This window comes from Pinus tabuliformis, chromosome 1_1, assembly GCF_031772625.1.
Source record: "Pinus tabuliformis cultivar Carrire ecotype Pingquan chromosome 1_1, CPIR1, whole genome shotgun sequence".
Lineage (NCBI taxonomy): Eukaryota > Viridiplantae > Streptophyta > Pinopsida > Pinales > Pinaceae > Pinus > Pinus tabuliformis.
Window position 1 is genome coordinate 931,934,112 of NC_142297.1, and position 72,089 is coordinate 932,006,200.

General features: G+C 39.3%; 2 protein-coding genes across 2 annotated transcripts; both read left to right on the top strand.

Moving 5' to 3' along the window:
• The first annotated feature begins 8,151 nt into the window (after positions 1-8,151).
• LOC149217503 (TMV resistance protein N-like) lies at positions 8,152-13,899 on the top strand. The gene is made up of 3 exons (XM_089390239.1): positions 8,152-8,216; positions 13,233-13,460; positions 13,578-13,899. Exons 1-3 carry the CDS (start codon positions 8,152-8,154, stop codon positions 13,897-13,899), a joined length of 615 nt encoding a protein of 204 aa, XP_089246365.1.
• Positions 13,900-16,016: 2,117 nt separating this feature from the next.
• LOC149217504 (disease resistance protein ADR2-like) lies at positions 16,017-16,859 on the top strand. The gene has a single exon (XM_089390240.1). The coding sequence runs from the start codon at positions 16,017-16,019 to the stop codon at positions 16,857-16,859; it is 843 nt and encodes a 280-aa protein (XP_089246366.1).
• The last annotated feature ends 55,230 nt before the right edge of the window (positions 16,860-72,089 follow it).

The window sequence follows — 72,089 nt, forward strand, 5'->3', positions numbered from 1 at the left end:
AACAATGACAAATTTTTGGTTGCATGAGGACATGCAACACCTTCACAGTGGGGGTATGTTGAGCCTCAAACCTGCACTTCTTCACACATCCTCTCAGCCTCCTTTTCCTATTCATTTCCTTCTTTTTCCACTCATTCCCTCCATAAAATTGCTCAAATCATTGTATTTTAGGACTTTTTACATGGTTTGCTAATTATGCTAATGACTGTTGTTGGTTTAGAATTTTGGTTCAAAGTGCTGCGTTTCCACAGCTCACACAGGGTTTCCGCAACTGATCCCGGTTTCCGCAACCAACCCCGAATTCCGTAGCTGTTTTATTAAATGATATGTTCCAGGTGTCCTCCGGGAAGAAGAGCCACATGGGCAAGTTCGTGGAACCAAGGACATGGTGTGTATCCTTCCAGCTCACCCAAACCGGTCATAAAAACCCGTGGTCAACGAGGAGGCAAATACGGTCAACAGAAGTCATTAGCAGTGGCACGGCTCTGCGTGTTCTGTTTTGGAGCACGTGAAGAACAGGTGGCATCTTCCTCAGCCACGAAGACAGTGAGAAACACGAATCCAACAGCAGATTGAATGCCCACAACGACCGTTGCCTAAATCCGAGGACGCAGCTAGATTACGTGTTTTTACACAGCTGCTTGAATAGCTTAGTTTTCGTTAAGTTAGTTTGCTTTCCTCTGTTATAAATAAAGCGTCTTTGAACGCTGGATAGTTAGTCGTTGTTGTAATCATTTTGTAATTTTGAGCTCCCCACTGTACTTGACATTTTGATGATTAATACATGAGAAGATTGTTTTGTTTCTAAGTGTGTAACTGCTCTTTGGATTGGCTGAAGTAGGCAGAGGGCCCCTGTTTGCGGCAGCCACTGTACAATAGTTTTACTTTTAATTTCCAGCATTTCTTTTTCTTGTTTCATGTATAATAGCTGTACAAATGTCTTTTAATTGCTGCGTTTTCAACATGTATAATAGCTGTACATAAACTTTGAATTCTGTTGATTTACATTTCTGCACTTTTGTTCATGACTGATCAGTGTGTTATGCAGATTTCTTAGGTGAGCCCAGGACAGTTTTCTTTCTTTTCTTTGTACAACTAGTGGCATGTGTGATCATCTTGTCTAGGCTGCTGACCTTTATTTTTCTGCAGTTTGATTTTCATTAGTATCATTTCTTTAACTTGCACTTTACTTTATGCTCAGTAGTTATCAAGTTGTTCATCTATTGATGGTTCTTTTTCCATAATCCAATATCTTTATTGAGAGCCAAAATATCACTTAGTGCAGCTTGGTTTATTTTGCTTTAAGACTCACATTGCTGACTTATTCATAATTGTTCTCACATGATTAAGAAAAGGTTAAAATGGTGTGATTTGTCTCACTTAGATTTCACATTGATTAGATTTTAATGAAGAGTTAAAATAGTGTAAAGTAGTTGTTCTTGCTTTTCATTGAGTTAATATAGATTTCATTTTCATTTTCATCAGCAGCAGAGATACTGGGCCAATGCCATTAGTCATGTATTTGATTTTAAGCTTTGATTTTGTTTCAGTTATTGTTCAAGTTTCCTTTTAGAATACTCTTTAAGTTTCAAGAAATCACTTAGAAATCATCACAATCACCCACATTCACTCACTTTATTACATCTCCATCACATCACATTAGGAAAGATACAATCAAAAACAAACTAAAAAGATAAAACGACTAAAGATTAAGAAAACAGTTACCTAAGTACATATAGTACACCTCACTTCATCAGCGTACGAGCCCCGGGTTGACATTTAAAAGTTGCAATTTAGACATCACTAAATTGACCAAACAGCATATTTGGTCGTATGCGCACAATGAAAAAAAATGATGTGAGCTTTCAACAATTCTAGCCCTTGCAATCGCTGCTCACACCCTCTTATTGACATCCATGAAAAGATTAGTTCCCTCCATAAAAAACTTAGTCAACAATCATCCAACATCTTCTTCATGACTGAAGAAGTCCAACAATATCAATCTAGGATTACTCAGTTGGAAGGCAAATCGGATTAGATTTTCCACCATATTGTTGATGTGCAATATTAGAGAACTCCCGATGAAAATTGAAGCATGGATAGTAATGCCCTGGGTGGCCCCTTAGATAAGATGCCCATTGATCCTCCTTCGTAAGTTATGCGTGGTCAATATAAGTGCATTTTTTTATGTGACCAATTCTGGCAGGCATATAGTAGTAGTAGTTTTTGCATCTTGTATGACTATAGTAGTAGGCTTGATGTAAATTTTAAATTTCCTCTCTCACTCTTATTGGAAGATCTTGTCTACTAGAACAAAATGTAAAATTTACCAAGTATCTTGTTGTGATCGTGTGCATAATTAATACTAAATTTTCTCATCTTTGTCAAAGAAGAAAAGTTAGAAACAAATAAATTAATGATATTTTAAAAATTTAACATAAATAGAAAACCTTAAAAAAAATCGAAGAAATTATGAGCTAATATAGAATAATGTTATCCAACTATGACATGTTAGTTTCAATAGAAATGTGGAAAAATAAAAATAGGACCACAATTTTCTTTTTTTGTGTAGGTACTTACACAATGTTTTAGGATATCATGTAAAAAGATGAAACCTAAACAATCCAATTGACTTCCTCATAGTTTGTATTTACGAAAAATTGGTATAATTTTAAAAAATGGTGCTTCCCTGAGATTGGTATGTTATTTTTCTCAAAAATCATAATACATATCTTTGGATTATGCCTTGAGTTTTCTATGTAAATGATGGAATATTTTGAAACAAATTTGTTTATCATAGATAACATATAGGCCTTGTGCATTATTATTACTCCATAATTCTTTTTAAATTAAGAAACATAGTGAAACCTTAAAATGATGAGGTCCATATGTTATGAGGGCCTTAACATATACACAATTTTTATTCTAATGTGTAGGTATTCATTTGTTTTGGTTTGGCTTCTTTTCATATTTCAAAATAAGTCAATGAATCAAAAGTTATAGCGAAAATAAAAGACCTATGCTTTTTTATAAATTTGATATATGTCCAAAAGATTACATAAAAAATAATTATTAATGTGTGTGTGTGTGTGTGTATAAACTACTTATAAATCTCTATAAATATGTTTAGTTTCATTAGCAATGAATACATAGATCACATACAGAGTCATGGTTGAAAATTTGGAAGTTGTAAAATTGGATGTGTTTTTTATTTATGCAAACCAAATCAAGATGTTTGTTAATATGAACCTAAATCCAAAGCGACCACCACATCCACCACATAATTGAAAAAGTTATTCCCGCCAAATTTTATTTGAAATTAATGTGTGTGTTACTAATGCAGTGATGTTATATTAACACACCTGCATCCTATTAAGGAGCATGCATTATATTTGATGTACATATGTTTTAGAATGTGCTTGCATTATATAATGTGCACATGTTCTCTCTCTCTCTCTCTCTCTCTCCCTCTCTCTCTCTCTCTCTCTCTCTTCATACTTTTCTCTCTCCTTATCTATTTCTCTCTATCATTATATGTCTCTCCTATATTGAGTTTTCCCCCCTTTACTAAGTCCCTCCTTTCTCCCCTAGCCCCTATCACTTGCTCTCTCCCCTTCACTAAGCCCCTCCTTTGCCCCCCTAGCCCCTTTCACTCGCTCTCTCCTTTCTCTCCCTATCCCCCATCACATGCTTTGTCTCTCTCTCCCTATCGCTTTATCTTTCTAGCTCTCCTTGTGTTTCCCTCCTCTCTCTTCCCCTTTCCTATTCTTTTCTCTCTCTCCCTCTCTATCTCTCCCCATTTTTCCCTATTTCTATCTCTCTCACCCTTTCCCTATTTCCTCCTCTCCCTCTCTCTCTTCCTTTGCCCCCTACTCTTTCCCTCCATCTAATTCCCACTCTTCATCATTTTCTCTCTCCCTATCCCTTTCTCTCTATTTTCTTATGTATTCCTCCTATATTCCTATCTCTCCCCTTTGCTATGCCCCACATCTCTCTCTCTCTCTCTCACACTCACACACACACATTTATGGTTTTATTAATTTGATAAATGTATTATTATTTCTTTGTTTCATTTTATTCTTTTAATCTTCATCGTCATGGTTTTATATGGCTCTTTTAATCTATAAAATATGATCAATACAAATTATGTACATATGATTTTTTGTCGAAAATTGTAATAATGGTATCAATCTCCATTACTTATAATTCTATTTAAAATTATTCGAAAAATGGTTTTATTGATTTTTATGCTAGGGAATTTCATCATATGATCATGAATCCAACCATTTGGAGTTATTTATTGTTTGAAATTCTCAAATTCATCTTTCTTTGCCTCTGGTTATCATTTATAAGAAAATTTAGAATTGTTTGCAAACAATGGAAGAATCTTTTGGAAAAGCTTCTATTTAATCATGTTCCAATCAACTCTTTATGAATGAATTTGGATTTATGATACCTTTGTTTCGTAATCAATTCAATTATTTTGCTATTGAATACCTTAATCAAAATGGGCACATATGTCATTTTCATATGCCATTTATAGATTCAAGATACATAATAGAATATATTATTGGATCTATGGTTATATTGTCCTTACAAATAGAATTCTCTCGTTCATACAATGATTTTGTGAAGAATCCATTTACAAAGGCCTTTACAAACATAGGTCCAATATGGGTTGGAGACTCGGGATTCTTTTCATTATTGAAAAGAGTAAGTACCAAAAAATATGATTGGTTTATTTTGAAACATATCTATAAAAGAATGCAATCAAAGTTTTGTGTTTGCAGTAGTCTTGATAAGGTTTGGAGATGGGAAGAGCTTCCACTTGGTGGAACTTCACCCCCTCATGGGGGCTTCACTCAATAATCCTATCACATATCATGTGCATTTGTCGCATACTGGAAAATACCCCTAATTTGACTACATATTGGAAAATATCTCTAAAATTTACATTATTTAACCCCCTACCAGTCCAAACCCAATACACATTCCCAATTAAAAAAACCCTACTTTCACTAGATATTATATGTATCCATTTTTTCATTAACATCTTTTATACCCCTTTATATTTTTCATTAACTTTGAGCTCTAGTTTTATACCTGCCAATATAAAAACTCTTTACACGCTAATATATAGTTAATATATTATGTCATTTTTTTCTCAATAGATATCCCCCAATATGAACTCAAGTCGTATGATATTGCTCCCCCAGTGAAGCCCCCATGCACCCCCTAAGGATGAAATGCTTTATAAAATAGATTGTTTTAGCTATATTTAGAGGAGTATGAATATTATCCTCATTATGGGTATACAATCTACCAGTTTGATGTTATAAGAAATGTTGGGCATGTGCTATATTCTTACCATGTCTTGCTCCACGAATTGTACGTTGTGTCAGGCGTAGTGCCCCAATAATTTATTTTTATGTGGACTTAATAATAGTTGGGCAAACCCAAAGATGGTGGGCGGACCTACCCATGGTTTTGTGCATGGATTTTGTACATGGTTTTAGGCATGATGGTTTTCTTCCCATGGTATTTTTAAGATCCAGTCAAGGGAACTATGGTTATGTTCTAATTCAGGGTTAATAGATTGAGGTTTATGAATGCTTCAACATGTATATATATGTATTGTAAATTTAAAAGGAATATACTGAAAAATCAATTTAGTAGTCCTTGTTTTGGGATCCAGGGGAAAATCTCTATGTATACAAGAAATGAATGTTGTTTTTCATTTATTCCAATAATATACATATGGTGTATGTCATTAGTATTATACAATATCAATTGATGTGCCTTATAAAAAATGGCTTCACTTTTTTTGGTCAAACGAAGAAGTAGAAAAATTCGAATTCAGTGAGTTGTGCCTTGAAAGAAGAATTGACTACTTTGAGGATGACTGGGGCTTCAAATGGAAGTTTTTGCAAGAATTTTCTATAGATACAAATAACGAATGTCTTAGTCATATTCTGTTTCAAACGTTCTATGGTGTAGTACTTATGTGTAGCTATAGTGAAGTTCCATTCTTATTATATGACATGATGACTAGCCTTTGTTTCCTAACAAATATTGATAACATAGCCAATCAACAAATCGCTGGGTTCTGGATTCAAATGCTCGAGAATTGCAAAAATCTGATTACCTCTAGGAATGTATTTTCAATTGTTCCTTGTAATGATTATGTTAATTGAATTCCACCATTAACTACAGATATGGGGACTTAGGCTATTAAGCCTACTGAAACTAGTTGAAAAATATTTTCATTTTATATGCTTTCCAAACTCTTGGTCTATATGCTAATGCTTTTAAATTATGTGTGTGTGTATGTGGTTCCTATTGAAATTTTGTCAATGTATATACGTATCCATTACAACAAAATAGTCCATTAGCGCTGCAAATAGCATCGGAATCCAGTGTTACTAAATGCACGAATTGGCATTAATCGACGATGCAATATTTGAAAAAAAAAGGCATGTTCTAAGAATTTGGAATCCAGTTAAATTCATAAAGGCACTGCTGGGTAAATACAATATATCTCTGCAACTTACACTGTTTTGCAAATAGCTTTATAATTCATCATGTCTCCAGTGACAGGGACTAGTCTTTTCAGCGTAATTCCATTGGATCTTTTGATTCCGATTCCAAAGCTAATGTTTGCAAGTTCATTATGTCAAGAACATCTTCCTCTAAGTCCTCCTATTCCTCTTCCCCGATTATTATATATTATGTTGCTGCTTCTTTCCTTGGATTTTCTTCTTCATTTTCCTTATGCTTTTTCTTATTCTTTCTTCCATTTAGGTGATCATCTTCTCTTGGTCTCTTCTCATCCCCACTTTCTTATTGTTCTTCCTTCTCTTGTTGTACTATTTTGTATTGATTTTCTACTTTGTTTCCTGATGTTATTGGATCTTGTGGCCCTTTCCTCATTACTTTCTTCCTGTTCGTTACCTTTATGAATCCTTCATTGTCCATTGTCTGGGTATTTGGTGTGAACTATTAATTTGTTTTAATGGGTATTCTATGAACAAATGACTATACTCACGACATTTGCAGCACCTAAAAGGGATTTTTTCATAATCTATGGGCTACTCCCAAATTTCATCATGGTAGTTTATCTGAATACTTGTTGGGAGTGGTTTATTCAAGTTTAGACATACACATAACCTCTCATATGATGTATACCACACTAGTTTGGTTGTTTCCATTGTCATAATGGATACCTTAATGGAATTACCTATACCCTCTATTGTGCCTTGGTACGAAGATTCTTGTGGTCGTGAGTATAACCTGGGACAAACTAGAGCTAAATTAAAATCTTCCTCATTGGGTTGAATTTCTCAACCCAAGGTTTCATATATAAACTGAATAAATTTAACAGGTATGATCCTCCCTGAAACATCTTTTTAATGTCTTCCACATTGTTGAAAATGACAATGAAAACTTTCGAGCCCGACTTCAATTATGTGTCCCCTTTTAATTGCAAGTACTTATGAATCCACCTTGTTAACAATCTTATCAGTGGTCAAATGCCTATATATTTGCAGATTAATATGTGGTCTTTCATATACTATATCATTTCCCCAACTTTCTCTGAGATGATCTTAAACAATGTGATCTTAAGTGTGTATCCATTGAAGTTAGTACATTATAGTCACCTTCCACACCAAACCATCTTACATTTGCAATACCCGTTCCTCCTTGAAGGACACTGTACAACTTGGCCTTATATACAAGTTGTGGATGCGTTGTCTTCACATTTTCCAGTTTGATGGCCAACTCCTCATTGGACTGGATATTAGTACCTAAATAGATCTCGCCAAAGGAGCCGCTGCCAATCTTGTGGCCGAGTCTGTATTTGCTACCCACGCGAGGCTCCATTCCATACAGTTAATAACCTCGCTTCACCGTCCCTAAATAACAAAATTTGCCCCAAATCAAATCGATCCCTCGCCTTTTCCCGGGGATTTATTCGCACATATAGATGGATTCATCTGCAACCGAGACAACCCTCATCAAATCGATCCCTCACCTTTTCCCAGGGATTTATTCGCATATATAGATGGATTCATCAGCAACCAAGACAAACCTCTGCAACTCAATTAGCTCGGCCCCCGACTTTTGGCATCATCATTTCGGCCTCGAAGCGAGATGGATCCACCACCATTAACCACTGCAGACGCTATTGATCAGCTGCAGCTTACCCAACACCACAGGTTCACCTGTAGATGGCCACCAGGGATCAAATGTATGGCCACCAAGGCCTCTCTTTCGTTGCGTCGACACCCACTCAGGTTCCTTCCAAAGACAGTGCCACTCGCACGGCTCCGTCACTGCTCGGACTCCCAGTAGTCTACCCACAGTGGCTCCTTGACGCGGCCTCTGTCAGGCAGCAAGTCAAACGATGCTGCTCCTAAGACAAATCTCCTCCAGCAACTCAAACGATGCTGCTCCTAAGACAAATCTCCTCCAGCAACTCAAACGACGCTGCTCCTCAGACAAATCTCCTCTTCAAACGGCGCTGCTCCTCAGACAAATCTCCTCTTCAAACGACGCTGCTCCTCAGAGCTGTTACCCACGGTTCGTCTGCTTCCACGATTCAAAAAAAAAAATGCTTAGACCAGATTAGAGCAGACCTCCCATGGAGAACACGATTTCGAATTATGTTCCCACGGAGAACATGCGGGGCTATGCAGCAATTTGGAAACCTCCACGCAGCTCAACACCAACAAGGCACAACCCCTTTACAGCTCACCAGCACGCAACTACTAACCGAGCCTGACAAACTAAAAAAAACTAAAACAAAATATATTTCTCTCTTATTTCCTTCGGCCCAGGACAAGGCAAGCCCACGAGGGGCCAGGCTTTGATACCATGTTAAAATTTCATAAAAATATCAATATCATTAATCAGATATGCAATTATATATATACATGAGAATTGTTTCAAGATAAAAACTATTTTGGACATTTAATTTGTTGGTGGTTAAATTAAGGAAACCACTCTTATAGAATAAGAAGAGACTGTTTACCTAAAAAATCACAACTAAAACAAATAAGAATAAAAAGATTTCAAAAAATTGAAAATAATCCATTCATTTTGGATTCCAAGATTTGGTTGAAACTTTGAAGAGTCGACTTCCTCTTGATTCCAATTTAGCCATCCATGTGATTGCCGTGACTTTTGGTTGAAATTTTGAAAAGTCGACTTCCTCTTGATTCCAATTTAGCCATCCATGTGATTGCCGTGACTTTTGGTTGTAATTAATCGAGATATTTATAATTATTTTTAATTAAAAACTGAAAAATTATTAAACAACTTCCACGATTCCCCATTTTAATTAGACAAGTTGCCACCGCTGACAACCCACTCACTTCCGATCCAAGTTACAACGGTGCATCGACTGTCTATTATCCATAAAGACTTGGACTATATATACGTGATGCGACTTCTTCGTCATAACATGGTGTCACTCCAAGCTCCACCATTTATCAATCTTTATGAGTAGGTAAGCAGTGATGTCGCATACAAGTCCCAAAAATGTAAGTGTTCAGGAAATCACCATCGCGGGACTGATGTCAAACAGTCACGAAAGAAGTGAATCAGAGATGAATATTCACCCTTTTTGTTATAAATATACCCTCATTATTAATGTAAAGAGCTTTTGGACGGCCTTTTGGCTTAGGATCAGAAGCTTGAGAGAAGAGGGTTGTGTGGACTTGCAAAACTCGACATGAGAGGGTGTAAAAATATTAAAATAGAGGAAGTGAAAGGTGTCGAAACTTTTGAGGAAATTTCGTACCTTAAACGCATCTCAGCGCTGCCCCAACAGCTTTGGCGCCAACAGATGACCGAGTGCACAAATGATTTTGGTAATTATGATCATGACATATATGAGTATCATGATGATGATTATTTTGTTGAAAACAAATTGTTCCGGTTTTGTCGGGATTGAAAAGATGGAAGGAAATTTTGTAATATCATATTTGGCTACTTCCATTATGAATCATGATGTTTTAAAAATGTATTTGGTATTCCTGAACTGCCGTACAAAACATCAACTCCCGGTAAAACTGCGGTTAACTTTCTTTCCGCGTAATATAACCTTCTGCAAACGATGGTTGATAGATAACTCAATAAGCCTAACAAAACATGCTATGCAAAATAAACCAATAAACCTGTTGGCATCTATTACAACCACATTGGGATGTCACCAGCTCTCGGACAACCGTGGTAATTGCCTTCCCTTGGTACGGCGTGGTAAGGCAAAGGCAAATTGTTTTGTTTTTTTATATTTTTTTTAATCCCATTTTGATATGGATGTTTATCTTTTATTTTTTTTAAATAATTTATTAATTTAATTATCATTAATTATTAGATATAATATAGATGGTAAAGATTTAATTTATTAGAATAGTTATAATAATATTCATATTTATTTTTAAGTTAGTTATGCTGTTTTAATTAATTTATCTCAAATTAATTAATTAAAAATTATATATGAACACATGTCATATTGACATGTGATATTGATAAACAATAATATTGTCTTATGATATTTCTGATAAACTATTTACAAATCAAGATTTTCTATAGCAATGTGGGATGAATCTGATTAATTACAAAGAGTATTACATGTTTTTAAAATATACACATACTTAATTCATAATTAATTATTTTTATAATTGATCATAACAATAATTTAAAATAAAATTACCAATTAATTACTTGTTATCATTTTTTTAATATCAACCATGTGAAATATATTCTAAATTAGTGTTTTGATGTTTAACATGTTATATGATTAGGCTGTACTGCTACTTGAAATTAGTGTTTTAATGTTTAACATGTTATATGATTCCGCTGTACTGCCACTTGAAATCACTTATTTTTAAGAGAGCATGCAAGCTGTTTCAATCAAAGATGTAATTCTACAGCAACCTGCATCTTCTGTGTTGTTCAAGTTTGCTATCAACTTCACTCACGACCTCATCTATTGGCAAAGATAAATCACGAAATGAAAATATCCATATTGTGCTTCAGGTTTCAGTTGAAGTATCCATGAGGTTAGAAAACTTAAGACTTAATGCATGTTTGTAATATATGAGACCTTAGACCTTAGAATTTCTGAAAGGGAACCTGGAACCAAGGTTATTTCTCTTCCAATTTTTAATTATTATTGACTATACATTGGCCACAATCAATGCTTTTGTTTTGGGCACCTTTAGCAACATAAATACCCTATATTGGTGATATTAAATATTCCCAATCTCACTCCTCTAAGTTATGAATTTTCTTGTAATAAAATATTTGGTAAAATAATGATTCTTTGTTGTTTAAAATGTATCTTCAAATCCATAAATGAATTCAATATTACCAATTTTACCAAAAACACTGAACATAAAATAAGTTGAAATGACAACCACTTTATTCTATTAATAGTAGGAAAACAATACATGTCAATATAATTAAGAATGAAGCCCTTGGCAAGGCATGCATGGTTGCTCATTAAATTCGTAGACTAAAACACTAAAGCACCCTTATGAACCCTACATGGATCCACCAAGGAGATTTCACCACAGGGTTTTCCTCAAGCACCATTATGAACCCTAGATGGATCCAAAGGAGATTTCACCACAGGGTTTTCCTCCCCAAATCAAGATGGAATTGACCACACCAAGTTCTCAACAAAGCATCAATATGAGAAACAAATCCAGGATGACCCAAATACCTTGCTCCTCTCCCCTTTTAAAGACTTGATGGACTCTCTCTCCGATCTTCTAGAAGCATGTATTTTATTGTTTTTCTAATACCATAGGCAAACACAATGAGAAAATACCACATAGCATCCATAGAGACCCTCCCCACCTCTTCCCACATGCCACAGTCAAAAAAAAAATCCACTTAGATTACCCACGCAAGATTAAAATCATACCTATCTAAAAATATAATCTATTTTTAATATAAGATATTAGATTATTTATAATTTATATAATCTATTTTTAATATAAGATATTAGATTATTTATAATTTAGTATTTATGAGACTTAAAATAAAAAAATCCTTAAAATACTTCTTTAATTAAAAAAAATCTTTATAAGTGTGTATCCATTGAAGTTATAAGTGTGTATCCATTGAAGTTAGTAAATGTCACCTTCAAAGTCAAAAAGAGAAACAAACAGTAACTACCAAAATAGTGAATCACTACCTTTTCTTAAGCAAATGCAAACTTTAGTGGACGCATTTTCTTGATTAGGTTGGAACGGTGAAGAGTTGGGTTAAAGTAAATAAATGCATGGAAATTGTTAAGCAAATGCATGGAAATCGTCAAGCAAATGCAAACTCTGTTGGGGGAGATTTTAAAAAGGTGAAAATAGTGAATAATCTACTCATCCTGGATTCCAAGATCTGGTGGAAACCGTGAAGAGCCCGCTTACTCTCGATTTAATTTAGCCATCCAATTGATTGCAGTGATTTTTGGTTCTAATTGATTGGGATATTTTCTATTTTTTTTTAATTTTTACTAACATCACATCACAAACTTGTTTACACAACAATTTTCTAATTTTCTAGCCAGAATCTTATTAAAAAAAAATTCAAAGTGGGAATTTCAAAATTTTCTAGCAGATTATTACGAAATTTCCATTATTTTCGAAGCTAATTTGTGGGATTTTTTCAAAGTATACTCTACCTATCAACTCACTTCCTTTACCAAGATTAAGTTAGAATGGTGGATCGGCTTTGTGTATTATCGATGAAGTCTTGGCCTATAGATACGGGATGCAGCTTCTTCGTCATAACATGGTGTCACTCCAAAGGTCCACCATTTATCAATCTTTATGGGTAGGTAAGCAGTGACTTCAATACATGTCACATACAAGTCCAAAAAATAAGTAGGGAGGAAATCACCAAGCAAGGCGCACTCTCTATTTGGGGATTTTTTTGGTTAGTGCTGTCTGTCTGCGAGTAATTTTACCGAATAAACCTTTTGGCTGCTTGTGCGTATTTGTGTCGTTCTCGCTCCAAAAATTCCAAATCCAATTCCCATGGCAGATCAACTAACCACCCATTGCCAAAACGCTGCCGCTGCTTCTTCCTTCACGTCCCCTTTTTCTGCATCCACTTCTTATCACCATTACCACGTTTTTATTAACCATCGCGGGCCTGATGTGAAAAGCACATTCGCCACCGGTCCATATAGCCATTTTATCTTCGACCTATGCCGAATCCAGGTGGTGCCTGGATGAGCTGGAGTCCAAAGCTATTATTCTTCCGGTCTTCTATAAAGTGAAGCCCTCGGAGGTCAGGTGGACGGGCAAAGATGAAGATGGACCGTACGCTAAAGCCCTACGTATCCATGAAGAGAAGCAGCGGTACAATTTGCAGACTATCCAGACTTGGCGAAACGCCCTTCATCATGTCGCGAATATATGCGGCTTTGAACTGCAGGAGGGTAATGGGTAAGGACATCCATTGTCTCGATCCATATTAGTTCTAAATATGTTGCATTGAATTGTTCATCACATCTCAGGTATGCTTTTGTCATTACTTACTTTACTGTCTTAATTAATATTCAGGGACGAGGGCGAAGAGAGACTCTTGGAGGAGCACGAAGAAGAGCTGTTGGAGAAGGTCGTGCAAGCCGTGTTGAAAAATGTTGCAATGCCATTGGATGTGGCAAAATATCCAACTGGTTTGGAAGAAAAGTTACAAGACTTTGAAGGGACACGGCGACTGCATCAGAACGACCATGTGGAGGTCAAGGTTGTGGGGATTGTGGGCATCGGTGGAATTGGAAAGACGACGCTGGCCAAAGAACTTTTCAATCATAAGAGGTCAGATTATGATAGATCCTGCTTTCTATTTGATGCGAGGAAAATGCAAATAGAATGTCTCTAAATAATTTACAGAACAAACTCATTAAGGACTTGAAGGATAGAGATATCAAAATTGAGAGGTGGGAAGAAGGTGTGGAGATACTTAAAAAGAATCTCTCAGCTTGTGAGGCACTCATAATATTAGATGATGTAAGTCATGTGGATCAACTGGATTCCTTCTTGCCAATTAAGCATGTCCTTCACCCCAAGAGCTTGATTTTGGTTACTTCTAGGGACAAGCATATCCTTAGAAGTGCAGGAATTGTAGAGTCATCAATTTATCACTTACCAGGCCTCAATATAGCACACTCCCAAGAGCTGTTTTGCTTGCATGCCTTTTTCCAGCCATATCCACTACCAGGATTTGAAAATCTTGTATATGGGTTTTTAGAGGCATGCCATGGTTTGCCTCTATCATTGAAAGTATTTGGGGCGCTTGTTTGTGGATAGGACAAATTTTACTGGGAAGAGCAACTGAATGGACTTCACCAAACATTACCTACAGAGATAGAAAGGAGCCTGAAAATTAGTTACGACTCGCTCAATCATGAGGAGCGACAAATATTTTTAGATATCGCCTGTTTTTCGATAGGAAAAGACAAGGATACATGGGTAAGAATATGGAGGGGTTCAGGATGGAAGGGTTTGGTAGGGTTACAAAATCTGCTCAACAAGTGTCTTGTCGAGTTGGATGATGAAAATAGAATAAGAATGCATGATCACCTCATAGATTTGGGAAGAGCTATTGCGGATTGTCCAGAATTATTACCGCGTCGTCTTTGGCGACCCATAAAGAATCTTCATCATTTTCATGAGTTGTTGCAACAATCATCCTCTGTAAGTGTTTGAGCCATCCTAACCGTTGAATGTCTAAAGAACTTTCGTTATTTTTTATTCAAAGCAGTCCGCAACACATTATGTTAATAATAGTTTATTGTTCTCAAAGCACAAACAGGTGATAACAGAAGTGCGCGGATTTGTGATGGCTCCTTGGTACACCTTTATTGGGGAGGATGAAGAGGAAGTGTTCCATTCAGAATTAGAATTTCCCTTGAATACAAGTTCCAGTCAAGAGGTCTGCGGAATCAGGAAATTGCAACTTCTTGAAGCTGAAGGCAACTTTGAAAGCATCTTGACTTCGGTGTGGTCACCAAAACTCATATGGCTCCGTGGAATGCGTCGATCTACTCATCACTGCCTTCTTGGATTCCATTGCGCGATTTAAGAGTTTTAGAAGTGTTCGGTTGGGAATTGAAAAGATTGTGGCAATCTCGATCTGAGGTACGTAGATATAGATGCAGCAATTTGCAGAGCGAGAATCCTCTTATCTTTTGAATTTCTTATATAATCGAAACGTACTTAACATTGCAGGCACCTCTCCACTTGCGGGAATTAAATATTGAAGCTCCACTTTCCGAGTTTCCAAAGTCATTAAGGTCGCTGAAGCACCTAGAAAAGATTGTACTGAATTGTCAGCGATTGTTGACATACGCAGATCTAGCAATGCTACCAGAAGAATTTTGTTACCTGAGATCCTTGAGATATATAACCCTCATAGGGTGCCTGAAATTGCAGCTTCTTCCAATTTTATTTGGGAATCTAAAAAAGCTCGAATATGTCCATCTGTCCAAGTGCAGCAGTTTGGAAATGCTTCCAGATTCTTTTGGTAATCTAACATATCTTCAACATATCAATCTGACAGATTGTGGAAGTTTGAAAATGCTCCCAAATTCCTTTGGGAATCTGGTAAATCTCCAACACGCCAATCTTTCTAAGTGCAGCAATTTGGAGATGCTTCCAAATTCCTTTGGGAATCTAACAACTCTCCAACATATCAATCTCACACAGTGCGGAAGTTTGAAGATGCTTCCAGATTCCTTTCAAAATCTGAGAAATCTCCAAACCATGAATCTGACATTGTGCAGAAGTTTGAAGATGCTTCCAAGTTCCTTTGGAAATTTAAAAAATCTTCAATACATCAATCTTTCTAGGTGTAAAAGTCTGGAAACGCTTCCAAGCTTTCAGGGAAATCTATTGCAACTTAGACATCTACATTTGAGTGATTGTTTGAATTTGACTCTTTCCACACATGGAGATATCACCACTCTTGAATGTTTAGATCTATCAGGTTGCCTCCAAATGGAGTTATTGCCTTCCCAGGTTGGAAGTCAACAGTCTTTGAAAAAGTTAAATTTGTTCCGTACAAACATCAAAGATTTACCAAGTACTATTGTGTGCCTGAGCAATTTGGAACTTCTGATGTTAGGAAGCCCTTTGTTGGGAGCGCTGCCATCTTTGTTTGGAAACCTAAGTGCATTGAAGGAATTGTGGCTCCATGGATGCCCGCAATTGAAATGTTTGCCAGATTCAGTTTGCATGTTGAGTCAGTTGACAAGGTTGAAAATAACTGAATGTGGAATACAATACTTACCACCAGATCTCATGAACATGAAGAGCCTTGAATTATTAAAGGTCACCAGAAGTCCTCTCCGGCAACTACCATTCAAAAGGGTTAAAGGAGAAACAGAATCATTGTTCACTACGCCGAGAATGAAAAAAATGGAGAGTAAATTGGATTCTCCCATTGATACAGTCATGGTTGAGTTCAAGGAGTTGGAGTTGTGTTGCACAGAAATAACGGAGGTATCCTTTTCTCGAGGTATATGTCCCAACCTTCAAATTCTCAGGATAAAGGGTTGTAAGAAATTGGTGGAGATTGGAGCATTGCCAACAACACTAATAAGTCTGGATTTAAGATGTTGTCGTGCATTGGGTGAAATAAGAGCTCTATCATGTGGTCTTGCAAAACTTGAAGAGCTGGACATAAGAGGGTGTAATAATATTAAAGTAGAGGATCTGAAAGGTTTCGAAACTTTGATATCTTTGAGGAGATTTCGGACTTCTGTATGGCACGACTTAAAAAGCATGCCAACTTTACCCCAACTGACGACAGTCTGCACAGATGATTTTGGTGATTGGTGAGCTCCAGTATTGTAGCAATAATGCTACAACTCCTGGGGCTTCCTGTCTCTTAATTTTATCAACCCGGTAGTTCGTACAAACTTGGAAGCGACGGTGCTATATGCACAAGTACTAGCTCTTGTCGCAGCTGTCACTTGGTCAGCTGGCACAAGTCCACTAGGGCTCAAGCCAACCTCTATAGGCTCTCAGAAGAAGCTTGCTAACTGATGGACGAAAGCTATTCTCAAAGGAAAGCTACTCTACTTGACAAACTGAACGGAAAGCAAATCAAAGCATGTAAACCTAGGAAACTCTAATTTAACTAGTCTAACCTCTACAATGCAAAGAATGTGAATGAAACTTCAACCACGGCTGCTGTTACCTCTAATAAGTGCAAATGCATGGATCTAAACTACTTGCATCATGAAAGACATGTTTTTGTATTTTTCCTTTAAGTGAATGGAATGATTGTGATTTTGTGCTAACTAGGGTTTGGTTGTGCAGATGGGATGGAGAAGGAAGGAAAGCGTGGGACAGGTTGGGGAGGCTAGGAGAGGTCCCTAGGGATCCTTAGCATCCATCCACAGAGGTTCCTCACATTCAGGTGCTCAGCAACCGAGTGAGTGGCCTCCTACAGGATGTCTGCAGGGGATCCTACAGGATACTCTGGTTTCTACATGATGTCTACAAACTGCTACAGGATGACCTACCGTGAGTGTTTGAAGTGATGGAGGAGTGATGGAATGGTAGGGGGAGATGTGTAAGGTAGGAATACGGCTGGTGATGGCTGTAGAAGTGGAGGAATGGGGATAGGGAGTGAATGTAGGGAGTAGGTTGGAAGATAGAGGGCTAGGTCAACGAAAGGGCTAGAGAATGGAAGTACGTGAGGAGTGAAAGACTTTGGGAGATGACAGAGCGGAGCAGGGGTCAAAGATGTGTTTGCATGCATGATCAAGATGGAGGACGAAGTGATGGAACGAGAGAAAGCAGTGTAGATGAAACAAATGCTTGTGACTGTTACCAAACCGAAAATGCATTAACCTAAACTACTTGTGCTTGTAAATTCAATGAACAGCAATCCAAAACGCGAAGAAGAATGTGCATGAAGCTGTGGTAAAGGAGTGTGGTGCAGGTGTGAATCATGTGGAAGCATCTAACATAACGTGACCGTGTTTGCAGCAATCATGAAATAAAGAAATGCGTATTTTTGGTGGTTAGTCATGGACTACACCCCAATCCCAAATGAGATGGCAGTGGGCCTTAACAACCTTTTTGATGGAGCTCCAATGGATTATATCTATCCTCTGCTAATCTAACTAAACAACCAAAAGCAATTCAACCATAAACTAGTCCTATCTATGCTCATGAAAAAGACTAATTCAACAACCTGTAATTCAAATTGCATGTGAAAATGAAAACTCAGAGTGCTGAAACGAAATGCAAACAACACTACAGCAGAGGGGATCTATGGCTCTCAGGTTGGGCCCTAACCTGAGAGCTATAGTCTCCTTAAGAAAACTCAGAGCTAGATCAAAATCTGCCTTCTTTATTCATAATCTGATGTTATGCCAAAACTGGCTTACAACAAGAACTAACACCGAGCTGTGCTCCAAAATTACAATAGTAATGCGAAAGTTTCAACAACCTATCAAAGGCTACGGCCTCTATACTTATGCAAAACAGTGATCCAACAAGTGTCCTTGATTTTAGGAGCTCGGCTGTCCAACTAGAGTTTAACTGTTGATCATGTAGGACAGTCATAAGTGATGTTCCTGTAGAACAGTTGTAACTGCTGTTCCTGTAGAACAGCTGGCTGCTTCTAAGCTCGGAGGGGAGATGGATTGGAGCTCGGAGTTCTTGGTGGGAATCACGAGGAATGTCCCCAAGACCGTGGACATCCTCTCCTAACAACCAACAGTGCCACCTCGTTGTCTCCTTGTCTCCTTTTTTCGTTGTCTTTTGCTCCCTTTTAATGCCAAAACCTGGAATCATAATGCATTAGTCACGTAGATAGAGTGCCTACCCTTCTTCCTACAAACAACATGAACAAACTAAGAAATGCATGCATAAGCAATAAAAAATGAATGGTTTGAGCAAGTATAATAGGCCAAAATGAGCCCAAATTGTACCAAAATTGGGGCTCATCATCACCCCCCAGCTGAACCATTTTCTCATCCTTGAGCAACCTTGCTCCTGCTCCTTGTCCTTGGCCGATGACTCGGGACCGGAACAGGCTCTTTCTTTTCTGCTTTTGATGGCCCTGCCTTCTCTGCCCCTGGTGGTGACAAGGGTGATGCTTCCTTCCCCTTTCCTATTTCCTTGAGTCGGGCTTCGGAAGGCGACTGGCCTATCTTTCGTGTCCAGGAAGTTATTTTTGGGCTCCCCTTTTCGGGGATGGCTGATGTTTTAGAGGGGGTCCTTGCACTGGGTGAAGTAGGGACATCCCCTGAAGTGGTTTGGCTGCTGGGTGGAGGCTGTGGCTTGCCCGTGGTCATCCTTTTGCTTCTACTGGCTTCAGATGGTAGAGGGGTCTCCCTCTCCCTTTTCTCTTTCGGTTTTGGAGGTGTGCTGAGGGCAGCCAGTGCCGCTGCTGCCTCCTTTTCGAGAATGCCAACCTTCTCTTTCTTGCGTTTTGCTCTCTCGGAGCTCCTTGTAGAGGGCCCCTCCTTTTCAGATTTCGGGCTTCCTGTGGAAGACCCTGCTTTGCCCGCTTCCGGGCCTCCTGTAGAAGATTCTTTCTTTGTCCTCGGACTCTCTGTAGGAGGCTGTTTCTCAATGACCTTCGGGCCTCTTGTAGAAGCCCCTCTTTCCAATCTCGGTTTTCTTGTAGAAGCCCCTGTCTCTATCTTCGGGCTTCCTGTAGAAGCCTGTGGTTGCACTTTCGGGCTTCCTGTAGAAGCCTTTGTCTCCGTTTTTGGGCTTCCTGTAGAAGCCTGTTCTCCAACGATTTTCGGGCTTCCTGTAGAAGCCTTGGTCGTTGCTCTTGGGCTTCCTGTAGAAGCCTGCTCCTTACTGATCTTCGGGCTTCCTGTAGAAGCCTTTGTCTTTGTTTTCAGGCTTCCTGTAGAAGCCTGTGTTTGTGTTTTCGGGCTTCCTGTAGAAGCCAGTTTTTGCGTTCCTGCAGATGCAACTCTCACCACCTTTTCTTACTTGGCTGCATGGATTTTGCTTTTGGCTTTGACTGCAGGAGCTAACGAGGTGCTTGGGCTGGCAGGGACCACCTCAGTTTTGACTGCCCTGCTTTTCAACCTCTTTTCCCTTGCTGACAGGATGGGGGTGTCCTCTTTTGCTCTGTCATCCTTTCCCTCCTCCTTCTCCTTTCGTTCTTTCTTCTGTGTTGGAGTCGGGATCTTTTGGCTTTTCCCTTTCTTACTCTCGGCTACTGGCTCTTCTTCTTCACCGCTAGAGGATCCCGTTTCTTCAAGCAACATTTTTATGTCCCCTTCTCTTGTTAAATTCCTAAATGATTCCCATGCGAGGGGGACTTTATATGAGTGGAGAGCATCCTCCACAAGAAGCTTGACTAACCCATGGTGGGCTACCTGATCCGGAATGCCGTCCTTGAGCTTTGTAGAGCACTCCATCAAGGACTGCAGTAAAAAGTAAGGAATGCTCAGCCTCTGTGCTGCAGGAAGGTCAATCCGGTGTCTTAGTTCATTGAGCAGCCTGAAGTGATACGCATATACGATGTTGTAACGACCCTCACAGGTGATATATTTCATAATTTGCAAACTGACTTCGTTCCATGGTGGCAACAGGCTTGTCCTTTTCACCCCATTTTTGTCCTCTGTGAATGATTCTTCAGGTGGGAAGAACTCCTTCTTGGCTTGCTGGCTTAGCTTTCGTTCTTCTTTATCCCACGAGAGACCCATGGGCAGTTCTGTGATTCGACTTATATGCTCTGGGGTGAGTTGGAGGCTGAGACCTCTGAAGCTTACTGTGGCTAGTGTCTGGGATTTAGGCTTCAATGCCTGCAAGAATTCCTCGGCTACTTCATCATCGTAGCCCTGTAGCTTATCACAAAAAGGCATCCATTGTGCTCTGGTAAAGAGCTCTACCACTGCTAGATTTCTCCTTAATTTGGTGGAATCTGTGGGTTCTCGCCTGATAAATCCACCCGGCATGATGCACAATTTTATTAACGGGAGGTGGTGATGGTGGAAGAGAGTTTAGTTTCGGTGACAGAGTGCAGAACAATGCGTATAACCCACAAAAATTTTACAACACAGTCTAACCACGCAACAATCCTGTAGAATTGCAGTATGGGCACACAGACAGCAATTTGTCTACTTTCTCATTTACCCAGATAGTAACTGACAATCCTACCACCTTAAATGAGCAATTGCATGAGAATTCCAGGGTTACCTTGTTACTCGGTCACCTTTTTTTACGTGAACACCCGCGTTCCTGTAGAAGACTGCGTCCTGTAGGACTGCGTTCCTGTAGAAACTGTTCCTGTAGGAGCAGTGTGCAAACTTCGGGGAGGACTGCAATTGGACTGCGGTTGAGGTGCGCTTCACTGGTGTTCTGGTAACCAATAGCTCGGCGTATCAAGGTGCAGAGCTGATCGGAATAGCCACTCGAGTTCGAAGTGGTGGTTGATTGAATGCATGTCAAAATCTAGCCGATTAGATTTTGAATCGACGCGATCCATGGCGCGGGGGACAGCTCATCCCCCGCCGGACCGTTGAGCGACGTCATCAACCACTCACTGGCGTATTCACTTGCTGCCGCATTCATTCCCACAGATCTGCCGCCGCCTTTTTCTGCTGAACTCATTCCCACGGATTCTCACGTGCGTGCTGCTGATTTTTTCGTGACCGCCACCCGAACATTCGACTATACCATAACTAGCCGACGTGGCCAGTCAACTGGCCATACGGCTGCTCAACCATTCACTCTTACGCCATGCAAACAAATCAAAGTAATATTCATGCGATTTGATGGAGAGAAGGTTGAGACACTTACCTGCGCGCGTCTGCACACGATTTTCAGTTTTTGGACGACGGATATACCTGCTGCACGCGGCTTACGCAGACCCGGAGGCTCATGGTTACAGGTTGCTGACGCTGGAGTGGATGGTTTTGCTTTCATGCGTCTGCGTTTCATCTCGGATGGCGGTGCTGTGGACGGTATTCACTCAAGCAGGTTGAACTGTTACAGGATCCCCGCGAGGGGTCTCGTCACAGTCCTTTCTCCTTGGGTGCATGCTGCACGCTGGCGGTTCTGGCTTCTCGATCACGATCCCAGCGCTCTTGATGCATATGGTATGAGATCTCGTCATTTGTTACCTTTGGAAATGGCTTGCCCGCGAGAACTCATCGATTTTCTTTGTGGGTGCAGGGACTTGGCCGCATGTCGACACGGGTGGTGGAGCAAGGTAACAACGTCGTGCATGGGCCCAAAAGAGGCTTGCATGCGTCCACACCAACCCGTAGTCATCAGATCTGCTCATGAAACGCATTCTGGGCCATTCTGAGCTTCTACAGGAAGTTTCCTGTAGAAATACAGAGCTTCCTGTAGACAGGCAGCTCTTCCTGTAGAAATTTGCACCTTCCTGTAGAAACTGGCACCTTCCTGTAGAAAATCGCACCTTCCTGTAGAAAATCTGTGTCTTCCTGTAGGAGACTCAATTTATAATGAAAGTGCACATACCTTGAAGAACATAAGCATTCTTGGAGGAGGTGCTGGTGAGGTGTCCTGGCTGCATGATAAGGACTTTTGGCCTTGAGTTGAGAGGCTTCCTCTCCTCCATAGAACACCTGCAATCTGTATGCAAATAACTTATGGATCTTGTTTTTTTTTTTTTTTTTTTTTCCTCTTTTTTTTTTTTTTTTTTTTTTTTTTTCTGAAATATAGCAGGGGCGCCTCAAGGAGGTTTTCACCCGTGCCATCTGCCCTGAGTGCCTCAGAGAGGTTTTCACTCAAGGATCTTTATCTCTCTTTTTTTTTTTTTTTTTTTGAAAGATAGCAGGGGCGCCTCAATGAGGTTTTCACCCCTACCACCTGCCTTGGGCGCCTCAGAGAGGTTTTCACCCAAGGATCTTTATTATTATTATTATTATTTTTTTATTTTTAGATGCTTCAGGGTGTGCCCAAAGTAGGGGCAGGACCCTTCTCTATGACCAATACTGCCTTCTCCATTGTTTTGATGAACTCTTGTCTTGAGGGAGGCTCCCTGTAGATCTTCAATCGATGCCCATTGACAAGCATGGGAATGGCTTCCTCATCAATGGTTCGAATGAGGACAGATCCATTGTCATGACACTTTTCCACTAAATATGGTCCCAGCCATCTGGTTCTCAACTTCCCCTTGAAATCTTTGTATCTGGAATCATACAACAAAGCCCAATCTCCCGGCTGAAATTGCTTGTCATGGAGATGTTGGTCATGCCACACCTTCCTCTGAAGTTGAACCACTTCTGAGTGAAGGAGGGCCTGCATGCGGTGCTCATCTAGTCCATTCAGCTGCAATAACCTTTCTTGCTGTGCATGGCTGAGATCTAGGTCCAGCTGAGCTGCCATCCTCAAAGTGTTATACTCAAACTCAATGGACAGCAAAGCTTTCTTCCCATAGACCAGCTCATAAGGTGTGAAGCCGGTGGTGGTCTTCCAAGTGGTGTTGTAAGCCCATGTGGCTTCAACCAGGCGATCTGCCCAATCTTTTCTGCTGCTGCTCACCACTTTGGTCAAGATCACCTCTAATGCTTTATTGGTGACTTCCACCTGCCCATTTGCTTGAGGATGATAGGGGGTGGAAGTCCTATGCTTGATCTTGTGATGAGCCAATAAGTCTTCAACCAAGTAGGATGTGAACTGGCTCCCTTGATTGGTCACCAGCTCTCTTGGGTAGCCAAACTTGTAGAAGATGTTCTCTCTTAAGAACTCGACCACCTTCTCTTCTGTTGCTGCTTTGATTGCTTTAGTCTCTGCCCACTTTGTCAAGTAGTCAGTACACACAATGATGTAGGATCTCTGCCTCGAAGAGGGATTGATTGGACCCACAAAGTCCATGCCCCACTTCTCAAATGGCTCAAGAGTCACTTGAGGTTGGAGAGGCATCTCATCCCTTTGGGTGGATTCCCCCATTCTTTGGCATTGGTCACACTGGCTGACATATCTTCTGACATCTTGATGAAGTGTGGGCCAATAGTAGCCTGCCTGCAGGATCTTGAAGGCAGTTCTCTTTGCTACAAAATGCCCTCCACAAGGCCCATCATGACAAGTGAGGAGGATATCAAAGACTTCCTCCTCCCTTACACAATGCCTTAAGATCTGATCGGGGCCAAGCTTGAACAGGTTGCCCCCGATCCAAGTAAATGAGGCACTTTTTCTGATGATTCTGCTCTTCTCTTTTGAAGAGAGGTGCGGAGGGAACTGAGCTGAAACAAGGTAGTTTGCTATATCAGCAAACCATGGAGAGAGTACTGAGATAGCAAACAGATGCTCATCAGGCATCTGGTCATCCACCATCCCATCTTCATCTGCAGACAAATCCAATCTAGATAAAAAGTCAGCAACATTTTCTCTACCTGGGTTATCAACAATGGTTAAATCAAACTGCTGCAATAAAAGTAACCATCTAATAATACGAGCATTCACATCTGGTTTATTCATCAAATATCTAATAGCAGCATGGTCAGTATGTACAAATGTTTGATATCGAGTGATATAATGACGGAACTTGTTTAGTACATGGACTACAGCTAAGAACTCTTTCTCGGTTACAGTGTAATTCAGCTCTGCTTTGGACAAGTTTTTTCTAACGAAGTAAATGGCATATGGAAGCTTTTGCTCAACTTGTCCTAAGGCTGCACCTATGGCTTTGTTCGAGGCATCAGTGTGGATGTGGAAAGGTAGGGCCCAGTTTGGACCTCTCAGGATTGGTGCTGACACCAACTTGTCCTTTAACTCATTCAAACTCTTCTGACAATCATCAGTCCACCTAAACTCCACATCTTTTGCCAATAGGCCAAACAATGGTGAGGCTAACTTGCTGAAGTCCTTAATGAATCTCCTGTAGTATCCCGCTAATCCCAAGAAACTCCTAACATCCCTGACCTTTTGGGGAGGTGGAACCTTCTTGATTAGAGCAATTTTGTTGGAATCCACCTGTAACCCTTGGCAAGAGATGGTATGGCCTAGCACGGTCCCTTCAGTCATTAGGAATTCACATTTTTCAGGGCTAAGGGACAAGTTCATCTCGATGCACTTGGTGAGGACTTTTCCCAAGTTGGACAATGCTTCCTGGAAGTTAGCCCCGTAAGGAGTAAAGTCATCCGTATAGATTTCTACTGCATCATGGACCAACTCTGAGAAGATGCTCAAGACAGCTCTCTGAAAGGTAGCAGGAGCATTGCATAGTCCAAAGGGAAGGACTCGGTAGGCAAAGGTACCCCAAGGACAAGTGAAGGTGGTCTTATCTTGGTCTTCCGGGCTGATTTGGATTTGATTGTACCCGCTAAACCCATCCAGGAAAGAGAATAACTTCTTTCCTGCCAGTCCATCCAACACTTGATCTATGAAAGGTAGAGGGAAATGGTCTTTCTTGGTAGCTTTGTTCAGCTCACGGTAATCCACACAGATTCTCCACTTCCCATTCTTCTTGGGAACCAACACTAGAGGGGACACCCATTCACTATCTGAGATGGGGTAGATGAATCCGGCATCCAGCAGTTTCTGCAATTCTTCCTTGACAATTTCTTTAAGTGCTGGATTCATTCTCCTCTGAAGTTGCCTAATCGGTTTACAATCCTCTTTGATGTATATATGATGGGTACAGACCGAGGGATGGACTCCTTTCATCTCTTTATAACTCCAAGCAAAAGCATCTAGGTGGTTGGCCAACAGACTACACAGCTCCTTTTCCTGGGAAGGAGATAGGGAGGAGCTGATTTTCAATGCTTTCTCAGGGCCGAACTCCACATTCTTAACTCTGGGAGTGACAGGGTTGGTTGTACAAAGATCCACTAAGGTGCTAGCTTGGGCATCCTCCACCAATTTTTCTAAAGGTAGTGCACGGGTAGGTGGGTTTTGGATCAGAGTCTCAATCAAGTCATCCTCGGTTGGGGGGTTTCTTTTAGTGGTATCTAGGGTACACAGAGGTGCTGAATACACCTCGTCTTCTTCTCCTTCCTCCAACCAGAGCGGTAAATCATGCTCTAAAGAAGGTTGGGCAGGAGGGTATAGGACTAGCTGCTTGGACATGGGACCATTTTTGATGGTCATGTTTCCTACCCGACAACTTATGTAAGCATCTGCAGTAGCTAACCAAGGCCTTCCCAAGATGAGAGGATATCCAGTAAGCTTGGCCTTTGGTTGCAGAACCAGGAAGTCTGCAGGGTATTCCCAAGAATCGATGGAGACCATGACATCCTCCACAATCCCTTCGGGAGTCACGGTGGAGCGGTTTGCTAATTGCAGTACTGTCGAGGTCTTCCTTAAGGAACCCTGAAGATTGAGTTTAAGCATGGTATCCCTGGTCATCACATTGATGGCCGCCCCCAGATCAATCAAGGTGTGGGGGATAATGGTGCCATTGATGTGAACATCTACTACAGGACTTCCAGGATCTAGGTACTTTGGGCAGATGACTTGTCCTAGCATAAGGTCAAACAGTTGTCCTATGACATTGATAGTTGAGGCATCTTTCTTCCGTCTGCCTGGGTGTTTGAAACACTTCTCCTTAACCAGCGTGTTATAAATGGGCACATCCTTGATAGCTTGGAGAAGGGGTATCTTCACACACAACTGCTTGAGCTCTCCCAGAAGCTCATCCTCCTCTGGGTTGGGTTGTGTGGTGGCTGTTAGTCTCTCAGGAAAGGGTGGAATAGGCTTTGGTTCACTCTCCTGATGGTCTTCCTCATCCTCTGGGGGAGGAGGTTGGCGATCTGGAAGAGTCTTTCCAGATCTAAGATTGATCTCCTGGATCTCCACAGCATAGGTAGGGCATGAGGTCTCCCCAGTATATACCTGCTAAGCCTGTCTATTGTTGGGGTTCGGGTTCGGTTGAGCAGGCATCTGAGGTTGCCTTGGAGGAGCAGGAGGTAAAGGCTGAGGTTGAACTAGTGGTGGAGGCAAAATGGCAGGAGGAGTGTTGTATTGGGGCCTCCACCCCGACTGAGGTGCACTCCATTGAGGCTGTGACTGGGCATGTGAATGATAGGAATGAGAAGTAGGTTGAGTAGGGTACTGAGGTGGATAAGACCATGGAGGAGGCATGGACCAAGAAGGATGAGCAGGGGGACCCCAAGAAGGCATGGGAGTCGATTGGTTGGGGTTATAATAAGCTTGTGGTGCCCCTTGCATCCCCTGCTGATAAGGTCTAGATCCTTGTGGCCTCCTTTGGTTGAGGTAATAGAGAGGCTCTGTGGGAGCTTCGGTCCCTTGGTACATGGCTTTAAACCCAGGTAAGGTTGGACACTGATTTGTTGGGTGGTCCTCCTCACAAACGAAACACACTTCAACCGAATGCAATGGGCATTCGTTCTTAGGGTGTCTTCTGGTGCACCTAGGACAGAAGACAGCCAAGGCTCTCTCGGCTTCTTCTTTCTTCTGCTGGATCCTGAATGTGTCCAGCTGCATGGCAATGGTCTGTCTCACCTCACTCTTAAGATCTTCTAATTGGTTTGTAAACTCATGTTTGGAGAAAGGGACACCAGTGGAGAGGAGGTTTCCTCTACCTCGTTTCCTAGCTGCCCTGGAATGATTTCTAAACACAGTGTTGATGTTCTCATAAGGTAGTTGGTAAATGTCCCCCCCAGCTAACATGTGAAGGGTGTCTAAGAGATCTTCAGGGACTCCTCGGAGTAGAACCAACTTGAGGGATTCAGGGTCAAGTGTGCACCTGGCCCGCTTATAGCTAAGTTGGAACCTCTCCTCATAATCCTCTAAGGACTCATCATTCCCCATGGTCATCCGAAAGATCTCTCCCTTGGTTTCCTTAGACCTACAGTAATCCCTATACTTGGTATTGAAGGCTTGCTGCATTTGAGCCCAAGTAGCGATGCTATTCCCAGGTAGTCCCATGAACCAGCGTAGTGCTGCATCCTTAAGGGTTGAAGGAAAAAGCTTCAGCTTTTGCTCATCTTCAGTATAGTCATAGGTTCTACAAAGGACAACAAACTCAAACAAGAAGGTATCAGGATCCTCAGTGGTCAGTCCATGGAAGTGAGGCAAGGCGGAGGGGCTAATGTTCTTCATTTTCATCTCTCCATTGGTCTCTCGGATGGGGAAAGCTTCTTCTATTCTCTCATCTTCTCTTCTATTATCAACCATGGCTTCAGATGGAGTGGTCTCTAACTCTTCTTCTTCTATAGGGTCTTGGTATATCTCAGGGTGTTCACCTATAGGTTCCTCTGGGTCACTGTCACCAAAGAAGAGAGAAGGGTGACTCAGTGATGTGGTGGGGGTGTTTGGTAGGAATTTGCCTGATCTATCTCGGTTCCTACGAGGCATGAAATGGAAAGGACTTTCCTTTTTTTTTTTTGTGCTTTTGCTTTTTCTTTTGTACCTGCAAAACTGAAACAGAGTGATCTACACTAACTATATTGCTCAAATGAAATTTGCGGAATTGGAAAGCTAATTCTAGGAAAGCAAGAAATATTAATCTAGGAAAGCAGGAAATGCTAATCTATGAAAGCAGGAAATGCTAATCTATGAAAGCAGGAAATGTCTATGCTACTTTTGCAGAATGGAAATGAAATAAACTACTGAGCAGAAGTAAGAGTACGAAAGTAGAAGAAAAGCAACAATTACTAATACTCTGATGCTTCCCCGGCAACGGCGCCAAAAAGATGGTGAGCTCCAGTATTGTAGCAATAATGCTACAACTCCTGGGGCTTCCTGTCTCTTAATTTTATCAACCCGGTAGTTCGTACAAACTTGGAAGCGACGGTGCTATATGCACAAGTACTAGCTCTTGTCGCAGCTGTCACTTGGTCAGCTGGCACAAGTCCGCTAGGGCTCAAGCCAACCTCTATAGGCTCTCAGAAGAAGCTTGCTAACTGATGGACGAAAGCTATTCTCAAAGGAAAGCTACTCTACTTGACAAACTGAACGGAAAGCAAATCAAAGCATGTAAACCTAGGAAACCCTAATTTAACTAGTCTAACCTCTACAATGCAAAGAATGTGAATGAAACTTCAACCAAGGCTGTTGTTACCTATAATAAGTGCAAATGCATGGATCTAAACTACTTGCATCATGAAAAACATGTTTTTGTATTTTTCCTTTAAGTGAATGGAATGATTGTGATTTTGTGCTAACTAGGGTTTGGTTGTGCAGATGGGATGGAGAAGGAAGGAAAGCGTGGGACAGGTTGGGGAGGCTAGGAGAGGTCCCTAGGGATCCTTAGCATCCATCCATAGAGGTTCCTCGCATTCAGGTGCTCAGCAACCGAGTGAGTGGCCTCCTACAGGATGTCTGCAGGGGATCCTACAGGATACTCTGGTTTCTACAGGATGTCTACAAACTGCTACAGGATGACCTACCGTGAGTGTTTGAAGTGATGGAGGAGTGATGGAATGGTAGGGGGAGATGTGCAAGGTAGGAATAAGGCTGGTGATGGCTGTAGAAGTGGAGGAATGGGGATAGGGAGTGAATGTAGGGAGTAGGTTGGAAGATAGAGGGCTAGGTCAACGAAAGGGCTAGAGAATGGAAGTACGTGAGGAGTGAAAGACTTTGGGAGATGACAGAGCGGAGCAGGGGTCAAAGATGTGTTTGCATGCGTGATCAAGATGGAGGACGAAGTGATGGAACGAGAGAAAGCAGTGTAGATGAAACAAATGCTTATGACTGTTACCAAACTGAAAATTCATTAACCTAAACTACCTGTGCTTGTAAATTCAATGAACAGCAATCCAAAACGCGAAGGAGAATGTGCATGAAGCTGTGGTAAAGGAGTGTGGTGCAGGTGTGAATCATGTGGAAGCATCTAACATAACGTGACTGTGTTTGCAGCAATCATGAAATAAAGAAATGCGTATTTTTGGTGGTTAGTCATGGACTGCACCCCAATCCCAAATGAGATGGCAGTGAGCCTTAACAACCTTTTTGCTGGAGCTCCAATGGATTATATCTATCCTCTGCTAATCTAACTAAACAACCGAAAGCAATTCAACCATAAACTAGTCCTATCTATGCTCATGAAAAAGACTAATTCAACAACCTGTAATTCAAATTGCATGTGAAAATGAAAACTCAGAGTGCTGAAACGAAATGCAAACAACACTACAGCAGAGGGGATCTATGGCTCTCAGGTTGGGCCCTAACCTGAGAGCTATAGTCTCCTTAAGAAAACTTAGAGCTAGATCAAAATCTGCCTTCTTTATTCATAATCTGATGTTATGCCAAAACTGGCTTACAACAAGAACTAACATCGAGCTGTGCTCCAAAATTACAATAGTAATGCGAAAGTTTCAACAACCTATCAAAGGCTACGGCCTCTATACTTATGCAAAACAGTGATCCAACAAGTGTCCTTGATTTTAGGAGCTCGGCTGCTGTCCAACTAGAGTTTAACTGCTGATCCTGTAGGACAGTCATAAGTGCTGTTCCTGTAGAACAGTTGTAACTGCTGTTCCTGTAGAACAACTGGCTGCTTCTAAGCTCGGAGGGGAGATGGATTGGAGCTCGGAGTTCTTGGTGGGAATCACGAGGAATGTCCCCAAGACCGTGGACATCCTCTCCTAACAACCAGCAGTGCCACCTCGTTGTCTCCTTGTCTCCTTTTTTCGTTGTCTTTTGCTCCCTTTTAATGCCAAAACCTGGAATCATAATGCATTAGTCACGTAGATAGAGTGCCTACCCTTCTTCCTACAAACAACATGAACAAACTAAGAAATGCATGCATAAGCAATAAAAAATGAATGGTTTGAGCAAGTATAATAGGCCAAAATGAGCCCAAATTGCACCAAAATTGGGGCTCATCAGTGATTATGATCATGATGTATATGAGTATTATGATGATGATTATTTTGTTGAAAACAAATCGTTCCGGTTTTGCCGGGAATGAAAGAATGTAAAGAAATTTTGTAGTATCATTTTTGGTTCCCTTTCATTTTGATGTTTAAAAAATGGTCCTATGTTAACTGTTTTACATTTTAGAGGTGTTCGGACATTTATTTTAGGAATATGTTGAAATCATAATTGTATTTGTGAAATTTATAAAATTTGAATATTTTTATACCATTTAAATATCTAAAAAAATTAAAATTATAATTTTGAAAAATAGATTTTAAACTAATAAAAATATTGCTAGAACAAAAAATTGTCTCACTAAATTTCAATTAAAAGTTTCAAAAGTAAAATTGTCACACAATGTTTATTTTGTATTTTTTAATGGAGTTGTCTTTAGTGGGATATTTTTGGAATAGGGGAAAAAAATTGAGGTGAAATCTTGATTTGTGTTATTTAAACCGAGTTTTTGCCTTTTTTTGACTGTATATATAGATTCAGCACCCTGAATAACCCTTATGACACTTAGATTGTGTAAAAGTTATCCATCAAACTTATGATTTCAATAAATCCGTGTCATGTTTTAGTGAAATAGACCAGAAAAACCTATCAAAAAACTTTTTGCAATCAGCGACTATCCAACTCCCAGTATGGTTAACTTCTTTTCGAGGAATATAACCTTTTGCTAAAGATAGTGGATAGATATTCAACAAGCTTAATAAAACATGCTATGCAAAATAGAACCCCCATCGACATCTATCACAATCACAGTGGGACGTCACCAGCTCTCGAAGTTTGTTCGCCTCTCCCTGGTACGGCGTGGAATTCAAATTGTTTTAACCTTGCACGAATTGTTTACTTTGCCAAAAATACTTAATAGTTTCAAATTAGTTTTACTATGTAGTAATCCTTTGTTTTGTAAAAATAAATTCAGAGGTATAAAAATTGGAAGGTTCTTAACATTGGCCGCGTTAAATTGATTTTTAATAAAATAAATGCTTTGTTAATTTTTATTTTTATTTTTTTTAAATGATTTTATTTGGTTTTAGATTTATTTTTAAATTATTAATTTAATATTTTAAATATGTATAATAAATTTTATAGGTTGGAAAAAATTTAAATAATAACTAAAAAACGTTATATATAAAATTAAAGTTAAAGATTAATAAAAATTTTATGAATATATTGAGATCATTTTTAAGAATATTAACATTTTTTTATATTGGGAAAGCATATCATGCTTCCCAATTCTAGAAACCATAAAACACTAAATACATCATTTGAATAGTCAAATGTCCCACCACTGTTCAGAAATTGTGAAAGAAGGTAGACATAGGTAAATCAACCAGCAATACAACCAATGAGAATATACATGGTGAAAGAAGGTAGACAGATGTAAATCAACTGAAAATATGACCAATGAGAATATACATGGTGTATAAGAATACCTCCTCATATCCGTCCATTCAGTCTGGGAATCCAACAGATTTAGAAAATGAAAAACATAAACAAAATTACACAAAAAGAAGAAGGAAAGTTAGAACTTATCCCAAGAAAGGAAATTCCCCAACATCTAGTACATTGTTGCCCAAAATGATTTCAATGTGCATATTACCAAGATTATCTGTTAGGCCTCTCTTTGAAATTTCATCAACAACTTTGTTATGTTCTCTGTCTATGTGCATGATTATTGTATTATTACTTTGGTTCCATAGATGGTCAATTCTCCCTAACAATCCAAGGAGCGATGGATTGTTGATGTTTGCGCAACCATTTACCTGATCAATGATAATCTTAGAATCCCTAAACATATGTATATCAGGGATATTGAGGAAGTTTGTGAACCATAAAAGACCCCACAAGGCCAATGCTTCTGCCCTGGTATTTGTGTCGCTTCCCGCATTCCAATGAATCCTGTATTCCAATTCTTTTGATATGGCTATCCAAAATCCACATCCACAAATATTCCTTTGCGCTGCACCATCAAAAAAGCCCACTAGATACTCCAGCTGGGGCTCAGTTCGCTTGTGTTGTGTTTTTTTATTGCAAGAGTCAAGAGAAGTGATCATAGAGAGATTAGATATTGTGTGCTCGTATACCAATATGAAGTCCTCAATGGAACTCTAAAAAATATACTTGTTTCGACATTTCCATATAACCTAGAATAGAAAAATTGGAATGATCCTCCATGTCAACTTCTGTGTACTCCACCACGTCAAACAGTCCACAATACATTCATATTGAAAATAAGGAAAACCGATTAGAGATGACAGTTTTTTCCATACCTGAACCGTGCGATGGCACTTGAGAAACATATGGTTTTTGTTTTCCACGTCCATTTTACAAATTGTAGAGATGTCAGGACCATGCCACTTTTGCTTTTGTAAATCTTACCAAGTGAGATTTTTGTTTTGATAAACCAACCAGGAGAAAAGGATAATTTTGATAGGAATTTTGGTCCTCCAAAGGGCATATAATACAGGATTTGCCCCATGCCGAGCCTCCCTACCACAGAGAGTATTATAAATATCAACAACTATGATATTCCCCGCCTTCATCTTCCCTGTCCATACAAGATTGTCATATTGCCCCTCTCGGCATATACCGAGAAGTTTCATGCCAACAGCAACCCGATTCCACTCTAGCTCCATTTTCCCCATCAATTCCATCTCATGTGGGCTTTTCCAAATATGACAAGGACCCCACCAATATGATATAACTTGACTCTAGAAATGTATACGTGTCCATTTAAACAATGGATGAGCACCGCAAAGATGCTGCATTCAATACCAGCACCTAGAATATGGTCAATGCCAATGAGGATTCTGTGGCCCGACCCCATAGACCACGCAAGATGTTGCAAAAAGATGTTACAAATCTTATGGAAGCTAAGCCAGATTGTTGATCCATTCGGGGAACCAATTGTGCCTTTCCGATACCAAAATAGAAAGTCATGTTCCTTTAGATATTTGTGTCTGATCACCCTACTCCAAGTACCAGTCCCAAATATACCCCTCCATAAAGATTTGATCAGTAAAGACCATCCAAAGCGTCGAAGATTCATAATCCCCCATCCACCCATAAGCTTTGACAAGGTAATGTGGGACATTTTAACCAAATGAAATTTATTTTGACAATTACACCCAACCCCCCCCAAATGAAATTTGCCATGATTCGATTAAGATTGTTAATAATGGTGATAGGGATATGAAAAAGGTGAGCCCAATATACCCCTAGCTACGTGAGAACAACTTGGGTAAGGATGAATCAACCTCCTAGTGACAAACATCTAAATTCCCATCCGGATATCCTTTTGTAAAAATGGTCCACGAGCCATTGCTAATCGGAAATCCTGTAACTGCATGGTTTGATATGATACCGAAGGTACTTCATACCATTTTTCATCATCTCTACCTCTATACCAAATAGGATTTTTATATATGTAATAGTCACCATGTCACACAATCCATGATAAATTATAGACTTTTGAATATTCATATGCAAACCAGTGGCATTAGAAATTTTTTTGAAAATATGAAAAAGATTCAGTCATGCAAATCGATTTAACATACCCGTGATAAGCACATCATCGATGAAGAAACCATGAGAAATTTTGATGTTTTTCCCCATGTGCAAAGCCTGGAACTGATCATTCCCCACCGCATTTTTGATAAACAGACTCAACCAGTCCATCGCCAAAATAAATAAGAGTGGGGAAAGTGAGCAGCCCTAACGAAGTCCCCGACCAACCCAGAAGAAATGTGTTGGATATCCATTGATAATCACCGCATAATTTATATTTGTAACACATGCCATAATCCAAGCTATGAATCTAGGTTGTAAACCAATTTTATGAAGAACCAATCTGAGGTATCCTTAATCCAGACAGACATATGCCTTCTGTAAATCCACCTTCATAATGGTGGTATTTAGTTGCTTTGTATGAATCAAATGCATACATTCTTGCGCAATAGCGACTGCATCATGTATTTATCTGTCCTGAAGGAAGCCATACTGTTCTGGTGAGATATAGCGAGATAATGTACTCCACATACGACTTGCAATAGTTTTTTATATGACTTTGTAGATGAGATTACAAAGTGATATAGGCCTATAATCTGAGAAGGTATAAGGTGAACAACGCTTCGGGATAAGAGAAATATAAGTGGAGTTTATATGCTAGTGAATGGCCCTCGTGACCCTCGACTCCTCCACCATATCCAGCGGGTCACATCTAAAAAGATCAAAGAAGTGTGTAAATAGTTCCAGCATCCACCCGTCCAATCCCAAACTTTTATTGCCTTTGAAGGATTTAAGAACCTCATGGATCTCACCTTCAGTTACCATTCTATACAATGAAGGATTGGATTCCTCATCATACATTGAGGGATATGGATCTACTCCCCATATAATATTCTCCACTTCAATCCCCTCGTTACAGCCATAGGTCATCTAAAAGTGGGAGACAACAACTTTACAAATATCCTATTGCGGCTGAATATAATGACCATCAGTATCCTTTATTTCCCATATTGAATTTATTTTGCACCTGTGATTTTCATACCGATGAAATTTTTTTGTGTTTCGGTCCCCTTCATGGATCCATAATACCCTGCTCTTCAAGTGCCAGGTGGCTTCTTCAATAGATAGAATCTGTTTCTTCTTGATCTATAATGCCTGAATGCGATACCAGGTTGATTCCAGTAGATAATTAGAAGTCATCTGGGGGCGTAAATCATCCAATTTGTATTGTATGTCATTTAATTCCTTATGTAATATCTTAGTCTTCTGCTTCTGCCATGATCTAACCTCCCCGTGAATAATTTCCAGTTTGTTGAGGATGTGAACCATAGGAGCTGGCCCACGGTCGCAATCATGATTCCATATATAATGCACCAATGTGTTGAAATCCTGGTCATCCAACCAGGTTCGGTTGAATTTAAAAGGCATGCCATGTCTAAAATCCTCCCTCATCCATTGTAAAGTAATGAGTCGATGATCAGACAGAAAGTTACTGATAACCCCAGCATGTACATCACCTAGACACTCCACCATCTTCTCATGCATTAAGAACCGATCCAACCGTTTTGCAACATATGCCATCCCAACTCTACCATTATCCCATGTAGGAGCCATTGTTGATGGACATATATCAACAAAATTGTGATCTCTTATTGCGTCGCATATCTTCCCCGCCAGTGTGTCAATTTTTCTGGACCGGCCCCAAACTTCGTCCAGTCCAATAGTGCAGTTTAAGTCCCCCGCAATAATGAGCGAATCCAACTCCATAATCCCAGAAGAGATCAGCTTGTCCCAAAATACAACCCTATCCCTATAGGGGCATACATATTCAGGGTGTGGGCATGACCACCCAGTCCACGGATATTACCTTCAAGCATAATGCCAGAAAAATATTTGAAGGCCTTGACCTTTATCCACCGAGGGTCCCATAAGGCCACGAGGCCACCAGATATACCAGCAGAAACCATGGCAACAATATGCTAGTCCGAGAACATTTTCCAGAAGTATTGAATAACATGTGGAACATAATGCATGGTTTCTTGAAGGAGAATAATATAAGGATGAGCAAAGAGGAAAAGTCGCTTGAGGGCCAGAAATTTTGGGGTAGCCCCCAAACCCCTGATGTTGAGAGATATAATAAAAGTCATGATAAACCCTATTCAGGCATCTGTGCTCCAAGGGCCCGTGAGGATGGATTATCATCAATAGGTACGTCAACTAGAAAGTGATCAATAGGAGAGTTAAGAGGGATACGTGGGGGTCTTCCCTGGAAATGTCAGGTTCTACGGTTCTGTTTACGTCGGAAAGTAATATTTCCAGCGGAGGTAGGGCTTATATGGGGAGATGAAGGGCCAGTGGGTTTATCGATAGTGAGCGTGTGTAAGTCCAAAGTCTTCCTTTGAAGAAGGAAATCCAATTCACTACCGATAGAGTTTGTGGGGGAAGCAAGTGGGGAATTAGGTGGAGTAAGACTGTTTCTAGACCCCTTAGCCCGATTAGTAAAATGAGAGGGTGATGGAGCAGGTACATAGGTAATATGAGATGTGGAGGGAGCGTCAAGTGATGTCAAAGGTGCCAAAATTTCATGATGAGGATAAGTGGATCCCGGGGTGGATTATCGAATGTTCTAGTTAGGACAAGTTGGGACAGGGTTGTCTGACTTCATAGAGGACAAAGGGGATGATGGAACAGTGATGGGCGAGGAGCCATATATCGAGGAACCATTAACAATGGAATGATAAGAATATGAGCCATGAAAAATACCTGTGTTATGCCGCACAACAACCCCACAGTGTTGGGCCGCTCCAAGTTGACCCCCTCCATATTGAGATTTCGATGACACGCCAAAAAAGTTCCATCCGTGAAGACGACCACCCGGTTGACATGGGAAATGAGTCAAGAGGTGCCCAATATGATGAAAATTTGAACATCGAAATGGAACGCCCCAGAAATCCAGTTGCTAAGATAAGTGAGTCTCCCCCCAGTGCAATTCAATGTGATCCGGAAAGCTAGCCCGGTACTCCTTCTCAATCAAAATCCAAGCGACTCTCTTATCTGGTGCCCCCAAGCACCGAGGATCAACATATACAAACTTGATAATGGCATTATCGATGTCCATAAGAACTTGCTTTGTCCAAAGTTCAATAGGCAACTCGGGCAATTTCACCCAAATGAGCTTGTTTTGCGGCGTATTGTTGAGCGGGTTGAACCCAATGTACTAGGAGTGGAGTGCTAAGAAGCTCCTACCATTTATCCATGGAATTTATTTGATTTTTTCCAAATCCTCCTTGTTGAGAAAATGAAAGCTATACCAAACTGAAGCAGCCGCACGGTAGTTGAAATATACTCCAGTAAGGATTTCCATTTTTTATCCACCAAAATTCTCATCTTCGAATGACTAAGATCCGTAAAATGCCACCAGCCGATGAGAGCACACTTCTGTAAGCTAGAGATATGGTCAATCCAAACTTCATTGTCAAAAAACAAAGCAGACAACGGGGTGGTGGTCTTGATAGAACATTGTCGATGCCTGGATCGACGTTCATAACCTGCATGTTTGCCACCCTGCAGATTAAGGGATGCATGACTACCATCTGACACCTGTGCATCTCCTAGGATAGTGTGCCAAGCATCCAGGGACTGATGCCACCTCAGTGTTCCACCCCTGATGATTGAAGTAGGTGTGACTCAGTGTCCATGGTGGCTCGGATAAAAGCCTCATGGGATGACGTGTAGGAGTAAAGGACGTCCATACCCCCCAAAAAGGGAAGCAATTCCACAAAGGAGAATCACGAGTGAAGTACCTTGTCAGAATTAAAGGATATTCCAGAGTGCTAGATAAGAAGAATAAGGTAGAATGTACCAGATGTACACACCCAAATCTAGGGATTGGGACAATCTCATATTACGAGAAAGAGAAGCGTGCTGGGAATAATGCCCACATCCAGCCTAAGAAAAGACCACTGCCAGTTAAACATCCAAAATCAGAAAAAGGTGGTGTACAAATATAATAATAAATAGCCAGATAAGGAGCGGAGTACGATGACCCCAAATCACATGGAAAATTGTTTGGATGGAATCTCGAAATAAATGGCATGCGATACAAAATCGATGCGGGGAGATTATGCCACATGCCACCCCGAAAAACTTAATATCAACCAAGTGCACAGGATTCTGGCACCGGGAAAACAATCCAGAACCAGAGCTGAAAGCCAATGAAAACCAATGAGCCAGAAGGAAAACAAAGTTGAAATCAAGGAGAAATTGTTTGTATGTAGACAAGATTCCTCCCCAAAAGAGATAAGAGAACATGCTTCCCTATATGATTCAATCTCGGAAGGCATTTATATGCTTAGACTGAGGATGGGAGTGTGTAGAGAAGATACAGTAAAGTATATAAACCGCAAGAGCAAATAACAACAGTATATGACAGAGTTCTGACTGAATGAACCTGAGAATAAACATGTTACTCATACCCTAAAGGAACCCAATGGGGACTACCAGAAGCTTAAGAACACCTCAAACGAAGTATGAGAAGGGTATCATCAAAGACCCATGTCCCCCAATACATTGTAGAAGACAATTCCAGATATAACCACCAGAGACAAGAAAGGGCCAGTACCAGCATATACAGTCGAAACATTCCACAGCACATACCACCCTATTGACCAGTCGAACATACTTGGAAAGTAGTTTAATAGCTAGTAGATGTTGACAGGTTCAATGCTGCATCTCCCATTACTCTATGCGCCATACTTGTTTCCTAGAATTCCATGCAGTTGAATGCTAATCCGCCCTCAACATTTTTCTATATATTATTTTGGTTATATATATATTTTGAATATTAAGCCTATTATCTAAAATTAATTTTAATTGATTATAATTTAGAAAGAAATAAAGGGTAGATGGAGGGAGAAGATTGTCTTCAATTTTGATGGAGATCAAATAAAGTTTACTTGGGGTTTAGGTCAAAAAACAAATAATCTGGCAAAACTATATGGGCTTTAATTTGACCATTAGTTGGCTGAAGATTGAGGCATGTCTTCCTTAGTCAATCTTCGGGATTCCCTTATCACAATTCAACACCTTTCGGGATCACTTCCAAAAACCAACCTTCTTTCCACTCTTCTCCGAAGAATTATTTGCACTCTGGAGTCACTCTCACACAAGGCCTATTTTCATATCCTCCATAGCCAAAACAAAGAAGTTGATATACAAGCTAAACTCACATGTCAAATGGAAGAAGGACAATGTAATGTTAATGGATCCTTAAGTTGGATAGTGATCTCATTCCTAGTCTCATCTCTAATATTAGAATCAAGGGCTTAAAAAAATAATCGTTGTGTCAAGGTGAATGATATAAGCCTCCCATGCCTTCAGGCTATGGAGAATAATTCAATGATCAACAAGTGGCATTGCGCATAGGTCATATCGATCAAGGTGACATCCTGGGTGAATGAAATCCATGGGAACATTTATTCATGGCATGTGAAGATGCTTGATTCTGGACCCCTCTTCTCCCTCACCTCTATCTTTGTAACAGAACCAATGGCGAATCAATGGGTTGAATTTATGAAACTTAGAATGGTGTCACCTCCTAAAGCGTGGGATAACTCTACAGGGGGAAACATTCGTGAAGGATGATCTCATGCTTATGTCGAAAGAACTAGTTCGACGGGATACATATTGATGTCCCTATGGTATTATATATATCTAGAGTGTTCCCTAGTCCTTCATTCCTTGTACTGAGATTTTCCTAACATAGTGCTGGAATCTCCCTCAAACCTATTCTCTTCATAAGAACAAGTTCAAAATTCTTGGGCTCTTTTTCAATCTAAGTTTCTTCTCCCCTATTGCAAACCACTGGTATAATTCGAAACACATTAATTTTTAGTATTCGCTAGAAGATAAATTGTGGAGCTCTAATTTCTTTAACAGTGGATTCCAATTCTAACTTGAAAGGGTTCTCAGTTTCCCTACATGTTTAAATCCATAACTCAAGTAGGCAGATGGGGTCAGTTGCATGGTCCCTCGATTTTATCCACAAAATATCCATCTTGGCATTTTAAGCAAAGATATCTCTTAAGTTGGTATGTGGTCATCCTTGCTTTTAGAGATCTTCTACTCTAGTGTTGTGACTATCCTCTTTCTCCTTCTGTTGTGTATTGTTGTCCTTGCATATTTGGTCATATGCACACAATGAAAAAAAATGATGTGAGCTTTCAACAGTTCTGGCCCCTGCAATCGCTGCTCACACCCTCTTATTGACAGGCATGAAAAGATTAGTTCCCTCCATCAAAAACTTAGTCAACAATCATCCAACATCCTCTTCATGACTGAAGAAGTCCAACAATATCAATCTAGGATTACTCAGTTGGAAGGCAAATTGGATTAGATTTTCCACCATCTTGTTGATGTGCAGTATCATAGAACTCTAGATGAAAACTGAAACATGGCTAGTGGTTCCCTGGGTGGCCCCTTAGATAAGATGTCCATTGATCCTCCCTCGTAAGTTATGCGTGCTCAATATAAGTGCATTATTTTATGCGACCAATTCTGGCAGGCATATAGTGGTAGTAGTTTTTGCATCTGGTATGACTATAGTAGTAGGTTTGATGTAAATTTTAAATTTCCTCTCTCACTCTTACTGGAAGATCTTGTCTACTAGAACAAAATGTAAAATTTACCATCTTGTTGTGATCGGGTGCATAATTAATATTAATTTTTCTCATCTTTGTCAAAGAAGAAAAGTTAGAAACAAATAAATTAATGAGATTTTAAAAAAATTTAACATAAATATAAATTTACCTCACAAAAACTCCAAGAAATTGTGAGCTAATATAGAATAATGCTATCCAACTATGACATGTTAGTTGCAATAGAAATGTGGAAAAATAAAAATAGGACCACATTTTTTTTAGTGTAGGTACTTACACAATGTTTTAGGATATCATGTAAAAAGATGAAACCTAAACAATCAAATTGTCTTCCTGGTAGTTTGTATTTATGAAAAACTGGTGTAATTTAAAAAAATGGTGCTTCCCTAAGATTGGTATGTTATTTTTCTCAAAAATCATAATGCATATCTTTGGATTACGCCTTGAGTTTTCCATGTAAATGATGGAATATTTTGAAACAAATTTGTATTATCATAGATAACATATAGGTCTTGTGCATTATTATTACTCCATAATTTTTTTAAATTAAGAAACATAGTGAAGCCTTAAAATGATGAGGTCCATATGTTATGAGGGCCTTAACATATACACAATTTTTACTCTTAATGTGTAGGTATTCATTTGTTTTTGTTTGGCTTCTTTTCATATTTCAAAATAAGTCAACGAATCAAAAGTTATAGCGAAAATAAAAGACCTATGCTTTTTTATAAATTTGATATATGTCCAAAAAATTACATAAAAAATAATTATTAATTTGTGTGTGTGTGTGTGTATAATCTACTTATAAATCTCTATAAATATGTTTAGTTTCATTAGCAATGTATACATAGATCACATACAGAGTCATGGTTGAAAATTTGGAAGTTGTAAAAATGGATGTGTTTTTTATTTATGCATACCAAATCAAGATGTTTGTTAATTTGAACCTAAATCCAAAGCAACCACCACATCCACCACATAATTGAAAAAGTTGTTCTCGCCAAATATTTTTTGAAATTAATGTGTGTGTTACTAATGCACTGATGTTATATTAACACACATGCACCATATTAACGAGCATGCATTATATTTGATGTACATATGTTTTAGAATGTGCTTGCATTATATAATGCACACATGCTCTCTCTCTCTCTCTCTCTCTTCATACTTTTCTCTCTCCTTATATATTTCTCTCTATCATTATATGTCTCTCCTATATTGAGCTCTCTCCCCTTCATTAAGCCCCTCCTTTCCCCCTAGCCCCTATCACTCGCTCTCTCCTTTCTCTCCCTATCCCCCATCACATGCTTTGTCTCTCTTTCCCTATCGCTTTATCTTTCTAGCTATCCATGTGTTTCCCTCCTCTCTCTTCCCCTTTCCTATCCTTTTTTTTTTCTCTCTCTCTCTATCTCTCCCCATGTCTCCCTATTTCTATCTCTCTCACCCTTTCCCTATTTCGTCCTCTCCCTTTCTCTCTTTCTCTCTCTCTTCCTTTGCCCCCTACTCTTTCCCTCCATCTAATTTCCACTCTTCATCATTTTCTCTCTCCCTATCCCTTTCTCTCTATTTTCTTATGTATTCCTCCTATATTCCTATCTCTTCCCTTTGCTATGCCTCACATCTCTCTCTCTCTCTCTCTCTCTCTCTCACACACACACACACACATTTATGGTTTTATTAATTTGATAAATGTATTATTATTTCTTTGTTTCGTTTTATTCTTTTAATCTTCATCTTCATGGTTTTATATGGCTCTTTTAATCTATAAAATATGATCAATAACTCTTATAATCTTATAAATTATGTACATATGATTTCTTGTCGAAAATTGTAATAATGGTATCAACCTCCATTACTTATAATTCTATTTAATATTATTAGAAAAATGGTTTTATTGATTTTTATGCTAGGGAATTTCATCATATGATCATGAATCCAACCATTTGGAGTTATTTATTGTTTGAAATTCTCAAATTCATCTTTCTTTGCCTCTGGTTATCATTTCTAAGAAAATTTAGAATTGTTAGCAAACAATGGAAGAATATTTTAGAAAAGCTTCTATTTTATCATGTTCCAATCAATTGTTTATGAATGAATTTGGATTTATGATTCCTTTGTTTCATAATCAAGTCAATTATTTTTCTACTGAATACCTTAATCAGAATGGGCACATATGTCATTTTCATATGCCATTTATAGATTCAAGATACATAGTAGAATATATTATTGGATCTACGGTTATAATGTCCTTACCAATAGAATGCTCTTGTTCATACAATGATTTTGTGAAGAATCCATTTACAAATGCCTTTACAAACATGGGGCCAATATGGCTTGGAGACTGAGGATTCTTTTCATTATTGAAAAGAGTAAGTACCAAAACATATGATTGGATTTTTTTGAAACATATCTATAAAAGAATGCAATCAAAGTTTTGTTCTTGCAGTAGTCTTGATAGGGTTTGGAGATGGGAAGAGCTTCCACTTGGTGGAACTTCACCCACTCATGGGGGCTTCACTCAATGATCCTATCACATATCACGTGCGTTCGTGGCATACTGAAAAATACCCTAATTTGACTACATATTGGAAAATATTTATAAAATTCACATTATTTAACCCCCTACCAATATGAACCCAATACACATTACCAATTAAAAAAACCCTAGTTTCATTAGATATTATATGTGTCCATTTTTTCATTAACATTTTCTTATACCCCTTTATATTTTTTCATTAACTTTGAGCTCCAGTTTTATACCTGCCAATATAAAAGCTCTTTACTCCCTAATATATAGTTAATATATTATGTCATTTTTTCCTCAATAGATATCCCCCAATATGAACTCAGGTGGTATGGTATTTCTCCCCCAGCAAAGGCCCCATGCACCCCCTAAGGATGCAATGCTTTATAAAATAGATTGTTTTAGCTATATTTAGAGGAGTATGAATATTATCCTCATTATGGGTATACAATCTACTAGTTTGATGTTATAAGAAATGTTGGGTATGTGTTAAAGTATTTCCATGACTAGCTCCACACATTGCACATTGCATTCGGTGCAGTGCCCCAAGAATATTTTATATGCGGACTTAATAGTAGTTGGGTAGACCCAAAGATGGTGGGCAGACCTACCCATAGTTTTGTGCAAGGATTTTCTACATGGTTTTAGGCATGATGGTTTTCTTCCCATGGCATTTTGAAGATACAGTCTAGGGAACTATGGTTATGTTCTAAGCTAGGGTTAATGGATTGAGGTTTATGAATGCTTCAACATGTATATATATGTATTGTAAATTTGAAAGGAATATAATGAAAAATCAATTTAGTAGTCATGGTTTTGGGATCCAGGGGAAAATCTCTATGTATACAAGTAATTAATGTTGTTTTTCATTTATTCCAATAATATACACATGGTGTATGTCATTAGTATTATACAATACCAATTGATGTGTCTTCTAAAAAATGGATTCACTTTTTTTGGTCAGTCAAAGAAGTAGAAAAATTCCAATTCAGTGAGTTGTGCCTTGAATGAAGAATTGACTACTTTAAGGATGGATGGGGCTTCAAATGGATGTTTTTGCAAGAGTTTTCTATAGATACAAATAACAAATGCCTTAGTCATATTCTGTTTCAAACATTCTATGGTGTAGTACTTATGTGTAGCTACAGTGAAGCTCCATTCTTATTATATGACATGATGACTAGCCTTTGTTTCCCAACAAATATTGATAACATAGCTAATCAACAAATGCCCGGGTTCTGGATTCGAATGCTCGAGAATTGCAACAATCTGATTACCTCTAGAAATTTTTTTCACTTGTTTCTTGTAACAATTATGTTGATTGGATTCCACCATTAACTATAGATATGGGGACTTAGGCTATTAAGCCTACTGAAACTAGTTGAAAAATATTTTCGTTTTATATGCTTTCCAAACTCTTGGTCTATATGCTAATGCTTTTAAATTATGTGTGGGTGTGTGTTTGTGAGGTTCCTACTGAACATTCGTCAATGTATATGTATCTGTTACAACAAAATAGGCCATTAGTGCTGCAAATAGTGTCAGAATCCAGTGTTTCTGCATGCACGAATTGGCATTAATCGACGACGCAATATTTGAAAAAAAAGGCATGTTCTAAGAATTTGGAATCCAGTTAAATTCATAAAGGCGTTGCTAGGTAAATACAAAATATCTCTGCAACTTACATTGCTTTGCAAATAGCTTTATAATTGGTCATGTCTCCAGTGACAGGGACTAGTCTTTTCATCATAATTCCATTGGATATTTTGATTCTGATTCCAAAGCTAATGTTTGCAAGTTCATTGTGTCAAGAACATCTTCCTCTAAGTCCTCCTATTCCTCTTCCTCCATTATTATATATTATGTTGCTGCTTCTTTCCTTGGATTTTCTTCTTCATTTTCCTTATGCTTTTTCTTATTCTTTCTTCCACTTAGGTGACCATCTTCTCTTAGTCTCTTCTCATCCCAACTTTCTTATTGTTCTTCCTTCTCTTGTTGTACTATTTTGTAATGATTTTCTACTTTGTTTCCTGATGTTATTGGATCTTGTGGCCCTTTCCTCATTGCTTTCTTCCTATTCGTTACCTTTATGAATCCTTCGTTGTCCATTGTCTGGGTATTTGGTGTGGACTATTAATTTGTTTTAATGGGCATTCTCTGAACAAATGACCATACTCACGACATTTTCATTACCCAAAAGGGATTTTTTCATAGTCTATGGGCTACTCCCAAATTTCATCTTGGTAGTTTATTTGTATACTTGTTGGGAGTGGTTTATTCAAGTCTAGATATAAACATAACCTTTCATATGATGTATACCACACTAGTTTGGTTGTTTCCAATGTCATAATGGATACCCAGTGGCATTACCTATACCCTCTATTGTGCCTTGGTACGAAGATTCTTGTGGTCGTGAGTATACCCTGGGGCAAACTAGAGCTAAATTAAAATCTTTCTCATTAGGGTTGAATTTCTCAACCCAAGGTTTCATATATAAACTGAATAAATTTAACACGTATGATCCTCCCTGAAACATCCTTTTAATGTCTTCGATATTGTTGAAAATGACAATGAAAACTTTCGAGCCAGACTTCAATTATATTTCCCCTTTTAATTGAAAATACTTATGAATCCACCTTGTTAACAATCTTTTCAATGGCCAAGTGCCTATATATTTCCATATTAATGTGTGGTCTTTCATGTACTATATCACTTCCCCAGCTTTCCTGAGATGATCTTAAACAATGTGGTTTTGGATTTCTGTGGAAGACATGATCTAATGTCTTTTGCCTCTTTCCCTTATTAATTAACTGATTTAGGGGTGACTTTTTCTTCTCTCCCCCCCTCCCCTCCCGCCCCTCTCCCTCCTTTTTTAGCTACTTACAATGATGGACCAAAATTGACATTCATGTGTCTTTCAAAGCCATTTGGTTTATGAGTTGTTTGTCTCACCTCCCTTCCCACTACCACGTTTATGAAAGAAGGCCCTCCCACCTTCATCCCCAGGGAAGCGATCAAAAGATGCTCGTCCCCAGGGAAGCGATCAAAATATGCATTTGAATGAAGATTCGTACCTTAAATTACGAGCTCAAGATCAAATCCATATCCCTGTAAAAATATAATCTATTTTTAATTCATAAATACCACCCAATATTAAATTATTTTAGCTTCTATACTTATCAACTTGCAAAAAAAAAATTAGATATAATAGAAAAATTAAGATACTCTTAAAAAACCTTTTTAAGTGTGTATCCATTGAAGTTAGTACATGTTACATACAAAATATAATGTTTTAAAACAAAAAGTAAGACCAACAATAACTACCAAAATAGTGAATCATTACCTTTTTTCATTTTTTATACGGGATAAAAATAGTGTAAAATGATAAAGCAGTAAACCTAATAGTTATGGTTTGTCGTGTCGATAAAATTATCAAGTAAAATAATTCTAATGTAAACAAAAAAGTAGTTGACAAGAACGCTAAGTCAGTCCAACTCTATTGGGGGCATTTCATGATTAGGTTGAAAAGGTGACTTGGGTCTAAATAATTCAAGTCAAAAAGTAAATTCACTTAAATTGTCAAACAAATGCAGGGAAATTGTCGAGCACATGCAAATTCTGGTATTCTGGTGGGGGAGATTTCAAAAAGGTGAAAATAATCCATTCATTTTGGATCCCAAGATTTGGTTGACACTTTGAAGAGTCGACTTCCTCTTGATTCCAATAGCCATCTATGTGATTTTTTTTTTTTTTCAAAAGGTGGAAAAACCTATCAAACTCAGTTTGTCAAACCAACAGTGAGGACAACCATCTCTGGCTGCTATCCGCGAATGTCAGTTGACACATCACTGTTATCAAGGAAAACCACGCCACCTGAAATAACCCACTGGTGGTCCGTAAGGGAGCAGACTTTCACTCCTGCCAGATGCCTCTGGGTCTTGGGCCGTTAACCTGTTTCCTTACGTCCGAGGAAGACAAGCTCTTAGCCAAGCAGAAGCAGTTTTAGGGCATACTCCAGGCCCGAATAGCCATCCATGTGATTGCCGTGACTTTTGGTTGTAATTGATCGAGATATTTATAATTATTTTTAATTAAAAACTGAAAAATTATTAAACAACTTCGGATCCACGATTCCCCATTTTAATTAGACAAGTTGCCACCGCTGACAACCCACTCACTTCCAATCCAAGTTACAACGGTGCATCGACTGCCTGTTATCCATAAAGACTTGGACTATATATACGTGATGCGACTTCTTCGTCATAACATGGTGTCACTCCAAGGTCCACCATTTATCAATCTTTTTGAGTAGATAAGCAGTGATGTCACATACAAGTCCCAAAAATATAAGTGTTGAGGAAATCACCAAGCAAGGCGCATTAACCATCGCGGCCCTGATGTCAAACAGTCACGAAAGAAGTGAATCAGAGATGAATATTCACCCTTTTTGTTATAAATATTAGTCATGCAAAGAGCTTTTGGACGGCCTTGCTTGAGAGAAGAGGGTTGTGTGGTCTTGCAAAACTCGACATAAGAGGGTGTAAAAATATTAAAGTAGAGGAAGTGAAAGGTGTCGAAACTTTTGAGGAAATTTCGTACCTTAAACGCATGTCAGCTTTGGCCCCAACAGATGACCGAGTGCACAAATGATTTTGGTGATTCCGATCCTGATATATATGAGTATTATGATGATGATTATTTTTTTGAAAACAAATTGTTCCGGTTTTGTCGGGATTGAAAGGATGGAAGGAAATTTTGTAACGTGAATCATGATGATTTAAAAATGTATTTGGTATTCCTGAACTGCCGTACGAAACATCAACTCCCGGTAAAACTGTGGTTAACTTTCTTTCTTGCAAACGATAGTGGATAGATATCTCAACAAACCTAACAAAACATGCTATGCAAAATAAACCAATAAACCTATTGGCATCTATTACAACCACAGTGGGTAATTGCCTTCCCTTGGTACGGCGTGGTAAGGCAAATTGTTTTGGCTGTGTATATTTTTTTTATACTACTTTGATAGGCCTCTTTATTTCTGAAAAAAATTCATTAATTTTTTTATTTAATTATCCGTAATTATTAGATATTAGATAAATGGTAAAGATTTAACTTACCTAAAAAGTTATAATAGTATTCATATTTATCTTCAAATTAGTTATAGTATTTTACTTAATTTATCTCAAATTAGTTAATTAAAAAAATGTCATATTGACATATAGATATTTGTAACAAACTATTTACAAATTAAAATTTTCCATGATAATATGGGGTGAATCTCTTTAATTATGAAAGTTGTTACATATTTTTTAAAATATACACATTTAATTTATATAGTAATTATTTTTGTAATGAATTATAACAATAATTTAAAATAAAAATAACCTCTAATCAATTGTTATGTTTTTTTTTTAATCTCAATAATGTGAAATATACTCTAAATTAGTGTTTTGATGTTTAACATGTTATATGATTCCGCTGTACTGCTACTTGAAATCACTTATTTTAAGAGAGCATGGCACTCTGTTTCAACCAGACATGTAATTCTACAACAACATGCATCTTCCGTGTTCCGTGCTTCACGTTTCAGTTGAAGTATCCATGAGGTTAGAAAACTTAAGACTTAATGCATGTTTGTAATATACGAAGAGGTTTTCCGTTACACCAAAACCCGCAGGTGTTGGTAAACGTTCCAAACCAGTAACTAGGATCCCCAGGGTGGAAATTACGGATTCCATAGAGGTGCAGTGATTCTTCCAACACCCCCTCTCAAACGCAACTCGAGGGAATCAAACCTGGGTCCAAGCTCCGATACCATGAAGAGGTTTTCTGTTACACCAAAACCCGCAGGTGTTGGTAAACGTTCCAAACCGGTGACTAGGATCCCCAGGGTGGAAATTACAGATTCCATAGAGGTGTTGTGATTCTTCCAACACCCCCTGTCACGCCCCTACACCTGCGGTGATCTTCCAACTGCTTATAGCGAGGTGCGACACCACCGAACGCTTTCTTTTCACCAATACTCACCTTCGTGGACTACGCCTAATTCACTTGTCCTTACTTAGTTTGTTTTTCACAACCAAGTAAAATGCATTTATCCTTTATACTTAATGAAGCCCATACTCATTCATTATCCATATGCAATTAACCAAGAACATCAACAATTGCAAACAAGTATAAAGGGAGGGGCAACTCCCGAACAGTCTGCCCAACAATATATTATAACAGTTTCTTCAATAATACATCATCAAGTATACTTGGCAAAACTACAAGTCTATACTTAGAATAATTTTACAACCAAGGCATAGAACAGCCTTTTACAACATCAATGCCAACCTACACGGTAGGAGGGTGCTCAGCCGAGACACCTAAGACTCCCCCTTAGATTCTGCACGATTCCACCTCAAACCGCACTCTGATCGACCTACGAATGACCTCCGGTAAATCTGCGCACTTACACCTTGGAGCGCATGAGCTATGCGCACTCCAACTATTTCTGCGCCCTTTTTACCCCTTGTCCAATGCGTAGAAGAGATGCCAAGTTCGTTGTTGTTAAAATGAGCTCAAGGCTCTCCTTACTTATACCTATCTCTGCGTGAGTTTTGGGAGGGTGTCTAGCCCCATGGCCGACCCCATAAACCATCGCCACATGCCCACAAGTATCCTTTTACAAGTCGGCCTTGCTCCATTATCCATCGCATATAAGTGGAGGTTCAACACTTAGTTATTTTAAGCGTTTCCCCATTATCGTCGCATTTGTGTGTATACTTTCGTCGCATTGCCGTGTGTGCTCACCCGCCCGTCGTGCCGACCCGCCCGTCGTGCAGACCCGCCCGCCATCGTGCAGACTCGCCCGCCGTCGTGCAGACCCGCCCGCCGGTCATGCAACTCGCGTTCGCCCGTGCGCCCGCGCCCACCCGTGCGCCCGCGCCCGCCCGTACGCCCGTGCACGGCGCCCGAACGCGCCCATAGCCAAGGACCTTACATCCTCCTCCACCTGAAATCGTTGTCGTCCTCGACAACATACCATCCCGGTAGCTCTCCACCAAGATCATCATCAACCATGATGTCAACTCCTCCACATAAGGCAAACATCCCTGCAACATATGTAGAATTCCATCTCCATCATGCTTCATCTTAGTGACCAACTGCCACCAAGACAACCATACCAAGGTATACACCTCTACGGTATGTACTCCATCAGATATCATCTCGATCCATATATCATCATGTGAACCTCTGTCATGATACTCCAACAAACGCCAACACATCTCTGTACACTACTAGTCCCCATGTTTGAACTAGTCAGGTGATCAGTCCAACTGTCACGCTCAAACCATGAGAATGCACATTCTCATGCCACCATCAGTCGGTTTTCAAAACATCTTGCCACATTCTGAACTCGATCAAGAATCTATCCATATAAGTAAACCATGCTCAGGTCCATGAAGTAGTCCTCATCTTATCTGCAACATGCTCCATATAGCCAACCTGATGTCCATGACTTTAGTTGTCCATGATGTCTAATTCATGTAGACCCCATCTCAACCTTTGGTCATCTGCATCCAAGTCTGCACCTGTCATAAAGAAGCCTCCTCCAAGGCCCCTTGTAAAGCTGATGTGGTTCCTCCCTGCCAAGGCCTCCACACCAACCTTTCCCCAAGGTTGTCTATAGATAAAGGAGGGCCAGGAAGTTTCCTCCCTGACTCTCATCCACCCATGTGTCAGATTGATGTTGTGTCCTCAAATATCTATGCACAGCCTCAACCTCCTCACATGTACATCCAAGCTCACCTAGCTTGTTCTTTGTCAATTGAAAGTCATATATGCCCATAGCATATCTGCAAAAGTCCACTATCCTAGCAGGATCTCTACCTCCATAATCCTCATCAACCACTGCCTTTGAAGTAGCACTCGGGCTTCCTTCACTTGTAGCTCCATTGTGAAGATCATCAGTAGAAGATGCTCCCACTAAGTGTCTCCATGTTCGTGAGGTCCTCTCCTCACTTCCCTCATTCTTCTTTCCAGCTCTTGCAACGAAGTTAACAAGCTTCCTTTCCTTCGTTGTTTGAATCACACTCCCAAGTTCCCTCTGCTCCACATCCTCATGTTTCACATTCGGATCTTTGGGATACAAAGTCATAGAAGCCATCCTTGGTCTATACCCCAAGCAACTCCTTCTATTCATCGGTACCATCATGGTCTTCCCTCCAGCTGTGATCAAGAGAATGTCCCGGCTCACCATTGGTATGGCTTGTGCAAGTTCCATAAAGTCCAACCCCAACACCATAGAATGATCATCCATGTCCACAACTCTCAAGTCCAACTTCCCGAACCATGATCCTACTTTCACCTGAGTGTCCTTCAACACACCATCAACAACTCTAATGGTAGAGTTGACTGCTTTGAAAGCACTCCATTCCCTCTCCATCTTTGCTTTCTTCCCAAAAGACTTTGCTGCCTTCCTGCTTATGAAGCTATGAGTAGCCCCCGTATCCACCAAAGCTGCAAATCTCTTGCCCTTCACGGTCACCTGCACAAAACTTAGCTTCAAGGAACCATCTTCCTTTGCTGGCTTTGTCTTGCACCTTATATCAGCAACCTTCTTCAAGAATTCGGCCTCAGAAGTGTCAATAGGCTCATGCTCCTTCTTGACATTCCTCTTAAGGTACTTCACTTCCTTGCTTGGTCCTTCTAGGGAACTCGGCCCTGGCCTAGCTTGACTTGCTTCAAGCTTTCCTTCCACCGTGTTCTGCTCAAGTGCACCAACCAAGTGTCCATTGACCAAGTTCATGGAACTAAACTTCCGAATATCCTCCAGATGCTCTCGGTAGTGAGTTCCCAACCTGTCAATGAAGGCGAGCTCCTCTTGCTCAATCACAACAACCTTCTTACCAAGAAGCTTCTTCTTTATTTCTTCCTCAATTTGCTTGATTTCGGCTTCCACTCTCGCACTTTCCTTCCTCAACCGGGCTCTTTCATCAAAGAGCTCTTGAAGACCAAGACCACTCCGTTGGATCTCCTCATCAAGTTCATTGAGTTCAACATCTGTTGTACTTCCGCATTGGCTCCTAAGTTCTTCAAGTTCTCTTCTTAGTTCCGAGCAGCTTTCTCGAATCTTCATGTTCTCAGCCCTCATCGCAACCCAGTTAGAACTCCATCGACTCATATGTTCCAACAATTCGTACCGGAGCGCTTCAACTGCATTATGGCTGGATTCATCTTCATCCACCATTACTGCTTTTTCAGCCTTCTCCATGTTTACCAAGTCACCTGCAATTAGAACCAACCCTTGTTCCACTTGTGTGAAACGGTTTCCTTCACCTGCAAGCACCTGTTCACGAGCAACCCTGCTCAACAGCTTCAAAACTTCACGAGCAAACCTTGCTCTAGTACCACCTTCACTTCGGTGAAGGTGTGTAGCAGATACAACCTTCAATACCCGGATCAGCTGCTCTGATACCACCTGTCAAGGTGTGTATCAGCGTTTCATCGAGCCTCTTCAACCCTGAATCGGGCTCTGATACCACCTGTCACGAAGTGCAGGTGTGTATCAGTTTCAACGCTTCAACACCAGCTTCCTGTAAGACTTCTCCAAGTCTTCAGACCTGCTCTGATACCACCTCAAACCGCTCTCTGATCGACCTACGAATGACCTCCGGTAAATCTGCGCACTTACACCTTGGAGCGCATGAGGTATGCGCACTCCAACTATTTCTGCGCCCTTTTTACCCCTTGTCCAATGCGTAGAAGAGATGCCAAGTTCGTTTTTGTTCAAATGAGCTCAAGGATCTCCTTACTTATACCTATCTCTGCGTGAGTTTTGGGAGGGTGTCTAGCCCCATGGCCGACCCCATAAACCATTGCCACATGCCCAAAAGTATCCTTTTACAAGTCGGCCTTGCTCCATTATCCATCGCATATAAGTGGAGGTTCAACACTTAGTTATTTTAAGCGTTTCCCCATTATCGTCGCATTTGTGTGCATACTTTTGACGCATTGCCATGTGTGCTCACCCGCCCGTGTGCGCTCACCCGCCCATCGTGCCGACTCGCCCGTCGTGCCGACTCGCCCGTCGTGCAGACCCACCCGCCATCGTCCAGACCCACCTGCTGTCGTGTAGACCCGCCCACCGGTCATGCAACCAGCGTTCGCCCATGCGCCCGCGCCCGCCCGTGCACGGTGACTTCGCCCGGCGCCCGAACGCGCCCATAGCCAAGGACCTTACACCCCCCCTCAAACGCAACTCGGGAGAATCGAACCTGGGTCCAGAGTTTGATACCATGAAAAAGTTTCCCATTACACCAAATCCCGCTGGTGTTGCTAAACATTCCAAACTAGTAACTAGGATCCCCAGGGTGGAAATTATGGATTCCATAGAGGTGCGGCGATTCTTCCAACAACCCCCTTCAAATGCAACTCGGGGGAATTGAACCTGGGTCCAGGGTCTTATACCATGAAGAGGTCTTCCGTTACACCAAAACCCGCAGGTGTTGGTAAACATTCCAAACCAGTAACTAGGATCCCCAGGGTGGAAATTACAGATTCCATAGAGGTGCGGTGATTCTTCCAACACCCCCCTCAAACGCAACTCGGGGGAATCGAACTTGGGCCTAGGCTCTGGTAGGTAAACATTCCAAACCATAGACTAGGATCCCTAGGGTGGAAATTATGGATTCCATAGAGGTGCGGTGATTCTTCCAACACCTGCCCTCAAACGCAACTCGAGGGAATCGAACCTGGGTCCAAGCTCTAATACCATGAAGAGGTTTTCCGTTACACCAAAACCCGCAAGTGTTGGTAAACATTCCAAACCAGTAACTAGGATCCCCACGGTGGAAATTACGGATTCCATAGAGGTGCGGTGATTCTTCCAACACCCCCCCTCAAACGCAACTCAGGGGAATCAAACCTGGGTCCAAGCTCTGATACCATGAAGAGGTTTTGTTACACCAAAACTTGCAGGTGTCGGTAAACATTCCAAACTAGTAACTAGGATCCCCAGGGTGGAAATTACGGATTCCATAAAGGTGCGGTGATTCTTCCAGGTGTTGGTAAACATTCCAAACCAGTGACTAGGATCCCCAGGGTGGAAATTACGGATTCCATAGAGGTGTGGTGATTCTTCCAACACCCCCCTCAAACGCAACTCAGGGGAATTGAACTTGGGTCCAAGCTCTGATACCATGAAGAGGTTTTCCGTTACGCCAAAACTGTTGGTCCCAGATGCACAGCTAAATCAAATAAACACACAACAGAATATCAAGCACATATGACACAGTATTTAACGTGGTTCACCCAACCAATCTGGGCTACGTCCACCAAACATAGGCATCAGCAATTTTATTATTTAAACTGGAGATTACATCATGAAATCCTCACAAAACTCTCACCCTCTTAGCAAACATCCGAATGGTTGCCTGTTATATAGCATAGAGAATCTAACAGCCTCATTAACTCACTCACATCAAATATAGGAGGCATTAACTCCCTCCCAACAACCTGGAGCTAATCTAGGAACTGAATTTCTATTGTTGTCATCAACTGAGATTTTTCCTATTTTGCTCCAAAACAGAAAATCTCAACAATCTCCACCTTGACAACAATTAGCCTGATGCCCTGTTATTATTATTTTATCTTTTCTGCAAGCCAAGAGAAGCCAAACACCAGTGTAGCTTCTCCAACAAAACTGGTTTCGTGAACATGTCTGCACAGTTCTCCTTTGTATGCACCTTTTCAAGAGAGACTCCCCTTTCAGTGATAACCTGTCTTACAAAATGGTACTTAATTGGAATATGCTTTGATTTACTATGATAGGCCGGATTCTTAGCCAAATGTATTGCACTTTGACTATCACAAAGTAACCTGATGTTGTCCTGTAACCTACCAAACTCACCAAGCAAACCTTTCAACCAAACCGCCTCTTTGCAAGCATGAGAAGCAGCAATGTATTCTGCTTCAGTAGTGGATAAAGCAACAATATTCTGTAGCTTTGACATCCAGCTTATAGCTCCACCTGCAAGAGTAAAGACGTACCCTGAAGTTGATCTCCTCTTATCCAAATCACCTGCAAAATCGGAATCAACATATCCGCAAACAAATTCACTACTCTTATTGTAAGAAATACAATAACTACTTGTGCCTCTCAAATACCGAAGCACCCATTTCACTGCTGACCAGTGTTCTTTACCCGGATTTGCCATGTACCTGCTGACAACCCCAACTGCATGTGAAATATCTGGTCGCGTACACACCATCGCATACATCAAACATCCTACTACATTGGCATATGGAATTCGAGACATATAATCCTTTTCTTCATCTGTATTAGGACATAAACTCGAAGAAAGCTTAAAATGGGAAGCTAAAGGGACTGAAACAGGCTTCACATTATTCATACCAAACCTCAAAAGTATTTTCTCAATATACTTTTGTTGTGATAGCCATAGCTTACCATTGCTCCTGTCTCTGAAAATCTCCATGCCCAAAATCTGTCTTGCTGCTCCTAGATCTTTCATATCAAACGTCCTTGCCATCTGAGTCTTCAACCTGTTGATTTCTTCAATGCTTTTGCTTGCTAAAAGCATATCATCAACATACAACACTAAGATAATGAACATGCCATTATTTAACTGCTTAAAGTAAACACAATGATCATATTCACTTCTTACATATTTCTGACTCAACATGAAAGAATCAAACTTCTTATACCACTGCCGAGGCGACTGCTTCAGGCCATATAATGACTTCTTGAGCCTACAGACAAATTTCTCATTGTGATGCTGAACAAACCCTTCCGGTTGTTCCATATATATTTCCTCATCTAACTCTCCATGTAGAAATGCAGTCTTAACATCTAATTGCTGCAACTCTAAATCAAACAAAGCTACTAATGCTAACACAATTCTAATTGAAACAATTTTAACCACTGGTGAAAATATCTCATGAAAGTCTATGCCAGCTTTCTGAGAAAACCCTTTTGCAACCAGCCTCGCTTTGTACCTGTCTTCCGTATCATTCACACCCCGTTTCAGCTTGTACACCCACTTACATCCCACAATTTTCCTGCCTTTGGGAAGTTCAACCAGATCCCATGTGCCATTCTTACCTAAGGCCATCATTTCTTCCTTCATGGCTGCTTTCCATTTGTCACTATTTGAACCTTCTACAGCTTCCTGATAACACAAAGGTTCATCATCATTAGCGATCAAAGCAACTGAAGTAACATGATCATCATACCTTCTTGGAGGGCGTTTGATCCTTGTAGACCTCCTTAAGAATGTTCCTCGTGCTTCCACAATTGGTTGTCTATCATCTGTAGGAACTTCTTCATGATCGCCATCTGAGACCTGTTCATGACCTCCATCTGAACCCTGTTCATAATCTGATTCTGAAACCTGTTCATGACTAGAATCTGAACTATGGTCGTTATGACTATCATTAGAAATGCTGTCAAACTGAATATACTGGAAATCAGATACATCATCTTGTTTCAATCTTCTATCTACATCTAACTATACAAGAGAGGATTCATTAAACTTTACATCTTTGTTGATGATGATTTTGCGGGTAGTAGGATCCCACAATCTATATCCCTTTGTTCCATCACCATACCCAACAAAGATATACCTTTTAGACTTTGGATCTAATTTAGTTCGCTGATGTTTAGGCACTAGAGCATATGCTTCACAGCCAAACACTCTGAGTTTAGAATAGTCACAAGGGTGTCCTTTCCATACCTCTTGCGGAACCTTGCAGCCTATCGCCGTTGATGGAGATCGGTTTATCACATAACAAGCTGTTGCCACTGCTTCTGTCCACAACTCCTTTTGCAACCCGGCGTTACTCAGCATACACCTTGCTCTCTCTAGAAGAGTCATGTTCATGCGTTCAGCAACTCCATTCTGCTGAGGAGTATAAACCGTGGTCTTATGTCTTTCGATCCCTGCATCCTTGCAATAGCTGTCAAACTCCTTGGAGGAAAACTCACCACCATTGTCAGTTCTTAAACATTTTATAGTTCTACCAGTGCTGTTTTCTACCAATGCTCTAAACTGCTTGAAAATTGTAAAAACATCAGACTTCCGTTTCAACATGTAGACCCACACTTTTCTAGAAAAGTCATCAATAAACGATACAAAATATGACGAGCCACCATATGACGCAGCAGGGGCTGGACCCCAAACATCTGAATGAATATAATCAAGTATCCCTTTACTAGTATGTTTGCCTGTTTTAAACTTTTGTTTACTTTGTTTTCCAAACAAGCAATGTTTACAGAAATCTAACTTTCCAGATCTTAGATTAGGAAGTAACTTGCGGTCAGCCAAAATTTTCAATCCTCTTTCACTCATATGCCCCAATCTTTGATGCCATAAGTGAATGGAACTACTGTCCTGTTCAGACACCGACACATGATCTGACCCAGTTCTACCTTCTAATTGAAAAAGATTTCCTACCTTCTTAGCCTTCATCACTAGTAAGATACCTTTATAGATTTTCATAACTCCACCTTGAATTACAGTTTTATATCCATTTGAATCAAGTGCTCCTAATGAAATCAAATTTTTCCTTAAATCTAGTACATGCCTCACATCAGTTAATATTTTTGTTGTCCCATCAAACATTTGCAGTTGTATGCTCCCAATTCCCACAATATTACATGTTACATCATTACCCATGTACACAACACCATCATCAATTGATTTATATGTTTTAAACCAATCTTTATGAATACACATGTGGTTAGATGCCCCGGAATCTAACAACCAATGTTGATCATGTTTTGAAACATTAACAGGCAATACCTCATCACTCATACCTGAACCAGATACTGAACCTGTATATGTGGTGTTGGCTTCCTTCTTTTCTGTCGAAGAGCCTTCTTTAGCAGCCTTCTTTCGCTTCCAGCAATCCTTTTTCAGAAGTCCAGCCTTGCCACAATGCCATCACTTCACCTTTGGCTACTTTCCTTTGGACTTTGAGCGAGAGTCGCTATGCTTTCCCCCGGAGTGTCTCTCTCGTGAGCGACCTCTGGCCATCATTACCTCTGATGTAGAGGTGTCTGCATTCGACCTCTTCCTCGTGTCCTCAGCCAACAAGGCTCCAACGACATCGTCAAACTCAAGGATATCTGATGTACTAAAGCTTATGGAAGTAACAAAGTGATCCCAGGATTCGGGCAATGAACATAATAGAGTTATTGCCTTATCCTCTGAATCAAATTTCACATCTAGACTGTCTAATTGCACCAATAAGGTATTAAAAACATTCAGGTGATCAGCAATTGAGGTACCTTCTTTCATCCGCAAACCGTAAAGCTGTCGTTTCAGGAGAATCCGATTTGTCAAAGATTTCGTCATATAGAGCTTCTCAAGCTTCGACCACAAGCCTGCGGCGGTTTTCTCTGACACAATGTTGAACAGAACATCGTCCGCCAGACATAACCGAATTGCGCTCAGAGCTCTATCGTCCATCTCATCCCATTCATCCTCCGTCATGGAAGGAGGTCTTTTGTTTTTCCCCAACAGTGCTTTCGCCACACCTTGTTGAACCAGCAGATCGTGCATCTTCACCTTCCAAATCTCAAAATTATTCTTGCCATTAAATTTCTCAATTTCAAACCGGGCACTTTGAGTTTTCGCCATTTGTATCAAAAAACACAATAATCTCCAAAACTAACCAGCAATTAAAAAACAACTACCTATGCCTTTCTGCCTTTGCTTTTACACACAAAAAAAACTAACTTATTTCTGTGCAAAATTACAGTTTAAACTGAGTATCAACCATGCGCCAGCAATCAACCCACACACCAACCATTAATGTTCACAGCTCAGTCCTATGAATTGATTTCTACTATTTGTTTTTCTTTGGGGATGATGGTTGATATACCAATTCACAATATGAAAGCAATTCAAAAAAGAACCCAATTTGCAGCAAATTCAGCAGCCCTTTCAAAAAATCCGATAACAGCAATGCGTCGTTTTATATGATATATTCATGTTGTGTATCATACATCCACACTGATATATATATCCACGCCGTTTTTTTATATATATGAACGCAGGTTATAACTATTCCTTTGCAATATCCAGCGCCGTTTTTCATTGGATATTCATGCTGTTTTAAAAACAAAAAACATAACCACGCTGTTGCATATATATATATCAACGCTATTTGAAATATATATACCCATGCCCACGCTGTTTCATATATCTATATATATATATATATATCAACGCTTGTTTCAAAACATAGCCACGCAGATTTCAATGTACTACCATATCCACGCAGGTGTCTTCAATGGAATTCATCGCCACGCAATTTACAAATATGCACCAGCAATATTTTAAGAAATCAGGCTCCACGCATTAAGACATACCATTCAGGCGCACCGCACAGTAAACGCACCAGGTATCAGCGCGCACAGCAACCTCTGCTCCACTCGAACGCACCAGGTATTTCAGGTATCACCGCACAGCAACCTCTGCTCCACTCGAACAGCAATCTACGCTCGAACAACAACCAAACTCCCTCAGCGCTCCAGCACAACCAACGCTCCACCTTGAGCTCTGATACCAATTGTTGGTCCCAGATGCACAGCTAAATCAAATAAACACACAACAGAATATCAAGCACATATGACACAGTATTTAACGTGGTTCACCCAACCAATCTGGGCTACGTCCACCAAACATAGGCATCGGCAATTTTATTATTCAAACTGGAGATTACATCATGAAATCCTCACAAAACTCTCACCCTCTTAGCAAACATCCGAATGGTTGCCTGTTATATAGCATAGAGAATCTAACAGCCTCATTAACTCACTCACATCAAATATAGGAGGCATTAACTCCCTCCCAACAACATGGAGCTAATCTAGGAACTGAATTTCTATTGTTGTCATCAGCTGAGATTTTTCCTATTTTGCTCCAAAACAGAAAATCTCAACAAAAACCCGCAGGTGTTGGTAAACATTGCTCTAATACCATGAAGAGATTTTCCGTTACGCCAAAACCTGCAGGTGTTGGTAAACATTCCAAACCAGTAACTAGGGTCCCTAGTGTGGAAAATTACGGATTCCATAGAGGTGCGGTGATTCTTCCAACAATATATAAGACCTTAGAATTTCTGAAAGAGAACCGAGGTTGTAACCCTTCCAAAAGACAACAGATCTCTACATTTTTTGCTAAATCTATGGCACAGCCGTAAAGCTTCTACAATATGCTACATATGTCATAAATCTGTAGAAAAGACCACAAAATAACAACTTAGTCATGTTTTTATGTTGAAGGTTCAAAATTGCTCAGAACCTCTGAACTCTTCTTTCCGTTTAAAGCAAATTAAATGTAATCTTCACATGCCTTTCTCAGAACATCAACAGTTACAGGAACGATGTGCTCTAAAGCCGATTTAATAACCAAAAAAGTTGGCAAAAAACATTTTAAGAAGCGAATCCAACAGTCACGAAACTTAACTTCAGTGTGGCCTCCGCCTACTAAAAGAATACATGGTGAAACTAGAAACAAAAAACAAATATTATCTCCAAATGATTGCATTGTTACTAAAAGGTTATGCAAAGCTCGATACAGGTGATTGTTACTGATATGACTTAAATTACTGATACAATTATATTTATCTGGAACATTGTAGCAAAATAATAGTGTTTAAAATATGTTATTAATTTAATTTTCGTTTTCCATTTTCTAAAATAAAATTAATGGTGCTAGATGTGGAAGAAAAAATAATGATCAATAAGTTTATTATTATTAAATATGATAAAGTTAAATAATGATCAATAAGTTTATTATTATTAAATATGATAAAGTTATAATTGAGAAAAGTGGATTATGGTTAATAAATAGTTTACGGGGTGTCTATATTTGTTTAATTTAAACTAAAGTTGTATGTGCTAGATTATAAATTGACTATGTCATGAATATGTTTCACCATGTTGTCTCTGGTTGATTGCAATTGACCATGGTTTACTAGGTTGAGCATGGGTGAAAATGATTGACTATAGTTGCTCATGGATAAATTTAGCAAGCTATATTGAATATGGTTGACCTTATTGACCATAGTTGACAATGATGAATATGGTTGACCATGCTTTGACCATTTTGCCCACGGTTCACGTGGTTAATTATAGTGAAATATGATCAACTTATGGTTGTAATTTGTAAAATATAATTGACTATAGATTGGTCACAACTAATGCTTTTGTTTTTGGTGCCTTTAGCAACATAAATTATTGGTGATATTAAATACTCCCAATCTGACTCTTCTAAGTTATGACTTTTCTTGTAATAAAATATTTGGTAAAATAATGGTTCTTTGTTGTTGAAAATGCAAAAATGAATTCAACATTACCAATTTTACCAAAAACATTGAACATAAAATAAGTTGAAATGACAACCACTTTATTCTATTAATAGTAGGAAAACAATACATATCAATACAGTTAAGAATGAAGCCCTTGGCAAGGCATGGATGGTTTCTCATTAAATTGCTAAACTGAAACACTAAAGCACCCTTGTGAACCCTAGATGGATCCACCAAGGAGATTTCAGGGCAGAGTTTTCCTCCTGAGATCAAGATGGGACTGGCCACAACAAGTTCTCAACAAAGCATGAATATGAAAAACAAACAATAAAGCACCCTTGTGAACCCTAGATGGATCCACCAAGGAGATTTCACGGCAGGGTTTTCCTCCCGAGATCAAGATGGAACTAGCCACACCAAGTTCTCTACAAAACATCAATATGAAAAACAAATCCAGGATGGTCCCAATGCCTTGCTCCTCTCCCCTTTTAAAGTCTTGATGGACTCTCTCTCCAATCTTCTAGAAGCATGTATTTTATTATTTTTCTAATACCATGTACAAACACTATGAGAAAATACCACATGAAAATAGCATCCATAAAAAAAATGAATATTACATCATTACTTTTGAATCCAAACATCTATAAATTTGCAGATTAATATGAAGTCTTTCATGTATTATATCTTTTCCTCAACTTTCTCTGAAATGATTTCCAAGATTGAGGCTTTTGGATATCTATACAAGACATGATCTAATATTTGTTGCCTCTTCCTCTATTGATCGAGGGATTTAAAAGCTATTTTTTTTTCATCTTTCCTTTTCCTTTTTAGTTGCTTAAAATATTGGACCAAAATTAACATTCTTGTTTATTTCAAAGCCATTTGGTTCAACCCCTTTTCCTGTAGGCATATTTCTAAAAAAAACCCTCCCCACCTCTGCCCAAGTGGCACAGCCATAAGAAGTACATTTGAACCAAGATTCCAACCCTAGGTTACAGCTCAAATCGAATCCATATCTATATAGAAATATGATATATTTTTAATTTGTAAATACGAGTATATAAGATGTTAGATTATTTCTAATTGAGTGTTTATTATACTTTGAAATAAAAAAATCCATATCAAAGAAGAAGTAAAATACTTCTTTAATAAAAAAAAATCTTTATAACCCGAGTATATAAGATGTTAAATTATTTCTGATTTAGTGCTTATTATGCTTAAAATAAAAAAAATCCATATCAGAAAAGAAGTAAACTACTTCTTTTATAAAAAAATCTTTACAAGTGTTTATCCATTGAGGTTAGTAAATGTCACCTTCAAAGTCAAAAAGAAAAACAAACAGTAACTACCAAAATAGTGAATCACTACTTTTCATCTACATTATCTTTAGAAGTGTGTATCCATTGAGCGTAGTAAATGTCACCTTCAAAGTCAAAAAGAGAGACAAACAGTAACTACCAAAATAGTGAATCACTACCTTTTCATCTGCATCAAGCAAATGCAAACTTTAGTGGAAGCATTTTCTTGATTAGGTTGGAACGGTGAAGAGTTGGGTTAAAATAATTAAATGCATGGAAATTGTTAAGCAAATGCATGGAAATCGTCAAGCAAATGCAAACTCTGTTTGGGGGGATTTTAAAAAGGTGAAAATGGTGAATAATCTATTCATCCTGGATTCCAAGATTTGGGGAAACCGTGAAGAGCCCGCTAACTCTCGATTTAATTTAGCCATCCAGTTGATTGCCGTGATTTTGGTTCTAATTGATCGGGATATTTTCTAATTTTTTTTTTTAATTTCTACCAACATCACATCACAAACTCGTTTACATGACAGATTTCTGGCCGGAATCTTATTAAAAAGAATTCAAAGTTGGATTTTCAAATTTTTTTACCAGATTTTATCACGAAATTTCCATTATTTTCCAAACTCATGTGTGGGATTTACTCTAACTATCAACTATTTTCCGAACTAATTTGTGGGAATTTTTTAAAGTATACTCTAACTATCAACTTACTTCCTTTACCAAGATTAGGTTAGAACGGTGCATCGGCTTTGTGTATTATCCATGAGGACTTGGACTATAGATACGGGATGCAGCTTCTTCGTCATAACATGGTGTCACTCCAAGGTCCACCATTTATCAATCTTTATGGGTAGGTAAGCAGTGACTTCAATACATGTCACTTACAAGTCCAAAAAATAAGTGTTCAGTAAATAACCAAGCAAGGCGCACTCTCTATTGTGGGGATTTTTTTGGTTAGTGCTGTCTGCCTGCAAGTAATTTTACCGAATATACCTTCTGGCTCCTGCTTGTGCGTATTTGTGTCATTCTGATTCTTAGTTCATTCTTATTTGTGTCATTCTGAGTCCACCAAATTCCAAATCCAATTCCCATGGCAGATCAACCAACCACCCAGTGTCAAAACGCTGCCGCTGCTTCTTCCTTCACGCCCCTTTTTTCTGCATCCACTTCTTTTCACCATTACCACGCTTTTATTAACAATCGGGGGCCTATGTGAAAATCACCTTCGCCAGCAATCTGTACCGTCGCCTCATTTCTAATGGATTGCAAGTCGTCCTCGACAAGCCCGAACTGCAGGCCGGACAGAATATTAGATAGAAGCTGCTGTTCGAGTAGCTTCTGTCCATATAGCAATCTTATCTGCGACCTATGCCGAATCCAGGTGGTGCTGGATGAGCTGGTCCTCATGGTGGAGCCCAAAGCTATTATTCTTCCGGTCTTCTATAAAGTGAAGCCCTAGGAGGTCTGGTGGACGGGCAAAGATAAAGATGGACCGTACGCTAAAGCCCTACGTATCCACGAAGAGAAGCAGCAGTACGTATTTGGGGCGCTTGTTTGTGGACAGGACACACTTTACTTGGAAGAGCAACTGAATGGACTTCACCAAACAATACCTACAGAGATAGAAAGGAGCCTTAAAATTAGTTACGACTCTCAATCATGAGGAGCGGCAAATATTTTTAGATATCGCCTGTTTTTCGATAGGAAAAGACGAGGATACATGGGTAAGAATATGGAGGGGTTCAGCATGGAATGGTTTGGTAGGGTTTCAAAATCTGCTCAACAAGTGTCTTGTCGAGTTGGACGATGAATAGAATAAGAATGCATGATCACCTCATAGATTTGGGAAGAGCTATTGCGGATTGTCCAGAATTATTACTGCGTCGGCTTTGGCGACCGATAAAGAATCTTCATCTTCATGAGTTGTTGCAACAATCATCCTCTCCGAGTGTTTGAGCCATCCTAATGGTTGAATGTCTAAAGAACTTTCGTATTTTTTATTCAAAACAGTCCGCCACACGTTATGTTAATAATAGTTTATTGTTTTCAAAGAACAAACAGTTGATAACAGAAGCGCGCGGATTTGTGATGGCTCTTTGGTACACGTTTATTGGGGAGGATGAAGAGGAAGTGTTCCATTCAGAATTAGAATTGCCCTTGAATACAAGTTCCAGTCAAGAGGTGTGAGGAATCAGGAAATTGCAACTTCTTGAAGCTGAAGGCGACTTTGAAAGCATCTTGACTTCGATGCGGTCACCAAAACTCATATGGCTCCGTTAGAATGCGTCAATCTACTCATCACTGCCTTCTTGGATTCCATTGCGCGATTTAAGAGTTTTAGAAGCGTTCGGTTGGGAATTGAAAAGATTGTGGCAATCTCGATCTGAGGTACGTAGATATAGATGCAACAATTTGCAGAGCGAGAATCCTCCTATCTTTTGTATTTCTTATATAATCGAAACGTACTTAACATTGCAGGCACCTCTCCACTTCCGGGAATTAAATATTGAAGCTCCACTTTCCGTGTTTCCAAAGTCATTAAGGTCGCTGAAGCACCTAGAAAAGATTGTACTGAATTGTCAGAGATTGTTGACATACGCAGATCTAGCAATGCTACCAGAAGAATTTTGTTACCTGAGATCCTTGAGATATCTAACCCTCATAGGGTGCCCGAAATTGCAGCTTCTTCCAATTTTATTTGGGAATCTAAAAAAGCTCGAATACGTCCATCTGTCCAAGTGCAGCAGTTTGGAAATGCTTCCAGATTCTTTTGGTAATCTAACAAATCTTCAACACATCAATCTGACAGACTGTGGAAGTTTGAAAATGCTCCCAAATTCCTTTGGGAATCTGGTAAATCTCCAAAACGCCAATCTTTCTAAGTGCAGCAATTTGGAGATGCTTCCAAATTCCTTTGGGAATCTAACAACTCTCCAACATATCAATCTCACACTGTGCGGAAGTTTGAAGATGCTTCCAGATTCGTTTCAAAATCTGAAAAATCTCCAAACCATGAATCTGACATTGTGCAGAAGTTTGAAGATGCTTCCAAGTTCCTTTGGAAATTTAAAAAATCTTCAATACATCAATCTTTCTAGGTGTAAAAGTCGGGAAACGCTTCCAAGCTTTCAGGGAAATCTATTGCAACTCAGACATCTACATTTGAGTGATTGTTTGAATTTGACTCTTTCCACACTTGGAGATATCACCACTCTTGAATGTTTAGATCTATCAGGTTGCCTCCAAATGGAGTTATTGCCTTCCCAGGTTGGAAGTCAACAGTCTTTGAAAAAGTTAAATTTGTTCCGTACAAACATCAAAGATTTACCAAGTGCTATTGTGTGGCTGAGCAATTTGGAACTTCTGATGTTAGGAAGCCCTTTGTTGGGAGCGCTGCCATCTTTGTTCGGAAACCTAAGTGCATTGAAGGAATTGTGGCTCCATGGATGCCCGCAATTGAAATGTTTGCCAGATTCAGTTTGCATGTTGAGTCAGTTGACAAGGTTGAAAATAACTGAATGTGGAATACAATACTTACCACCAGATCTCATGAACATGAAGGGCCTTGAATTATTAAAGGTCACCAGAAGTCCTCTCCGGCAACTACCATTCAAAAGGGTTAAAGGAGAAACAGAATCATTGTTCACTACGCCGAAAATGAAAGAAATGGAGACTAAATTTGATTCTCCCACTGATACAGTCATGGTTGAGTTCAAGGAGTTGGAGTTGTGTTGCACAGAAATATCGGAGGTATCCTTTTCTCGAGGTATATGTCCCAACCTTCAAATTCTCAGGATAAAAGGTTGTAAGAAATTGGTGGAGATTGGAGCATTGCCAACAACACTAATAACTCTGGATTTAAGGTGTTGTCGTGCATTGGGTGAAATAAAAGCGCTATCATGTGGTCTTGCAAAACTTGAAGAGCTGGACATAAGAGGGTGTAATAATATTAAAGTAGAGGATCTGAAAGGATTCGAAACTTTGATATCTTTGAGGAGATTTCGGACTTCTGTATGGCACGACTTAAGAAGCATGCCAACTTTACCCCAACTGACGACAGTCTGCACAGATGATTTTTGTGATTATGATCATGATGTATATGAGTATTATGATGATGATTATTTTGTTGAAAACAAATCGTTCCGGTTTTGCCGGGAATGAAAGAATGTAAAAAAAAAAAATTGTAGTATCATTTTTGGCTCCCTTTCATTTTGATGTTTAAAAAATGGTCCTATGTTAACTGTTTTACATTTTAGAGGTGTTCGGACATTTATTTTAGGAATATGTTGAAATCAGAAGTGTATTTGTGAATTTTATAAAATTTGAATATTTTTATACCATTTAAGTATCTCAAAAAAATAAAATTATAATTTTGAAAAATAGATTTTAAACAAATAAAAATATTGTTGGAACAAAATTGTTTCACCAAATTTCAATTAAAAGTTCCAAAAGTAAAATTGTTACATAATGTTTATTTGGTATTTTTTAATGGGGTTGTTTATTTTTGGAATAGGTGAAATTTTGATTTGTGTTATTTAAACTGAGTTTTTGTCTTACCTTTTTTTGACTGTATATATAGATTCAGCACCCTGAAAAACCCCTATGGCACTTAAATTGTGTAAGGATTATCCATCAAATTTATGATTTCAATAAATTCCTGTCATGTTTTAAGAAAATTAGACCAGAAAAACCTATAAAAAAAACTTCCAAAATTACTGTGCAAAACCATCCAGAACTATCCAACTCCCCGTAAAGCATGGTTAACTCTTTTTCGGGGAATATAACCTTTTGCTAAGGATAGTGGATAGATATTCAACAAGCTTAATAAAACATGCTATGCAAAATAGAATCCCCATCGACATCACACAATCACAGTGGGACACTGGGACGTCACCAGCTCTCGAAGTTTGTCGGCCTTTCCCTGGTACGACGTGGTAGTCAAATTGTTTTAACCTTGCACGATTTGTTTACTTTGCCAAAAATACTTAATAGTTCAAATTAGTTTTACTATGCATTAATCCTTTGTTTTGTAAAAATAAATTCAGAGGTATAAAAATTGGGAAGGTTGTTAACATTGGCCGCGTTAAATTGATTTTTAATAAAATAAATGCTTTGTTAATTTTTGAAATTTCTCTTTTTTTAAGTATGATTTTATTTGGTAAATAATAATTGAAAAAATGTTATATATAAAATTGAAATTAAAAATTAATAAAAAATTTATGAATATATTGAGATTATTTTAAAGAATATTATAAAGAATATTAACATTTATATATATATATTTTCTAGTACGAAAAAACCATAATGTATTATATTATAGGATCAAAATATAGATATTGACATTATTACTTTTTATCTATTTACCATTTACAACATACCATCCATTTGGGAAAGCATATCATGCTTCCCAATCCTAGAAACAGTAAAGCACTGAATACATCATTTGAAGAGTCAAATGTCCTAGAACTCTTCAGAAATTGTGAAAGAAGGTAGACAAAGGTAAATCAACCGATACCACGAATGAGAATATACATGGTGAAAGAAGGTAGACAGAGGTAAATCAACCAGCAATACGACCAATGAGAATATACATGGTGTATGAGAATACCTCCTCATATCTGTACCAATGATACAACCAATGAGAATATACACGGTGTATGAGAATACCTTCTCATATCCGTACATCAAGTCTAGGAATCCAACAGATTTAGAAAATGAAAATCATACACAAAATTATACAAAAAGAAGAGGGAAAGTTAGAACTTATCCCGGGAAAGGAAATTCCCCAACATCTAGTACATTGTTGCCCAAAATAATTTCAATGTGCATATTACCAAGATTATCTGTTAGGCCTCTCTTTGAAAGTTCATCAACAACTTTGTTATGTTCTCTGTCTATGTGCATGATTGTTGAATTATTAAACTAGTTCCATAGATGGTCAATTCTCCCTAACCATCCAAGGAGTGGTGGATTGTTGATGTTTGCACAACCATTTACCTAATCAATGATAATCTTAGAATCCTCAAAAATATGTATATCAAGAATATTGAAGAAGTTTGTGAACCATAATAGGCCCCACAAGGCCAATGATTCTGCCCTGGTATTTGTGCCGCTTCCCGCGTTCCAGTGAATCCTGTGTTCCAATTCTTTTGATATGCTATCCAAAAACCACATCCACAAATATTCCTTTGCACTGCACCATCAAAAAATCCCACTGGATACTCTAGCTTGGGCTCAATTCGCTTGTGTTGAGTTTTTTTATTGCAAGAGTCCAACGAAGTGATCATAGAGAGATTAGATATTGTGTGCTCATATACCAATATGAAGTCCTCAATGGAATTCTGAAAAATACACTTGTTCTGCCATTTCCATATAACCCAGAATAGAAAAGGTGGAATGATCTTCCATGTCAATTTCTTTGTACTCCACCACGTCAAACAGTCCACAATGCATTCATATTGAAAATAAGGAAAACCAATTAGAGATGACAGTTTTTTCCATACCTGAACTATGTGATGGCACTTGAGAAACATATGGTTGTTGTTTTCCACGTCCATTTGACAGATTGTACAGATGTCAAGACTATGCCACTGTCACTTTTGCAGATTTTCCCAAGTGAGATTTTTGTTTTGATAAACTAACAAGGAGAAAAGTATAATTTTGAAATTTTGGTCCTCCGAAGGGCATATAATACAAGGTTTTCCCCATGTCGAGCCTCCCTACCATATAGAGTATTATAAATATCAACAACTTTGATATTCCCCGCCTTCATCTTCCTTATCCATACAAGATTTTCATATTGCCCCTCTCGACATATATCGAGAAGTTTCATGCCAGAAACCCGGTTCCACTCCAGCTCCATTTTCCCCATCAATCCCATCTCATGTGCACTTTTCCAAACAGGACAAGGACCTTGCCAATATGATATAACTTGACTCTAGAAATATATACCGCGTCCATTTAAACAATGGATGAGCGCTGCAGAGATGTTGCATTCAATACCAACACCCAGAATATGGTCAATGCTAATGAGGATTCTGTGGCCTGACCCCATAGACCATGAAAGATGTTGTAGAAAGATATTACCAATCTTATGGAAGCTAAGCCAGATTTTCGATCCATTCGGGGAACCAATTGTGCCTTTCCGATACCAAAATAGAAAGTCGTGTTCATTTAGATATTTGTGTCTAATCACCCTACTCCAAGTACCAGTCCCAAATATATACCTCCATAAGGATTTGATCAGTAAAGACCATCCAAAGCATCGAAGATTCATAATCCCCCATCCACCCATAGGATTTAGAAAGGTAATGTGGGACATTTTAAACAAATGAAATTTATTTTGACCATTACACCCCCCCCCCATATGAAATTCGCCATGATTCGGTTAAGACAATTTATAATGGTGATAGGGATATGAAAAAGGTGAGCCCAGTATACCCCTAGCTGTGTGAGAACAACTTGGGTAAGGATGAATTGACCTCCCAGTGACAGACATCTAAATTCCCATCTGGATATCCTCTTGTAAAAACAGTCCATGAGCCATTGCCAATCGACAATCCTGTAACTGCATGGTTTGATATGATACCCAAGTTACTTCATACCATTTTTCATCATCTCCACCTCTATATCAAATAGGCTTTTTATGTATGTAATAGTCACCATGTCATAGAATCCATGATAAATAATAGACTTTTGAATATTCATATGCAAACCAGTGGCATTAGCAAATTTCTTGAAAATATGAAAAAGGGTCAGCCATGCAAATCGATTTAACATACCCATGATAAGCACATCATCGACGAAGAAACCATGAGAAATTTTGATGTTGTTTCCCATGCGCAAAGCCTGGAACTGATCATTCACCAACACATTTTTGATATGCAAACTCAGTGCATCCATCTCCAAAATAAATAAGAGTGGGGAAAGTGAGCAACCCTAATGAAGTCCCCGACCAGCCCTAAAGAAATGTGTTGGATATCCATTGATAATCACCACATAATTTATATTTGTAACACATGTGTTGAGCCTTGAACTTGCATCTTTCCTATACACTTTCCTAGACTCTTTCCATTCACCTGGACCTCCTAAGTTATCAACATCATTGCATATTAATCATAAAAGAGCATTTAAAGTGGTTTTTAACTATGTTTTGTGTCTGCTGTTTGAACTAGATTTTTGCTCATTGAGCTGCAGAATCCTGTCACTTTCCGTAGCTGCTTCAACTTTCCACAGTTGTTTTTGTTAAAGCATACATTGCAGGTGTCATCAGGCAAAGCAAACCACATGGGAAAGTTGGAAATGACTTGGACATGGACCGAGTCCTATTGGCCTAGTCGGATTCATCAGAGGAGGCCGTTGTCAATGGTGGTCAAGCGGTGGTCAAACAGAAGAGTCCTACGGCAACTGGACTCCGTTTCCAAGCACGTGAAAGATTTTCGTGGTCATTTCTAGATTTCTGGAGGCACGCTGACACCTGTAGGTTGCCCACGATGTAAATCCAACAATCCATTTTCAATAGATTGCATCATCTCGGCAGCCATGATGCTAGATCCATGGACGTTGTCGTTTATGTGTCCTCTGTCAGTGTAGTTTATAGGAAAACAATTATGTAATCTTTTGTTATAAATAATGCGTTTCTATACGCATAGTAGTTAGTCTTTTGAATATAATTTTGCTGATGAAAAGCCCACTGTGCCATGACACTAGTTTCATTGTTATGACTACATTCTGAAATATATGAGAAGACTCTGTTTCTGAGCGTAATTCTTGATTGATAGCTGTTGCTCGAGGTTGTGCAGAGAGCCCCTGCACACGCCGAGGTTTTGTTCTTTTATTGCTGTATAGATTTATGTAGTGTTTCTTTAACTCTGTTACATATATTTCACAGTTATTCACTCATGTATATTTCATTTACTATGGTACTAACGCTTCATTCTTGTTCATAATTTTACATGCTTTG

Coding starts and splice junctions, on each gene's coding strand:
- LOC149217504 (XM_089390240.1), top strand. CDS start 16,017: ATGGAGTTATTGCCTTCCCAGGTTGGAAGTCAACAGTCTTTGAAAAAG.
- LOC149217503 (XM_089390239.1), top strand. CDS start 8,152: ATGGATCCACCACCATTAACCACTGCAGACGCTATTGATCAGCTGCAG. Junction 8,217..13,232: donor CAGCTTACCCAACACCACAG/GTTCACCTGTAG, acceptor TGCCGAATCCAG/GTGGTGCCTGGATGAGCTGG. Junction 13,461..13,577: donor GAACTGCAGGAGGGTAATGG/GTAAGGACATCC, acceptor ATTAATATTCAG/GGACGAGGGCGAAGAGAGAC.